A 72,089-nucleotide genomic window follows, 5' to 3' on the forward strand; every position below is an offset into this window, starting at 1 on the left:
GAAAGTTATTTGTTTAAAATAAAGTAACTTGAATTTGCTACAGACTGTTATTAGTGTGTTATTACTGCTTTGTCTCCTGCTCCACTCTGTGGCTGCGTTATAAAACAGCTTATAATAGTAACCTGCTGATAATGTGACTGCTGTCTTTTATCACCGACAGACTGTCTTTTAAGACATGAATGTGTGTAAATCTCATATTTCCCCTCTCCACACAGTTAATAATAAATGTGTATCATTTCCATTTTGAAAATGACTACTTCTTTGAGCCTATCTAACGTATTGTAATAATTATTTTATGGACTCAGGATTGGATATCCGATGTACGTTACTCTCGCGTTACATCGTTACCCGCGTTATTGTGCGGGAGGTTACATTGTGTGCACAGAGACATTAGCAAAACATTGATAGCTAGCAAGACAAAATGTCACTGTCAAAAGCAATGAAAAGAAAAGTTGACAGCGAAGGTAGGACATACAAAGAAGAATGGAAAGACAAGTATGCATTCATCTTACCTGATTTTATTAACGCCAAACCAGTCTGTCTAATCTGCAACTAAGTTGTTGCAGTTTGCAAGGAATACAATATACGACGGCACCACGACACAAAGCATGGCAAGATCAGAGATTTTCAGTGTCATCTGGCGGGCCAGATACTATTACAGGCGGGCCAGTTTTGGCCCGCAGGCCGCTAGTTGCCGACCACTGCTTTAAAGGATGTGACTATAAACTGTTTCTGTAAAATGTGAACAGATAACATGGAGAAGCGTTCAGGTGCAATGAACAGAGCAATGAAAACATGCCGTTAAAAGCCACCACAAATACAATTAGGCCTTGCAATCAATTTTCAATTTAATAATGCAACACTTTAGAATGTGGAATGCAGTTAAAGAGGTCAACCAATAAGATTTTTGATGATATTTAAAACCGATAAGATTGAATTTGTTGTGTTCTTAACCTCTGAAACAACAGAGGGTAATACCAAGCCTCACAACTTTCATGTGATGGCAATAATGACCAAAACAGAGACCATCCAGGAACAGTTTCACACAAACATAGACACTGTTCACTGGTCATGCTTGCAGGTTATAGAAGGTAACATGCACACACAACTTCACACATCAATCTCACTTCTGCATAAGACACCAAGTTTCCAAGGGTGTAGGTTTACTTTGGAAAGTGGTAGGGACAAATCAGTAGGGTGCTTTAAAGTTGTCCCTCAAAAATGTTATTATTCTTTAAACATGGTTACTGAAATTCTACACAACTTCCTATGCCGATTTACTCTTGGACACAATAAAAGTTGGATAATTGTCAGTCCAATTTTATTTGTGATTTAGTGGATGAGTTGCTAAGTGATTTCCTTTTCTCAATTACTCAAGAGAGGAAATTCTTATATAGAGCTATCGTATGTATTAGACAGGCTTTGAGTTGGTGTTTGTTGTTTTTACTGTGAGTATGAATGTTATGGATGTGTATTGATGTATTTTCTGTTATTGAAGTATTGTTAAAAATACTAATGGGGGCCCCAGGAAGAGTAGCTACTGTTACAATACAGTAGCTTATGGGGATCTAAATAAACAAACAAACTACAACACTATACAACCACTGTGACACTAACAAGCCTCCAATCTCTAACACTGGCGCCAACTCTCCCTCCAATGAGGATGGCCCTACCTGCACCAGTGTCTATTTGTATGGCCCAAATAGACACAGACACAAACTTATATGGCCCTGAGATCCAGTTTGTCCACCTGCTGCCTGCCCCTGTGCTGCTGCTCCACCCTTCATCCTGGAGCTGAAATTTACACTGATCTATCTGAGTGACTACAAGCAATCATGCTCACATGAAGAGAAAATATAGATATGCTACCTTTCTTTGCTGGATATACATCATTAGCCTACAATGAATTTCTAATGTAGCCTACTTCAACTATTATTATCACTAATTCATTTTACACATCAACCGCAACTCCTTGCTTCACTCATCTGATAACATATAAATCCAATATGAATATAAAACACAGATCTATCGCTTAAACAGTACCATTAGGCCTACTTACATGTTTACTGTTATGTGCCCTTTCCTTTTTTGCCTGCCATCCAAGAGTGAAGCGCTGTTGTTAGTTTTAATATCAAAACACACAGCCACACACCAACAGGACACCTGAGCACAAGCTGCTGAGCCAGTGCTGTTTTGCTGTTGGCAAAATACAGTGGGAACCGGAAACAAACAAGTCACCAAAACAGCGACTGGCTTATATGAGGAAATTAAGTATTTAATATTTTAGTATGTGAATTCATTCATAATATTGTATAAGGTTTATTCAGTGAATATGTAATGTTAGCAGAGGACCTGAGTCTCTTTGTGGACTCTTTGTGGAGGCAATAAAATGTTTTCACAGAAAACGTATGATCATTGATCAGAACTGGTAGGGACAATTCAACAGGCTGTCAAAAGTGGCAGGGACATGTCCCTACCGTCCCTACCTAAAATTACGCCCATGCCAAGTTTGTGTTAGGTTGGTGTTAGACTGAAAAATAAGGTCTGACATTGTAATCAACAGCTGCACCGCAGGCCACAGTTTTATCCCCCTTTTTATTTACCCAGTATACAACTGACTGCAGGCACAGTCAGGCATCCTGTCAGTTCTAAAGAGTTTCATATGATTCTGTAGGTTCCAGACTCCTGAATCATGTCCCACCCACTCTTCAGATTTGGTCGAGCGATTCAGAGAGTCTGGTGCTGCTCTAGTCAACGGCTTGTTCCCGCTCAGAGAAACAAGCGAGCCAATCAGCGCCTTTGTGGGCGGGACTAAAGTTGGAACCGTTCGTGCAACGGTCTTTCATTGGTGTTTCGGCAGATAATATTTGTTGAAATCACACCTTAACCAACATATTGTCGTTGCAAAGACAATATTTTAAATACACCCAGCATCAGTGTCACTGAAAATAATGTCAGAGCGGCCAGATACGTCAGTCACTAGTGATTGGTTCAGGGAAAATCAACCAAATGACAGAGGGCAGAGCAGACTAACAGGGAGGAGGTAGAGAGATTTGTCTAATGACACAGACTATCTTAACCTACATATTGTTAAAACCAAATATCTAGTAACTGGTTTTAGGAGCCATGTTTTTTTTTTTGTGTGTATGCATATGTGTGCACGTGCGAATGTGTATGCATGTATAGTATGTATGTGTACATATTTATGTATACATGTGTGTATGTGTATGTATGTATGTATGTATGTATGTATGTATGTATGTTTATATGTGTGTACATGTTTATGTATGAAACATATATATGCGGGTGTGTGTGCATGTATATGTATATATAGGTACAGTATATACGTATTTACTATTATTATTATTAATATCTTCATTATTATCATTATTATTTTTCCCTTTTTGGCCCCCACTCCCCCCCTTTTTTCTTTTTGCTCTTTACCCAACACTTCCATCTATTACTCAATACAATAAAACAAATCCAAAGATGTTCTAATAATGGCTTTATTGCATGTCATATCTCAACTTGCCAATGCTCAAACTCTGTCCCCACCAGTCCCCTTATACATCAGTGTATTTCATCCCCAGTGTTTTCTTGTCTTTGTGTCTAACATAGTTGTTGGTTTTTGTTCTGTTGCAACTTCTTACCACCTTGTCTAACATGTACTATTGTAGCACATTGTGTAACTTAATACTGCTTACAATAACAATTCCATGGTACTTCCAGAGAAAATAAGATCCTAGATCTCCTGCCAAAAGAACAAAGATATTAAATCACCCTAAGCAAACTGAGATCCGACATTTGCTTCATAAGAAACTCACTTTACAGAGGCAGAGTGTCGGAAACTGACAGCCAAATGGATTAGCCTGCCCCACCACTCTGTATACAACACAGGCATTGTTAGGATCTTGAAACATTGCGGTCTTAGCCCAGCCCAGAAATCTTTAGATTTTCACCTGATAATTGCACCATTTCAGAGCAAAATGAATATAAGATGTGAGACACTGTGCTCTACCAAAAGGTTCCGGTCAGATGCGTAGGCTGGCTTCCACAACATGAAATCAGAATAAAAAAAATTAGTGCAATCTGAGTTCTCATTCATCTTCGTTATTATTTTTATTTTCAGCAGCAGGAGTAAAACCCTAAGAAAAAATAAGAGCCAGATGAATAGATCCGGGGCTATTTTTTAAATTATTTTTATTTTTGTAAAACCCCTCCATAATCAATGATTCTTTCTGATCTTTCTATTCAAAACTTTATACCCCCAAAGCAGAACACTTCACCAGAAGACACCGAAGCATTTCCGAGGAATGTTTCCTTATACCAAAACTAACAAAAACCCAATCGGAACACTTGGATAAACCGCTCTCCCTGGAAGAAATCACCAAAACACTTCACCACATGCCTGACAATAGATCGCCTGGACCAGATGGATCCCCGAACACTTATTCCGAAACAATGCTCTGACTATCGCCCCGTATCATTAATTAACACGGACATAAAAATGAATCAAATAGCTGCATCCAATCTTGCCAATATTGAGTTTGTAGCGTTCAGATTTTGACTTCCCATTCATTTGAATGAGGCCACGAAAATAGCCTGAAAACTGACATTTAACACGTTGGTGAACAGATTCAACAACAGATCCGGCTTTTAAGACAACAAAGCCAGGTCGGGGTCTGTTGTCATCTTGTATTTCTATTCTTGCTTTACACTAAAATTAGTATTTAAAAATAAAAGTAACAGGAACTATCTCTCCTAAATGGTATCCCTCTGCTTCTCTTCCATCAATAAAAATGCTATTTGGTGAAATTATGTTCTAAAATGTTCCATTGAAAATCACAGCAGCAGGATCTGTTGTATTTCATCCCCAGTGTTTTCTTGTCTTTGTGTCTAACATACTTGTTTGTTTTTGTTCTGTTGCGACTTCTTACCACCTTCTCTAACATGTACTATTGTAGCACATTGTGTAACTTAATACCGCTTACAATAATAATTCCATGGTACTTCCAGAGAAAATAAGATCCTAGCTCTCCTGCCAAAAGAACAAAGATTTTATATCACTTAAGCAAACTGAGATCCGACATTTGCTTTATAAGAAACTCACTTTACAGAGGCAGAGTGTCGGAAACTGATTTTGTTTTGCATTGTTAGTATCTTGAAACATTGGGAGCTTTGCCCAGCCCAGAAATCTTTCGATTTTCACCCGATAATTGCACCATTTTCAAGTTATTTCAGAGTAAAATGAATATAAGATGTGAGACACTGTGCTCTACCAAAAGGTTCCAGGCAGGTGCGTAGGCCGGCTTTCACCACATGAAATCAGAATAAACAAAATTAGTGCAATCTGAGTTCTCATTCAACTTTGTTATTATTTTTATTTTCAGCAGCAGGAGTAAAACCCTAAGAAAAAATAAGAGCCTTGACGTTGATGAAGCAGTCATATGCTAGATTGTATGTTGCCAATGCTTTGTTCAGTTTTCAACTGTGTTAACTGTGTGTCTTGTCTATCTGATCCTCTCCTCTTCTTCACCTCTCCAATAGCTCTTTTGGTGTCTCATCTGTCCGTCACACACTCCTCTCCTCCGCTCTCTCCTCCTGTTCTCTTCTCCTCTCTCCTGTCCTGCTCATGAAAAGGATGCGATCAGCATATGCCAACCAAAATCTAACCAAATGTCAAATTTTTTGATGTGATGATTAGATCATAAACACATGTTATTTATCAATTTATTTTATACATAGACTTAACCAATTATTTGAACACACCAACCAATATCAGATTATACAAAAGCAAACCATTAATGCACTTTTCCATCTCATAGGGCCTAATAGTCATCAATGCTCATTATTCCATATGGGCTGACAGTCACATTATTTTCGAGGGCTTTAATGCATGATCGGAATGACAGATGAATAGATCCGGGGCTATTTTTTTAAAATTATTTTTATTTTTGTAAAACCCCTCCATAATCAATGATTCTTTCTGATCTTTCTATTCAAAACTTTATACCCCCAAAGCAGAACACTTCACCAGAAGACACCGAAGCATTTCCAAGGAATGTTTCCCTATACCAAAACTAACAAAAACCCAATCGGAACACTTGGATAAACCGCTCTCCCTGGAAGAAATCACCAAAGCACTTCACCACATGCCTGACAATAGATCGCCTGGACCAGATGGATCCCCTGCAGAATACTACAAACAGTTCTGGCCGATTCTCTCACCGCTGCACTTCAAAGTAATATTTGAAATTAATCAAAGTGCCACTATGCCCCACCGCATGAACACTGGCACTTCTTCCACGGAACACTTATTCCGAAACAATGCTCCAACTATCGCCCCATATCATTAATTAACACGGACATAAAAATGAATCAATTAGCTGAAATAAAAGTAGATCCGGTATCCCTCCGCTATGTTCTCTTCTATCAATAAAAATGCTATTTGGTGAAATTATGTTCTAAAACGTTGGACCCACAGTCAGTTGGAAATCACAGCAGCAGGATCTGTTGTTGAATCTGTTCACCAACGTGTTCAATGTCAGTTTTCAGTCTATTTTTGTGGCCTCATTCAAATGAATGGGAAGTAAAAATCTGAACGCTACAAACTCGTCCAGCTGCATCTGATCTTGGTGATTAGTTTATATTCTGGTTTTCATGGCAGTCAAATGCCAAATAACTCCCATGTTAAAACAAGCAAATAGTAAACATGTTGTCCCCCACCAGTGATGTAGTTCCACCCTTCGGTCAGTCAGTGATTGCTGAGTGAACTTGAAATATGAGTGAAATTGTATAAGCATTTTGGTATGGGACAATGAAAGGACAGATTGACCATATATTTCTGTTGCCTACTCTCCTCAGAATTCGGCTTACAAGTTATATCTTGAAATGTAGTGACTGTAATTGTCCTGTTTTTACTCAATACAGTACAAAATATAAGAACTACAATATGCAATAAATACAATCCGTACATTACACAATGTACACTACAATACAATTTATAATACAATATACAATATAACATACAACACCAGGAGCGTGAGTGTTATGAATGTAATATGATATAAGTATTCAACACTGAGGCACAGTGGTAGTGCAGTGATGATGCAATAACAGTACAACAGTCCAACAACTGGACAATAACTACAGTGTCTTGTGGTTAGAGGTTTGCCCAAAAATTCTCCATTGCCTCTCACTTCAACACATCAACCCAGTCTGATGTCTCCAAGTGTGTAGCATGTGTAGACTATTATGTTACCTATGATAAGTTTAACTGTATTGCTTTACCACTGAGTCCCCATTCATTGTCCCCCACATTGTATGATAACTTTAACTGTATGACCTGCATTACCACTGAGTCCCCATTCATTGTCAATGCCGCCCCCTAGCGGCACAAAGTCAACGTTACAGTGTGACTAACTAACGAATGAACGAACGAACGAATGGACGGAGACTGATCCATAGTCCCCCCTTTGGTGGGGGACAACTAAGTGGAATATTGCTTTAAGTGGACTTTCAGTGGGTGGCTGGTAATGCCCATGTTCCTCAGAACGGTTCTCTCATTTCATAGTGCAATGTATGAATAGGATATGTGATGTTGAGCTGTGGCAGATAGTCATGTCTTTGATGGCCTAAGTGTGTAGAGCCTGAGTGTATTTAGGTTTTTTTTTTGGTCTGGATCTCTGTGTTTTGTGTACAGGGTGGCTACTTGGGATCAATACAGTTTATCTATCTGTTGAACATTTGCCAAGCAGCCAACTATCTTCACAGCCCTTTGACCATCGACCATAAATAGTTAACTAGTTATGCTATGATCACATAGGATGCTATTTTGAACATGCCCGTGACTTTTTTCAGTTGTTTTCAATGCTTTAATTGCAGCAGGCACGCGTCTCCTCCAAACTATGCGTCTTGCGTTTTGGGGCGCTGCCCTGGACTCCAAGTTGAACATGTCTCAACTTTAGCTGTGCCACACATTACGTCAATGGTCAGTGTGAAAACAGCTGTTGAAGTGGACTCCATTTCCTCCGTTTCAGAACGGGCCCCTCATCCTCTTCTGCAAGCGCATCCATTTCAGTGGCGTGTCCAGGCCATTTTGACTGGGGTGGCCGAGGTGGGGCACAGACTCAAGCAAGGGTGGCACTGAGTGCGGCATTTAGGAAGGATGTAGGCAGGTTCCAGGTCAGAATTCTGACTTTATTCTCAGAAATCTGAGATTAATCTCAGAATTTAAATATATTTTTCACATGTGGCCCTAATCCTCTTCCATACAAGGCCCAGATTGAAAACAACCAGAATTATCAGACATCACTGTCAACTGTATGCATGTAAAAAAAAAAGTATGCTACTAACATTACTTCTTGGTCTTTATTTTCAGGTGCTGCATTCCGTTTGGTCAGACATAGTGTTTTTTTCACATTGATCCCTAATTTGGTCTTCTCTTTGCTCCCCTTAGCGTGTTTCTTGGAACTCAAGGAGTGTAGTTTTGGAAAAAGAAATTAACTGGCTTGATGGTCCTGCCTCTTACATGGCCATCAGCCAGTCATTACTCAGGATTTTGGGGTGGCACCTGGGGTGGCCAATCAGATTTCAGAGGTGGCCAGTGCCACCCTTGGCCACCCCCTAGACACGCCCCTGATCCATTTTTATTTGTAACCACATTATCCCTTTTGTTACTTCAGGTTAGCTAAAGCACATTTTATATACTTAATAATATATATAATAGTAAAATAGCATCTCTGCGTTAACTGACGCTATTTGTCGTGTTTTTGGGGTTAGGGTTACCCTAACCCTAACCCTAACCCGTACACTCTGATTGGTTGATCATAGGGGCAATTAGGGGTGATCAAGTTCCAACTGCTCCAACACATCCCATTTTTTCAGCTGCATTGCTATAGTCATGTCCATTTTTGTTTTGACCGGTGATTGTTGTCATGTCGGCTTCCTGTCCCTCTCTGCTTCTAGGTTTTGTTTTGGTGTGATATGATTTCTTTTAAACACTGACACCCTGTGGACGAGATTTCAATGACATGCTATGCGCACATCAAAACGGAAGTATAAAAACGTATGCACCGCCAAGTTCTTTACATCACGTTTACATTACGTTCAACTATAAAATGTGCTTAACGCTCACGTTTGCCAAGTCCAACTTTGTGCTGCACTGCAACAAGATAAGGGCATAAGCAAAGTTTAAATGTAAAATGATGTATTGTTATTGAGAGTATTGTTTCATTGGAATAGAGTTGCTGGTTCAGATAATGACCTTTCTGGCAAAAAAAGGTGAGGTGGCAAATTATGTTGAATTGATTGTTTTAATTTGTGCAAAAAAAAATCATAGGTTTACTAAAAAATTTGCCCGTCCTCATTAATTGCTCATGGAGGTGCGTAAAATGTCACCCTACCCTGGATTATTACATATTAGACATAAAATTCAAGCTATTCTGAACACACTGGCATGCAGTTAAAATGTATGGCCACTGTGTCTAAAAATCTATAGATTTTCACTGAGTCAACTAAAGTAAACTAAGATAGAGAGTCTGAAAAACCAGCATGAGACCATGCAGGCAGACCGACCATCTCACAGCAACCAACTGACCTTCTGGCTGAAAGGTTTTTACAAAAGACTAATGGATTATGAGGTAACTATTTTGAATTATACTTTCTCTTGCACTTCAACAAAACCATTTTACGAAGTCATTTAGTCTAGTATTGACTTGTTTTCTGAAATAATGCCAGTGCCATGAGATATTTCCAATTGTTTCCAATGCAAATCAACTTGTTTAAACAATTTTCCTGAATTAAGTGTCATTTTCCTGATACCAGTGGAATGTGATTCTGCCTTGTTTCAGGATATCAGCTGAAACTAGAGAAACTGCATTGGACATGTGGAATTCTCTCACTGACAGAATTTTTCACTTGCTTTAAGAAAAAAACAAAGATTTTAAAACTGAATGTGAAACTTAAAATGGACATTTTTGCAGTATTGGCTGACTGTAGCTACTGTATGTCTCTTTCATGTGCTAATAGCCCCCTGACAGCACAGGTTTATGAGGCTGTAAACTGGCAGAAATCTTGTGCAAACAACTGGTGTGAAGGGGGGGAAAAAAAAGGAGTGGAACCCGATCGCACCAGTTCCATATCGGTCTCTCCTGCGCTCAGCCAGTCACAATGTCACAGACAGATTTTATTATATAGGCTTGTCCTGCATGAAATTGACATTTTACCAGTTTTCGTGCAACAGTAGCGATAAGCTGTTAATTTACTGATAAGGCTTTACTACCATGGTACTGGGTCTACCTGGCATTTTGAAGAGGACCAAAAGAAGTTTTCAAGTGGGTATTATTATACAAAAGGTTATACAAACCTTTTAATGTATAATAACTTGGCTACATTTTCAGCTCTTGAAAGCGTTATTCTGTGTGTGTGTGTGTGTATGTGTGTGTGTGTGCTCAGGGAGCTGTCTGTGTCCTAAACAGCTTGCAGAATAATGCGGCTGTGTTGGAGCGGCAGCGTGGACATCAGGAGGATCCAAGCCTGCAGCTCCAGGCCATGCAGGGATTCCTCCATCGGACAGGCATTACTGTAAGTAGAAACACAACAATATCAATAGGCAATTAATCTCCACGAGTAGCTGAATTGTTTTGAATGATCTTTTTGATTCATGCACTCTACCATATATTGCTGTTGCATGGACTAGAGATTGTAGTGATTCATTGTAGTTTTATTTTTACAAACATTTTCTCTGAGGCAGAGCCGCTCTGGAGGCAGAAATAATCTCATTGGTTGAGTTAAATCTCAGTGGGCGGAGCCAAAGAACCAGAGTTTTTAAGAGCACAAGTTAACTGACAAACTTGAAAGGCAAAGAAGGAACTCTAGTGAAAATATAAATAAATCTTGGTATTATAAGGTTCTATCTGACCTTTTTTGTCAAAACTGAGTTAGTCGCATGAACCTATTCTATGAGTGCCTGTTGACATGTGTGGTGTTATTTTTTGAAAATGATGATTTTTGAGTCTGTAATTTCTAAAACAAAAGGACCCATCTCTATTAAACTCAATGGATGCTGAAAACTTTGAAGCTCAATATCTCAGAACTATCCTGAAGGTAGATAGAGCCTTATAATTCTAAGCTCATTAGCTTACCTAGATAGCTGTAGGTTGGTATGACTAGTTTGAACTTGGAAGGTTAGCTAGGCGCTAGGCTAGCTAGCTAACCTAGGTAACTTAGTGTGGTTAGATTGCATATTTTCAGTTAGTAACAAGCGCTATAGGCTTCATAATATTAGCTACCTGCTCTCTTACCTCTTGGCTTTTTCAATGGGCTTCAGTCCAATGTTACGTGGCCAGAAAATCAATGGTTCTTTGGCTCCGCCCACTGAGGTTTAACTCAAAAGTGAGCAGCATCCAAACTTTTGGTGGCAAATAATCAGAGATGCAGGGACTTTGATTTTGGGATTTGATAGATATTTAATTCACTAGAAGTTACCACAATAAAACAATTTAGATACGATTGACTATTCTGATAATAGGTTTCCCATTTATCCACTGTTATCCCTACCTACAGCAGAGACAGTTATGCAGTTCTAAATTAAATCATATTTAACAACCACAAATCCACTCAGCTGCATGGTTCCTGGGACAAAAAAAAAAAATCAAATTGGTGCTTTAATGTGTATTGATGAAAACATGTAGGAACCTCTGCACTAGTGAATTTTGCTGCTTGCTTCACTTGGACGTCTTCAGGTGGATGAGCTGGACAAACTCAACATAATCCACGTGACAGGAACCAAAGGAAAGGTATGTACGAGTAGAAAACGGTGTACTGCTGGTAAGAAATTCAATATTGAAACACTGCTATGATAAAGAATAAAATGCTATTTTCATTCTTTTTACCCCAGGGATCAACCTGTGCATTCACTGAGAGAATCCTCAGGAGTTATGGCTTTCAAACTGGATTCTACAGGTATTACCAATAAAAAAAAATGTATTTGTATAACCTTATTAAAAAGAACCAAAGTAATCTTATAATAGCCTACATTTTAGAAGGATAGGATATCACAGCAAAATGACCTATCCCTAATGAAATATTATAGTGGTACCATAGCAAAAATACCATTAAATGAGATAAGGTATTAACTCACAATTGTACACCACAAACACATTGTAAGTAACTATAGTAATATAATAGGACTACTATAGAGATACCATACCAGATTAAAAAATACCTTAAAGTACCATAAGATCATTATAAATTCACTATTGAGTACCACAGGCACACTGTAAATCCCTATTTGAATATTATAGGAATATTATAGACTAGATCTTCATTAGTCCTGAGGGAAATTTGTATTGTGCATAATAGGACCCATTGCAACTACATTACAATCCATTATACTGTAGTTCACACAGAATCCATATCATTGGAGTAGCATAGTAATATCTTAAATTCAGCAGTGAAACACTAACAGGTTTCAATATGTCTCTTCAGCTTGTAGTCCAATGCTGGACTTTGCCTTGCTGGTTTGCTCTCTAGGAAATTAATGGTTAACCAATACTGCTGTTACAACCATGCTGACCCTTCTAAAAGATAATCACATTGCAAAAGTTTATCTGTGGTTAGTTTTGGGTAGGAATAGTAATGTCCCTAGTCGTTAAATTCCTAAGTGTGTGCGCTTTTTAAAAGATGTGCCATTTGCAAAACATCTAATGTCTGTAGTTTGGGACCAGTAGTTTTGGGATATTTGTAATCCTTATTAAGAGAGGGAAAAGCAGGATTTTGTGACAAAGTGGTACCACAATATGAAATGATGCTCTGATGCAACCATTCAGGAGATTGATTGGGTAGAAAGCAGATTGCAGTAGGGGTGGGTGACCTATTCTTTTGGTCCACTGTTTCTCCTTTGTTTGTCTTCTCGTTTGTTTAGTTAGGAAGTTAGGGTAGTTACATGTATTTAGGTTTATTTTCTTTTGCAAGGTATGTTAGGCTGTCCTCCCCATTTAGTTTCTTTTTGTTTGATATTATAGCAAAGGCTCACCCTGAAGCCTATAGCTTCCTCTTGTGAAATGGTTTAGTAAATCAATAAGTAATGTATAGTAATTGTTATAATTAAGAATAATTTGCAAACTGTGTCATTGAGGCTGTTTTTTGGAGCCAGTGATTGAAGATCACTCTCTTTTCATGTTGCACCTTTAGTCTCCCAGACTGGGTGTAACAGCTGTTATTCAAGTTTTCTCTTGCATCTGTATGTTTTAGGGAAGGAGTCTGTAGAGAACTGGTACAATAAGATCAAATACAACACAAGATTGAGAGACAGTGCATGCTACTTCTTCTGTAATATTTTTGCATACCCTTCAGACATGGGTTAAATAGTACTTGGCAATACTTCTTAGCATTTGTTTTAACCTTCTTGGGGTACCCGATAGGTGAGGCTCACTGCATCACCACCCTTGCTGCTTGCTTATGAAACCCTTTCGAAACCCATTGGATAAACTCAAAAATGCATAGTGCTCATGTTAAACACAAGGCTGTCTTTTTTGAGCTTCTAAAAGTTGACATTTTGGTGATGTTTTACCTGACAGCAGTAAAATGCTCTTTGACCACGGCCTCTCTACCCTCAGCTCTCCACACTTGGTTCATGTCAGAGAGAGAATATGCATCAATGGACAGCCGATCAGCAAGGAGCTTTTCACCAAGTACTTCTGGGAGGCGTATGAGCGGTTAGAGGTCACAAAGGTAAGCATTGCAATGGTTTCAGCCACATCTAAAAATCTGTTATTCAAAGAACTAATTTGACCAAAATGTCAGATTGAACCTTATTCATCCAAAGTCATGATGTGTCAACCTCATTTTCATTTCAAATAGCCATAGTGTAAACGAGTACTTTGATGAGGGCCTAGGCATCAGGAACGATGACAACCAGAAGGATCAGTCTTTGCTGGTTTATTTTGGTCGAAAATCAAAATATGGAAAATGTCAAGATAGTGTACAAAAAATGAATAATTCAATACAAAAGAAAAAGTAAGTCTAATCAGACTTTGTCAAACTCGATATAACAATCAGACAGCTTTAGGTTTGCTCAAACAACAAACTGTCAGTTGGGACAGAGCCTTCCGCATTGTGCCCACAACCTCTCTCCCCCATGTCTGAGCACAGACTGGTTAAATACAGGCCTCAATCAAGCCTCCACTCCCAGGACCATACCACTTTCCTAGTCCAGGGTGGTATGAAGTTTCACCTCAAACACAGGTAAACTTTTACACAAAAATCAAAATATCACACGTTACCCATACAACTGACACCACTATATGTAGGTTTCTAGTCATCATTATATTTCTTTAACAATAACAACAAAGAATAAGCACACTCATAGTGGTACTGCCTAATGACATCAGTCACACATAAATACTGTGCCGACACCCGGCAGCACTCTTTGAGGTGTGGGACAACCAAGGTATGTATGGTCTGTGTAATTATTCTGTGGTGTATTTAATACATGTTCAATGCTGGACCAGTATTCTATGTGTCTGTGTTGTTTGTGACATTACAGTGGTTAATTCAATTTCGCAGTATCATGGTGGTGAAATGTTACCAAACAATTAGTGTAAACCTAGCTAGCATAGGGTACCCCGAATGTTTGATGGTGTCAAGACTGCTCAGATGGAAATGATTAACCGAAAACATAATCTGGCTAAGGAAACGTGCACATGACTTGGGAAATATGTATACACAGCAAATGTTCAGACATGAATATGCTTACAGAAGCATACACATAACTATGTGTCTAAGGATCTGAACAAGAGAAAAAGAAAAAAACCCTGTGTGATGACTGCGAACAGTCACATCATCACACATAGCCACACAAACGACGGAGGTCTGTTGAAAATTTCCTCATAAAATGTAGGATTACGAGACCTTGCTGAGCCAAAGGCAGCACTGATTGGCTCTGAGATTGAAATAGATTTCTGGTTTGTTTTTCTGCCCAGGTAGAACAAGTTTACATCGTTAGCTTAGCTAATAGCTACAATGCAGCGACTTCTCGAGTAGGGGAGCATATCTCTATGTTCCCAGGGTCCTATGTTTAACCCTAACCCTAACTAACCATATTAAGTGAATACAGAGCTGGGGAACATCTTTTTCAGGTTCCCATTATGTGCTGTATAGAGCTGGGGAACATAGGACCCTGGGAACATAGGACCTTGGGAACATAGGACCCTTTGTCATGTTCCCATTATGTGCCATATAAATCTGGGGAACATAGGACCCTGGGAACATAGGAATGACTCCCTTGAGTAGCCTACATTAGATTTATTGTGTTGTTTTTGTAGTAAATGTCCACACCTGGGATTAATCAAATCTTTTAGAAACCAGAATAGGCTATCGCACGGCCATAGCACATGCTAGGTATCACATCAGTTTGGTTCCGCTTGCTAGCAAAGTGCAACTTCCTTGTTGTTCCTATGACAGTAAACAAGTGAGCACCAGTGCCATGCTCTGCCCTAGCCAAATGTGACCGGTTTAAATGATGATGACAGTCCACAGCGTCGCCGCCCTTTTCTAACCAACTGCTGTTGGTTAATGGTTCTCCAGACCTCCGTCGTTTGAGCCGGAGGTGTGGCTACGTGAGATTATAACCTCACATGAACTCAGTGACCTCTTCCTGCTAATAATCATTGTATTTCCATGAATCCACAGGACGTCCATGGAGGCAGTATGCCCTTCTATTTCCAATTCCTGACCGTGCTTGCCTTCCATGTCTTCCTGCAGGAGAGGGTGAGGCTCTTACATACATACCAATGTCCCCCAGCTCAGCATGCCATGCATACCTCACAAAGCCATATCCCAACATACCCCACCACTACACACACACACACACACACACACACACACACGCATACACGCACTCCGACCCTAAGGCTGAAACCATCCTCACGGGCATTTCTGCGTAAGACAGGTGGATTTAGCAGTGTTTGAAGTTGGGATTGGAGGGCAATATGACTGCACAAACATAATCAGGTAAAGTTCCGTAAAGATTTGAAAAGCAATGCATTGGATTGTTCTATGTTTATGTAATTGCTACAGTTGTAGTCCAACACTGTTTTTGGTCCATAGGAAGCCATGGGTGTGTGGGATTTCGTCTCTTGGTATCGATCACTCCAGTTTGCTAGGAGACACCATGGAGAAGATAGCTTGGCAGAAGGCCGGCATATTCAAGGTAAAAAAACAAAAAACAAAAAAAACTTTGTTGATTTCAACATCTTGGTGTGGTACATAGATAATTTGTTTACCAGGCAAAATAGTACAGTAAAAACCAATTCCTCCCAACTAAAACATCACATGAATACATTTTGACTGAAATTATGAGCAATTTTTAAAGCTTCTACATTTAGCATTTTAACATCAATAAGTGCCACATTCATTTTGAGACTTTAGTATAGTAACTGAGACCAGAGAAGATCAGCAGCCTCCATACCGGCCTCTACACTGCATTTTACATGGCGTGTCACTGGGTCAGATTTGGCGGGAAATCTGCTGGATTGCTTTACAGCACAAAACAGGAAGAGGGCGCTGTTCTGCCAGAGTAAACGGAGCTAAAGCTTTCAGAGTTTCTGGCAGCAGATGGTGGAAGGAGAGAAAGGCCGATGGAAAAAATCACTTCCAACATGGAGGGGGGACAGGAAGCAACGGGGTTTATGGGAAATGTGGTCTTCATTTTGAGAAAGACTAGTAACAATGCCAAGGGCAGAGCAGAGCAACAACTTACAACAGCAAACATGAAGACAAATGACAGTTGTGTTATTTGTATTGTAATATATTGATGCCTGCCTCTGTCTTTAGCCAGGTGTCCCAGCATTCACCGTCAGACAGCCACCCAGCCCTCTGAGAGTCCTGCAGGACAGAGCTGAAGAGATTGGGGTGAGGATGATGAGGGTGTCTAGCCTTCGATTGGCTCTAGCTGAAAAGAGCAGAAAGTTGATTGGTAGTGTCACTACGAAACCAAACTCCATAATTTTATCCCTGAAATGTCCTTAATTTCTTATTACATAAACATTAATTATCCATTAGAAATAACAGCTTTAAAAAAGTAAGTTTAGTATCATGGGTTTATAAGGGATTTATTCATGGGTTGATTCGTGGAGACACTCAAAATTAAGGGATTTTTATGCCTTTTGTGCAGGTTTACAGGTTATTAATGAGTTAGTAATGGAAAGTTCCTGTCTCCCTGAATTTTACATTAAATTAGAAAGTAAGCAGTCAAACATTAAGGGGTATTTAAAGTGGTTTTGATGGGGTCTCCTCCATTAATAACTCCCTTAACTAATTTTAAGGGGATTTTGCATGAATTAAAGGGTGAATTTGTGTAAATGTAAGGTTATTTTAATTACTGGTTTGTAGAGTGTTGTGACTCTTTTCATTTTAACGTGCATAAGATATGGATACAAAATCCTCAACAACCTAGATTTACACGAAAGTTAAAATACAAAGTATGTTTGTGTAAGGAAGTGGAAATTCAGTGAGTGAAACCATGGTGCTGTACATAATCTTAAAAAACAAACCCCCTTAATTTCCTCTGTGGTCCTCTAACACAGTGGTTCTCAACGTGGGGTCCGGGGACCACCAGGGGTCCTTGAGGGGGTTCCAGGGGGTCCCCAGCAAACTGATGAATTGTTAAACTTCAGCATTATTTCATTCACAAGAAGTTAACACAGTTAGAGAATGTAGAAGCATGACTGTTTTGATCATAGTTTCACAGTTATCTCTCTACCTACAGTACAGATAGTCATGGAATTCTGGACAAAATCATATCTAACAATAAAAATATTCTCAGATTTGGGTCTGAGAGACAAAATCTCATCAAATGGGGGTCCGTGGCTCTAATGTGTGCAAAATTAGGGTCCTTGATATAAAAAAGGTTGAGAATCACTGCTCTAACATACAAGACAAGCCAAAAATACAAGAGAGTATGGATAAGACAAGCAAAAAAAAAAACCCTGGACATACTGTACATTCAAATACATAATTAAAGTTGGTTTTGGGTTGCTGCTTTCAATGAAAAAGAAGGAGTTCCCAGGCACTTTCCAAGTAAAAAAAAAAAAAAGATTGCATGACCGGCTCAACAGAGTTATTACCACTAGAAAGGCTAATGGTTTTTGGGGTCTAGGAGAAGTCGGGCAAGGAGGTAAATGTCCTTGCGTGATTTTGAACATTTGTATAGAAAGTGGGCCCAAGACAAGTCATGGAGGGACATTTTAAATCGGAGATAATTCAATCCTGCAATTCAAAACAGCCGTCAACTGAAGGCAGCTTGGATCTTAGGGTTAAAAACCAACATGCATTGCGACTCGGCCATGCTGTGGCCTCCATCAAAGAAAGAGTCGCACACCAAACTGCAGCAAGAACTCCAGTTGGAGTATGGTTTTAATGTTCTTTTGAATTAGCTAGGAATTTCTTCTTTCTCACGTACTTCCAGCTGATCGGGCTCAATTTGAGGTGGTGCTATTAGTAATAACAAGGTCTGTCCTATGTATTTTTTTACCCAGTGTCCTCTGTGGGTTTGTCCGGAGCTGGATGAGTACGAGGCTGTAGCTGGTCCTGTGCGTCTGGGCCTGGCAGGAGAACACCAACGCTTGAACGCTTCGCTGGCCCTGCAGCTCAGCTCTAGCTGGCTACAACACCGGCAGGCGGAGGAGAGAGGTGGTGGGTACATTTGAATCGTTGAATTTCAAAAGTGCTGTATATCCAAAGTCTAGACTTAAAACTAAAGGTGGCTGCACTTTTTCCATCAGGGCCCCTCGGCTTTGGAATGACTTGCCTGAGGAGATAAGGCTAGCAGAATCAGTGACTTCTTTTAAATCACTTCTTAAAACTCATTTTTATAGACTTGCTTTTATGTGATGTCGTCTTTTTATTGTCTTTTTATCTTTTATAGGCTTTTTATTGGCTTTTTTTTAATCATCTTTCTATTGTCTTTTTACGTCTTTTATCTTAACTCTATCTTAATTCTATCTTACTTTTATTCTATTTTACTGTTTATCTTGGTTTTCATCCTACGATCCCTGTTTATTTTTTGTTTTATTGCCTTTTAAATTCATAATTTTAGTATTCTGCTTTTATTTTGTCTGTCAAAGCAAACAAATTCTGTTTTTAAATGTGCTATATTATTATATTATTTTTTATATAATGTATTCTCATTCTTTGGTGTGGAACATTGTCTGTGTATTGTGAAAACCTTACAGATGTGACTCCTTGCAGATGGCCTCCTCTCTGCAGCGGGGCACAGACTGGGCTCCCAGGCAGCAGCTTTCCAGCCCAGCACAGCAATGCTTAAAGGCGAGTTTACATGCAGTCAGAGTTTACTATTTGCATCGGAAAATGCTTGACTCTGCTCTTTCCCAGCAAACATTTTTACCAACATTGAAAATCCGTGTAAATACGGCTCCAAAATGAAAGTTACATAGTCGTCCATACCTGCTACATGCATTGTTTTGTGAATTTAGGACCTAAATATCTTTCTGATATCAGCTCACAACAGTTTCCAAAGCTGTTTTAATATGAATTTTAACCATACCATAATATCATATGGTGAAAATTTTGTGCTTTTTGGGGTTTTCATTAACCTTCACCATCCATCAAATGCTTGCTGGGGTGGTTTATTCTTTGTTTTTCTTTCCATGTGCAAATTTTCTGCTTTAAAACAATAATGTGGATGCTGGAGTTCCACTGAATTCCTGTCTTAGCGATACGATGGACCTGACACCTGACTTGAGACTTGAAGCAACTGTACATAAAAGCACTGAAGCCTCTCTTTCTCCCTCTCCCCTCCTCCAGGTCTGCAGGAGACAGAGTGGCTGGGGCGAAGCCAGACGGTGAGGCGGGGTCCTGTGACATATTACCTAGACGGAGCCCACACCACGGCCAGCATGCAGGCCTGCGTCCGCTGGTTCATGCAGGAGACCCTGCAGGGAAACCAGACTCGGTACGAGAGCACCAGCTTCAGTGCAGTTCGCCCAAACCGCCTCAAGATGGCACTGCAATTCTTTTGCATTTACCAAACGTGACCCATTCAAAACCTTGGAGGAAAACTCGACCACATACCGTCTGGTCAAAAGACAGGATCTGATGTGATGGCTTTCTCCTTGAGTAGATACAAAACAAATAGATGTGGAAAATACACACTGAAAAGTTTAGTTTTGTTGTTAAAATTTACTGATTCTGAATGTTCAGAATCACCATTTGTCCAAACATGCAAATCCTAATATGCAAGGCTACAATGCTGTACCTTACAAAGCTATTTATTGGGTTAAGTGTATTTCTTCTGCTTTATATATACTGTATATCTAAACTGAGATCCCATCAGGTTCAGGCATCAATGCCAAACTCAAGGTTGAACAGTTATTATAAGGACAGGCTGCCTGTGTTGTGCCAAATTTGTATCCCCTAGAAAAATGTGTTTCATCTCCATTACATGCTAGGGAAGAAAATAACAAAATCACTTCAAGTTTGTGGATTGTTTTTCTAGTGCTGGCTTTTCAAACGGTAAAACAACATTTTAAAAAATTACAGAGATTATACACTGCAAAAACGGACTTATTAAGTTATTTTATCTTGTATCCAGACTTGCTTATTTTAGGATGTTTTTTAGTGAAATCATCTTACTGCACTAGCAGATAATTTCACCGGTTTCAACAAATTTGACTTTTTGTCAGGAGAATGTAACTTGTTTCAGGACATTTACTTGGTAAAAGTTTATTTTGTTTATTTGTTTATTAGGATCCCCATTGGCTCACGCCATGATGTCAGCTAGTCTTCCTGGGGTCCAACACAGAAAACACACATTTTAACAAACAATTATATACATTATATACATTCAGACAGCACATTACTTACAAAGATCCATCATCAAATCATTAGACACTACAAAAAAAAGAAAAGAAAAAGAAAATCAGCAGTTTGTTCATACAGTTAATTGTATTAAGTACTCTTTTATTGTTTTCTTGAAAGTGGCTCTGGCATTTGTTTTAATAACATGATTTGGTAAGGTGTTCCATCCTGTAATGGCTCTGTAAATTACAGTAGATTTGAGGAGATTTTTCCTAGGTCTAGGTGGTGAGAGATATCCTAAACTGGCCTGTCTGGTCAGATAGTTGTGTTCGCTTCTGATGTACACTACTTGGTCAGAAAAATACTGTGGTTTCTTGTCATTTAAGACATTCCTGAAGAAGATCAGAAGACTGGATTGTAATCTGTTCTCTACAGGAAGCCATGAGAGAGAAAGTGAAATTGTCTTGGAGAAAGTTTCTTGTTTCCAGAATTTCTTCATTGTTTTATGATGATTTCTTGAAAGAAGTCATATTGGCATGAATCAAGTGAAATTGACTGAAACCAGAAAGATTATCTGCCAGTGCAGTGAGATGATTTGACTAAAAATATCACAAAATAAGCTTGGTAGGTCTGGAAACAAGATAAAATCACCTGACAACTTGCCATTTTTTGCAGTGTAAGGAATGAAAGCAGTCTACCGAAAGTAACCTACCTAATCCTAACAAGGATACACCGCCAGGGCAACACATTTTTAGGGGAAACATTTTGGCACAACACTTGCATAACAGAATAACAGAGTGCATTTTCTCCTCTGTCTCTCTAACAGTGGCCCTGGAGTCAAAATCCTGCTGTTCAACACAACAGGAGAGAGGGACTCTGCTGCCTTGCTCAAACTTCTAGTGGTGAGTACAACAGGCCGTTGTTTTCATGATGTTTGTGTTCAAATACTGCCGTCATTGTAATGCAAATACTGTATGTGACAGCCTCTCTGTGTGTCTTGCAGCCCTGCCAGTTTGACTATGCAGTGTTCTGCCCCAATGTAACTGAAACACCTACAAACAATACAGGTGAGATAAGGTGACTTTGTCGTTGTCGATGTATGTCTATTTGAATTCATCTAATACTGAGAATAAACTTTACATCAACACCCCTTTTCAAAACAGCTTTATGAAATGTTGTACAGACTATAATAAAACGTAACAGTGGCCAGATACACAATCTTAAATTTCATAAATTTCATAGTTGGCTACTCCAGTGATTCTCAACCTTTTTCATATCAAGGACCCCTAATTTAGTCTACATTTGACCCCCATTTTATAAGATTTTGTCTCTCAAACCCAAATCTGAGAATATTTTTATTGTCAGATATGATTTTGTCCAGAATTCCATGACTATCTGTATTGTAGGTAGAGAGATAACAGTGAAACTAGGATCAAAACAGTCATTCTTCTACATTCTTTAGTTCTCTAATTGTGTCAAACTTCTTGTAAATGAAATAATGGTGAAGTTTAACAATTAATCAATTTGCTGGGGCCCCCCTGGAACTCCCTCAAGGACCCCTGGTGGTCCCCGGACCCCCCGTTGAGAACCACTGGGCTACTCAAATATGCCTGATTTCATGTCATGGAATTGTGTGTGTCTGGATTTTTTAAGTCATTTAGCAGGCACACAGTGAGTGAATAGGTAGGGATTCAGTGTCTTACACACTGCATTTGGACTCACTGGTTGATATAAGACGAACAATAGAAATGGCAGACATGAATGCAAATAAAAATAGAGAAGCTTGTGACCGGAAAGTCATCGGTTCGCGTGTGGATGGGGAAAAGTGAAACTCATTTTGTTTCCCTTGATAAATAAAAGATTCCAAAAACATTACACCAGGGATCAAGTGTTCTTTGCAGAGAAATGTCTCTCCCATGTCTTGTCTTCCTTTACTTTGCTGCTGGTCTCTCCCGCAGCTCACCGCGGCATCAGTGTGTCTGTGCAGCACATGTTGACTCGCTGCATAGAAAACCAGAGCAGCTGGCAGAGCCTGAACGCCACAGAGACGCTACAGTACCGCCGACGCCCCCTGGTGACCGACCCTAGGAGCCGCACCCTGGTCTTCCCCTGCATCCTCAGCGCCCTCCAGTGGATCAACCAGGGAAGAGACCCCAGCATCACCGTCCCTGCCGCCTCGAGGAAGTCCAGCACCGTCCCGCTTGGGTCCGTCGAGTCTGCTAAAACCCTGAGAGAGGCGGGCCGCATCTCTGTCCTGGTGGCTGGTAGTCTGTACCTGGTGGGAGGGGTGCTGAAACATCTGGAGCCTTCACTGGACTCATAGTGGATCATAAATGAGGAGGAAAAATCACTAGAATAACCCCACTGCAAACTCCTTAAAGTGACTAAGATTTCTATAGGAACTTAGTATGTAATATGCAATATAAATTCCCATAGGGGCTTATGAATCTGTGGTACTCAACAGTGAGTTTACAGTAACCTAGTGCCTTATTAGTTTTCTCATCTCCTATGATATCACTATAATATTCCTTTAATATATCTATAGCAGTGGTTATCAACATGGGGTCCGGGGACCACCAGGGGTCCTTGAGGTGGTTTTGGTCATAGTTTCACTGTTATCTCTCTACCTACAATACAGATAGTCATGGAATTCTGGACAAAATTTCTAACAATAAAAAAATATACTCAGATTTGGGTCAGAGAGACAAAATCTCGTCAAATGGGGGTCTGTGGCTCTAATGTGGACTAGATTAGGGTCCATGCTCAGATCTAGTAGTGACTGAGCACTTTCAATATGATGTAAAACCACTTCAGGGATGTCTATAAAAACTGTCAATGCTTCAAAGTCCCTGACCGTGTGACTGTTGATGCTTTGACTGCAAATGAAGATGTGTCAACGCCTCAATTTACCCAGCACAAAACATTCTTTCATCATGATAATATGTATTAAAGTTTAGATTAATTTCTGTCAAGTAACTCTTAAATGTTCTCTTTTAGCTTAAATGCTTTCTAATTCATGTGCTATTGCAAACATCTAGGTATACAAAGTGAATATTTTACTTAACTTTCACAGATTATTTCCAGTTTTAAGAATTTTGAGCATTAGCCCTCTACTTAAAACAAATGCTATCCAATGACAGCATCAAATTGCAGTGGAATGGTTGAAAGAAAAGGTTATGGACAGTAATGTTTCTTGTCCCTTAAGCATCTATGTTATATTTTCAGAATGCTTTGTGTTTAACACAAGTACAAAATAACTATCTATTAATTTATTTTCAACAATTAGAACCAGTGCAACTTGAGGATGTCATAGTGTTGCATTTTCTGTGATACTGGGAGCTCATAAATCAAAAAAACAAATGAAAAAAATCTTATTTTTATGATGAAAATATCTACTTTTGTGAAATAACAACTTCAAAGACAATTAGTATAATTTCCCATCAACCAAACTAAAGTTATGGTAATGCCTCATGGCAACATTTAAATGGCCAATCGGGATGGGAAGTGACAAATGGGGCAAAATCAGTGTGGATCACATACTGGACAGTAAGGTATGTTGTCAAAATATAGTTATGGTTCCTTCTCCACAACTGACATGTTTACTGTGTAGGGGTGCAGTGGAGGGTAAAACCACCTCAGTTTACCCACCTTTGTATTTGTAAGATTGTGTCCTTTTATGTACCTTAAGAAAGGTGCATAACAACTGCCATGAACTGTACAGTCACTGACCTATAATACTCTAACATTGCTGGACCAAAACAGAAAAACATGTCTGCCTTGTCTGTCTGCAGACCCCCTCTGTGAATTCCCTGTAATGTCACCGCTAAGCTTACAGACAGACACAATCTTAAGAGCTACATGGAATGCAATATTTTGCCATTAGATTTACCTTCAAAATATTACTGGAGGAAGTTCGCTCCAATCCCCTTAGCTCCGCTCAATCCCTTTCATTACTTGAGCATTTGAGCGGGCCTCCTTCAGGCCAGGTTTGGGCCATAAAGGGTTAACGGGGATGTTTTGGAGGGTTGCGGGGCCCACTGGGGGGCCACTGGGGGGGACCGCTGTCTCTCTGGCTTATTAGCCCCTCATCAAGATTACTCCAGACAAGAGGCCAACAGATTGAGGCCTGACAATCTCTTTATACCATACAGAGAAAATATCATTAGTGCTTGAGGTCAGTTGTTTTTCTAAACGGCGGACATTCTCATGTTGAGCTTAGAGATTTAGCCATACATCCTCCCAGTATATTGGAAACAAAAGTATGTTGTACGCTACAGTGGGTTTCAGACCGGTGTGACGATGACATCTTAAGAACAACCAAAAAAGCAGAATAGCTACAAACAGGTAGAGCCGTGGTTAGAAGAAAAGGCCCCAGTTGGTCCGTAAGTCACATCTGATTGTGCTTAATCAGGTATTAGAGACAGCCAGAGTAATTAGTGAAGCCACAACAGGGATTTGTTTTCGCGAGCCACTGTCAGGCAACCCCGTTTCTCCTTCGGTGAGAAACCTCGGGGATTTGGTCAGGTATCTTACGCCGCTGCTCCTTAAGATGCTTGAACGTTCTAGAATCCTCTTACGGGGACTCCCAGGATCGGGACTAATTCCCCTTGGAGGAGGCGAACTGCAACGCTGTGGTTATCATCGTCGTTTATCGAGTCTCTACCTGTCAGGCTGCTGCAGTACAACTCTGCTTTTATTTAAAATTGATTTATGCAGGGAGGTTTTGCTGAGTAATATGCTCTTTTGCAGCGACGTCCTGCCTCACATTCATACAGTTCCACATTCGCCCTGGGTGGTGGTAATCTCCTAGAATCTTGTTTTGTCTCTATCTATGGTGTTAAATGCTCATTGTTGTGGTGTTTTTTCTTTTGTCTCCATCCTTGGAGCTCAACGCTCATTACTGTGGTGTTTCTGCACTGCTCTTCCCAGAGATCACCTGTCAATCAAACAGTGTGTCCAGTACTGTGACATCTTGTTCCTTGGATTTTCTGTCGATTTTCTGTAGGTGGTGCTCTTTTCTCTGCTTGGGGGTTCGGACTGGCAACTTTCCAGCCACAAGACAGTTTAGAAAGAAAGAAAGAAAGAAAGAAAGAAAAATTAAAAGGTTGTTTACCCCAGAGTTCAACAGTTGTGGGTGCACACGGAGGTGAGGAAAATGAACGGTGGATTGGCTGCTAAATGGAGTTTGAATGCCCCCCCCGTCTTAGTTCTAGCAGCATTCTTTGTTGACAGAGTTAAAAGGAGGGGGAGGGGGGGGGGGGGTGAATTTAGGGGTCACAAGGCAATTGGACCTCTTTGAGATGCCATTGTTGTTTAAGGTCAGACAGGAATGGATGTCAAGTTGTGGGGGAGAGGTTCTCTGTGAGTGCGGTGTGTGTGTGTGTGTGTGTGCGTGTGTGTGTGACCAGTACGAGATGGAGTACCCACAGCAAATCTCCTGTCTGGAACTTTATAAGGAGCCTCATAAATTACGAAACTCCCCCATGCCTCCCCATTCTGAGGATGTTGGGAAATGTTAGCTGGGACTTTTCCTGTTGGCCATCAACACCCACTCTTCGAAACCCAGTGCCACCTGCTATTCTGACTTTTGCATACAGTTGTGGTACAGGCAGTTGTGGGTTAAGTGTTAATAGATGCCCCCTCAGTGGGGAATGATGGACTGTCATAAACCTCAATTACCATTCAATGGCAGAATTAGCCTGGGCTGCCTATTACTAGCCCACTCCTGCTCTTCCCACCGCTTGTAAAATACCACCAACACTGTTTCCTCTTTTCTCACTGTCATGTATCAGCGGAGCCTGGAGATACATTTTGCTTTTGATTCCACATCTGCAACCATTGTGCAGTCAGAGATTACAAGCTCCTCAGTAGAAATAGTGTCTAAACATTATTTAAAGTGTATTTATTGCTGCCCTTCTTTCACACACCTCATCCACCAACAGGAGTGCAACACCGTTCTCACTTGGATACTTAATTATGATAAATGCACTATTTCTAAACACTTAACCCTAACCTGTTTGTGTTTTTTTTGAGGCCGATTGATTAATTCATATCTCCCTCTCCCATACTGTGCCTTCCCACTTTTGCACTGAAAATGGTCTTGACAACAACAAAACTACTGTTTCCTCTTATTCTCATATTCTGGATTCTGCTGCTCATATTCCTTCATATTCCTTCTTACTATTAGGTCCTTGGAATGTTGGTGATCCAGGAATTGTTGCATTCACTGGAAGTCACTCTGGAAGTGCTTAAATGTGAAAGTACATTTCCATACAGTGCTGCTGTAAAGGAGGAGGTGCTGTAGTGTTGGCTTCCTGTTAAAGCTGTAATTCTCCAGGCATGAAGTGTATCACATCACTTGTGAGAGCGTATGTGTGTTTTAAGCATGTTTGTTTGCCCACAGACCACTTAGCAGATCCCTCACCAAAGCCTCTCCCATGCTGTAGATCATTTGGTCCGTATGGTAACGCTGGTAAGCTGCAAACACCAACTTGGAGGGACAGATTGGCTGTCTTGTTAATGCTAATCTGGAGAGTATTTGTTTATATGGCGAGATGACGACCCCCTGTCATGGTTTGTCTGAGTCCTGGATGACGCTGGATTTATCAGTCTAACTGCTCTTAAAGGAATACACTGTGTTTTGGGGAGAATGTCCCACTGGTCAACTCGGCTGTTAGCGACGAGAACATTAACACCAAAATCATTCATATGTCCCCAGTAGATGATTATTTTCAGTGCTCCATTCTAACACTTTAGCATACACTATGTTGAGTGATAGTAGGCTCCGCGCTAACACTTTAGCATACACTATTTTGAGTGATAGTAGGCTCCGTGCTAACACTTTAGCATACACTATGTTGAGTGATAGTATGTTCAGTGAGTAGGCTCCATGCTAATTTTGTAGAAACAAGTGTCAGTGTTTTGAAACAAGGCAGAATAAGCCACTAGTGATGACTGCAATAGTATCAAGAAAATGATGAAAAGAAAAAAAAAAACTTGAAACAAGTTGATTTCAAGTTGACAGATTTCTTTAGCCTACTTGTTTTAAGACAAATAAGTGTTTAAGAATGTGAGATTTTGATTTGTCATGGTGGCTGTTCAAGAAATAAAGAGTGTTAGTTTTGTTTAACCTTTTCCATTTAAATTCCTGTGTTTTTACTCACTCTGGAGGTGAATAGTTATGCGTGGTGGTGTTTTGTCTGTGTGAGGTTCCCCACCATAAATCTCCTCTGCTCACACAGACAGCTTGGCCAGTGTTCACCTCCATAAACTGTACACTAATGGTGGTGTGGGGCCAAGACAAAGCCAGGGAAGATATAAAGGTGGATGTGGCGGAGGGTAAACCATAGGAAACTCTCTTTTACCCTCCTTTTTAAGATGATATACTGTAACCATCCAAGACATAAACATGTACTTTAATATGTACTGTCAGGCTGATGGAAGATACATGAAATTAAGGTCTTCCTGAGAGAATAGAACATAAAAAATACCATTATGAAAAGCTAACTGTTTTTCTATTAGCCTAATTATATTGATGATTGCTTGCCCTTTTTTACCACTATATCACAAGTGCTAAATCTGATCCAGCTTGAGTCCTACAGTACAGAACTACTGTGGCAACTGGCCTGGATATTGAAAACCAATAATTATGGGTAACCTACTGATACTGATACATATTTTAAGACATCAAAAAGTATTACAATTCTTTAAAACACTAGATTCTTAGAATGAGATCTCAGGTTTTCTACTAGCCTAAGGGCATTTCTATTGAGAAAAATCAATCATATATGGTCTATTCATGTTTAGAAAAGCCGATGCTACACAAAATATAATTTACTCTATCTGGTAATGAAATGTGCTTTCATACCTCAAACAAGGGTATCCATAGAGGGATTGTATTAGAATTGCAAAATTTGAGGAATCAGAACTGGTATTGAACATTTTTCAGCAATAGCCAGACAAGTGGAACAGAAAGGTTAGAAACTGCAGGTAACCACTGAACAATATGCAATAAACTTTACAGTAAAAAAGACGATATAATAAAAAATAAGGTTTATTTGTATAGAAAAGAGTTTACAAAGGTCTTTAACAATCACTTAAATGCAAACACCTGCTCATAAAATGTATTCAAATAGGTAAGTAATAGGATGGAAACACACCATACAGAAGCAAGTCAATAAAAAAAATGACAATATAGTAGGCCAGTGGTTCTCAACGTGGGGTCCGGGGACCACCAGGGGTCCTTAAGGAGGTTCCAGGGGGTCCCCAGCAAATTGATGAATTGTTAGACTTCACCATTACATAATTTAAGTTAACACAGTTACAGAATGTAGAAGAATGACTGTTTTGATCATAGTTTCTCTGTTATCTCTTTGCCTACAATACAGATAGTCATGGAATTCTGGACAAATCATATCTAACAATAAAAATATTCTCAGATTTGGGTTTAAGAGACAAATGGGGGTCTGTGGCCCTAATATGTACTAACTTAGGGGTCCTTGATATGAAAAAGGTTGAGAATCACTGTAGTAGACAACACATCTTTTTTAAAACAGCATCCTACAGTCGAGCAAGAAACTTGTTACACTCTGTACTTTCCCTGACAGGCAGGCAGACCCCGGGCATCTTCAGGCCCTGGTCTTTGTGTGTCCGACCTGGCTGAGACTCCATGTCAGACCCCCCCCCCCTCCCCCCCCCTGTCTATTTCTCTATTGTGTGGCGGCTTTAATGAAAGCAGCAGCCAGCCGCTGAGGAATGTGGAAGCTGCGGAGCTGCTGTCTGCTCTGGCACACACTACGCTTATACAGATTTGCATGCTGTTTGAACGGGCTGGAGTGAGGAGTTCTGTCTCCCCCCTCCCCCCCCCTGTCGAGTGTTTAATTAAACTTCTTTTTCTGGTCGTTCCGATTGCAGCAGGTTGGCCTTAAGCCTGACGCGGGGTTGTGGTGTGTGTGCGTGTGTATGTGGAGTGTGTGTGTGTGTGTGTGTGTGGAGAGGGGGGTGCGTTTAAGGCTTCGGCCCAGCTGCCACAGGGGAGCTCCGCCGACCGGCTAGGTGTTGGAGAGCGGTGGTGAGTTGGGGTGGGGGGGGGGGGGGGGGGGGTGGCATTGATCCCGGGCCCCCCATTGCACACATGACAATCCTGGACTGGACCCATACTCTCCATGCCTGAACTGAATTGAAGTAAATTCAATCGTTGCTCATGCACTGTAATGACAATTTGCAGCTAAAAAGTATTAAAAAATCCTGTTGACGTAATCCATTTTCCCCATTAATGTAATAAAGGTTATTTACTGTTAAAAACTTAAATCACTAAAGACCTCCACCATACATCTTCATCCCTTTTTCAGATGTAGAACCATCGTTAATGAGCAAATTTGTGAATGAATGACACACAGCAAAATCATACGTGTTAAATCAACAGTATGCCAGTGTTTCTATCAGTCCACACCCATCAGAGTTCATTTAACTCTTATTATAGATAGTGGAAAAACAACTCTGCAATCAACGTTTGTCAACTTGTGTCCATCAGCAGCTATGTGTGTCTGTTGTGTCTGTGCTCTGGATTACAGTGTCATCTATAAATCAGTGATTCTCAACCTTTTTCATATCAAGGACCTCTAATTTAGTCCACATTAGGGCCACGGACCCCCATTTGATGAGATTTTGTCTCTCAGACCCAAATCTGAGAATATCTTCATTGTTAGATATAATTTGTCCAGAATTCCATGACTATCTGTATTGTAGGTAGAGAGATAACAGAGAAACTATGATCAAAATAGTCATTCTTCTACATTCTCTAATTGTTCTCTAATTGTGTTAACTTCTTGTAAAAAGAAATAATGCTTAAAGTTTAACACTTCATCAGTTTGCTGGGGACCCACGAACCCCCTCAAGGAAACCCCTGGTGGTCCCCGGACCCACGTTGAGAACCACTGATCTAAATGCCATCAAAAATGCCTAAAAATGTAAATGTAGAAATAATAGGTAGAGTGTGTTCAGTTCTATAGTCCAGTATAGTATAGCTGACTCATGTGTATAAATAAAAGCTGTTTATGAATAAAAGGTTTTTTGTAGGCAGTGTAAAAAAGGAGATAAACAGAGACAGACAGAGAGCGAGAGAGAGAGAGAGAGAGACAGAGGACAGAGCGATAGAGCCACTGGTTGCATGAGTCCAATCCACAGGCTCCGCCCCACGTTTTCCTCCCATCACTCTCCGCTGGGTGATTACTCTGCTTTACTCTAGCCCAGCTTGGTCCCCGGAGGACTCATACACTCCAACAGACACACACACACACACACACACACACACTCACACACACTAACACACGCTATACGCACTACTACTGCTGCCCAGGCATGTGAGCTGCTGCCGCTCACTTAACAGCTAACTTTTTACCACACTGGATGGACCGCTACTAAGATGCTGGATGGGGAACCTGTGGAGTGAGGGCATCGCGCGACACTGACTGGGGACAAAAAAAAACCTCAGCATGGAGTTTGGAAGAGTTTGGTCCAAGTACCAGAGGACCGTGCTGATCACCGTGATGATGTTCAAACTGGGTAGGGCTGCTCATCTGCCTTCTACAAGTGCAGGGATGCAGTGGAGGAAATAGTTTACACAGCTTTTTTTTTAGGCTGGCATCAATCGATGGGTGATAAATTCATAGTATACAAAGTGGCTTAAAGATGATGTAAGCTATATGAGGATAGGGTCTTTAAAAGGGGAAAAAAGCATTTTTGCTTCTATCAGTGTTTTTTTGCCTTATAATAATCACCAACTGTAGTCTCATGTAGTTTATCCATCCTTTCCATTTACTACTACATCCCTGTGGAAGTGTGTGAAGTAAGTGTATGTGTGTGTATGAGTGTGTGAATGTGTGTATAGGCTTGTTTTGCTTGTTTATGTGTATGACTAAGTAAGTTGCACCGTGGAAATACATGTCTACATGTCTACATGTGTGTGTGTGTGTGTGTGTGTGTGTGAAGCCACTCTAGGATGCTATATATTATTAATGTAGGAGTAAATGATAGTTGGACTTTCTCACATGTGTTTACAATACGCAACAGCTGAGAAAAGAAGAGAAAAGCCTCAAAGGTCAATGTGTTCATTTCATTGAAACATACAAAATCCAATGTTGAAAAGTAGCTTGAGTATCATTTTATTGTTTTTCATATATTTTATTTGGAATAATTTTGGAAGCAGGTGATTTGATCAATGGAGTATTTGTTAATCTAATGATTTCTAATGATTTTGGGGTTATGAAGTGCCGGCTAATCTATAATCTGACATACCCAATACATTTTTATTGGCTTGAATGCTTATCAATATCATCCATAATTCATACTGTAGTGGATAATGAACTAATTTAGCAGGATCTAAGTGGCTGGTGGGACTTCTGACTCACTATTGGGGTGTGGCTGGGTGAGGTGGGGGGGGGGGGTTTGGGGGTTTGGGGGTGGTTGGGTGGGTGGGGGGGTATTTTCTGACCCCCACCACCTCCTGAAATCCTCTTGACCCATTTTTCCCGCGACCCTTCGTTTTGTGGGAAAAGCGTCTGAACCTCGTTTAAAATGCAGGCGGACCCCGGGCGGCAGGGGATTGGCTGGACCGGCATTGTTAGAGATCGCCATGGCGACGGGGCTGAGCGTCCGGCTGCACTGCTGCACCGCTTTTTTGTCTCTGATTTGAATAGGGGGGGGGGGGGGGGGAGCGACGGGTATTAAGGAGCGTGGCAAGAGACCTGGCACTTTGAGCTGCCATAACAACCTAAATACAACAAGGGAACCGCAGTGTTCAGATGATTTTTTCATAGCTTTCAGTGGATGGAGTGATGATTCAAAAAGTTGAGTTAAGTCTACTGTATTCAAGAAAACACGTTACTTTTTAAGGAAAAGGTTAAAAAATAAGAACTGTGATTAATTTGGTGATTAATTTGTTCAAATCGTAGCTGTAAAAGGAAGCAATCCAAAAAAATTAGCAGGATAGGGTTTGGTGTACTGCAGGGTAACAGGGTCTAATGATGTATGCCTATTAAATCTACTGTAATCAAAGACTAAACAACCTCATTTGAAGGAAAACATAAGAAAAAACTGGGCAGATCCCCCTATCTATCAGCCCAGCCATTCTTGATAGCACTAAGAGACCTGCCAACCCCAGATGACACATACAGAGGAGACAAAGGGAAAGTGCATCCCAGGCTTTCGATGTCCCAACTGTGACTAATGTGGTGAGAATTTGCTCAAATGAGTGTTTCACAGCTATAAGTGCAAGGCTGGTGACCCAAAAAGCTGAGGAATAGGGAGTTCGGTACAATGCGTGGTAAAAGGTTCTAAAGATGCATGCCTGTTAAGACTCAACTCAATCTACTTTTTGGCAAGGATCATCCCCCGTATATCCTCTATAACCCAGCCTCCCCAGAGAGCTGTAATACACTGCCAACCCCAGATGACTCATCACTCTTAATACAAGGAAAGCCAATGGATTTGGGGAAGACAGAGGCCAACAAGCTGCTAATTTAAAGGGGATAGATATAATTATAACTGATATTTATTTGGGCGATCTAAATCGAACAACACTAGTTTGTACAGTAAGCAGGTTGGAAAAGTCATGGACAGGGGCGGTCTTACCATTAGGCAAATGTAGGCGACTGCTTTGGGCCAGAGGGGCCCCACAGAAGACATGAATAGAACAAATGTAAACTTATTTTTAATCAATTTAAAATAAATGTACCTATTGAAAAACACCCGTCATGGTCCCCCCCCTACTCATTCAGGCTACAGTGGGCTATTCCACTTCTTGTGATTGTGCCATTTGACTTTAAGCTAATTTTACTTGCGACTGCATCAGTAGAGAGAAGTAAAATAATAATAATAATTATAATAATAATCAGCAAAGCTACCCATGTAGAGCGGGAAAACAAAAAAAAAATGTCCTGGCATGCATACTTTGCTCAGCCCAACTTGAAGGTAATGTATAGAAAGGATGGATTAAAAAAAGGGAAAGGGTTGGGATTCAGGGGGGCCCCATGCTTGCCTTTGCCTAGGGCCCCCAAATCACTAAGTCCGCCCCTGGTCATGGAGGGACATTTTGAAATCTGAGACATTACAACGCTAAAATTCAAAACAGCAGTCGGTCCTTTCCAGTGTTAAAAAAAAGACGCATCATTTTTCACCCATCTGTGTGTCTTAAAGTCTAAAAGTAGTGCACAATAAAAGATGTAAATATTACACAGCTTCAGTAATCGCATCAGCAAAGATAGGACAAAATGACAGGATGAACTGGCATTGACCAACAACGAGCGGCTGTCTCTACAGTTTCTCTCACACACACACACACACACACACACACACAAACAGACAACACTCCTGCATTGGCTGCCTACCGATAATGACACACACACACACACAGTCTTACTTATGTCACTTTTGGGGTATTTACATAGACTTACATTCATTGACTGGAGACTTACCCTAACCCTAACCACTACTTGCCTAAACCTAACCCTAACCCTAACCCTAACCCTACCTTAACCTAACCCTAACCTTATAACCACTGACCCAAAACTCAGCTTTTTACCAATTGGGGACCAATTGCACAAGCCGTCCCCAATCAACTGGTCTTAAGTCTAGTGTGTGTCCCTGAAAGTGACTTAAGTCATACCCATACAAACACATACACACACACACAGAACACCGTGATTTGGATAATTTACAACCAATTTTAAGTTTATGCCTGAAAAGCTTTTTCAAACCAGAAGAACTGTGATTTCCCTACAGAAAAAACATGTCTGTACACCAATGTATAGACAGTGTGGGACAACGCACACATGTTGCATATCTTACACAACATATATCATGTCATACTAGTCCTCAAACTAGACTCAAAAGATGTGTTTGAAAGGGCTCACAAAGCAGACAAAGGGATGTGCATCACAGACTACCCGTGTACAACTGTGACTGATTCAGGGAGGATTTGGTGCATTTTTCTGGGGGGGGTACAAAGCGAAGGCGGCCCACCTGCTGTGCCGCCTTCGGAGCACAAAGCCCGACAACCCAGGCGGGGCTGCCAAGTCTCTCGGCGTGATTCAATAAAATTCCTCGGAGCTCCACTCGCGCGTTAGCCAGGGGCTTCCCTTCCCTGTGATTCATGGCGTTCGCTGCTTCCTCTGCCCTGCAGCGTGACTTTCTGTTGCCGTCTGACTGGGGGCGAACTCTTTTTTTTTTTTCTCTCTCTCTCTCTCTCTGTAACTCCAGGCCCTTTGCACCCGCAAGGAGTCAAAAAACATATCCAATTTATTTTTTAGAGCGGTTTGATCATTTAGTGTAGATCTGTGATTCTCAACCTTTTTCATATCAAGGACCCCTAATTTAGTCTGCATTTAGGTCTCGGACCCCCATTTGATGAGATTTTGTGTCTTGGACCCAAATATGCAAATATTTTTATTGTTAGATATGATTTTGTCCAGAATTCCATGACTGTCTGTATTGTAGGTAGAGAGATGACAGTGAAACTATGATCAAAACAGTCATTCTTCTACATTCTGCAATTGTGTTAACTTCTTGTAAATGAAATAATGCTGAAGTTTAACAATTTATCAATTTGCCTGGGGACCCCCTGGAACTCCCTCAAGGACCCCTGGTGGTCCCCAGACCCCACGTTGAGAAACACTGGTGTAGATGATGTCAGGGTGTCTGAAAGTGTGAAAAAGTCCAAATTAAAGGCCTTAAAAAGTTTTAAAATGTCTTATATCCACTTATTAGTATTAGTATTTTTTCACCATGTAATGAGTACAATATGCATCCTTTCTGCTTTATCCTATCTGCTTTTTCTTATTTTTTTTCCCATTCATCAGCTATGTTCAATCAGAAATAGGCTAGTTTTGACAGCTTTGATGGTTTTTTAAATTGGTGTTAAATTGAATTCCAGGTAACATTAAAAAGATCTTAAAAAAGCCTTAAATTTGGCTTTCTCAAACCTGCAGATTCCCCAGAATATGAGATACTCACTTCTTAGACAAATCAATGATGAAACAACACTGCATGTTTATCTAGTCCCTCCCTCCCATCAGAGGGAGTAGTGATACATCTTCCCTAACCCTAAACCCCCTCTGAGGAGCCGTGATGCGGTCTCTGGACAACGTCGGCGGTTTGATCCTGACATCCCCCCCCTCTACCTGCTAATAGACGAGTGTGACGAGTCGCTGGCCTCTGCTCAGTGTTATTGTTGGGGTTTTTTTGCGAGGCTGGTACCACCAGGTGCCGGAGATCATCCACCCCCCCCCCCACCCCACCCCCGTCTGGCCATAACCATGATCTATGAACTGTTCCGCGACACGACGGGTGATATCAGCCCGCTGGAATGTGTCAGAGGGGGTTGATTGGGTTTTGGGATGGAGCTGGAAGTGAAGACCAGAGGGGGTTACAGGTAGTGCGGGGCTTCTGATTTATTTAACCTGGATTTATCTAGGTTAGTCCTGGGAAAGATCTGGGGATCAGCAGAGAACAAGACCGGTAAAAAAAGAAATCATAAGTAATAGATGATCTCAGAGAACGTAAGCGAGGGAGAGGGAGGTAAGAGGGAGATGGAAGGATATGATGCAAGACGCAAGGAATGGCACAGTTAAAAGACAATTTGGCACAGTTTAGGGCAGTGGTTCTCAACGTGGGGTCCGGGGACCACCAGGGGTCCTTGAGGGCATCCCAGGGGGTCCCCAGCAAATTGATGAATCGTTAAACTTCATTATTTCATTTACAAGAACAATTATAGAATGTAGGAGACTGACTATTTTGATCATAGTTTCTCTGTTATCTCTCTCCCTATAATACAGATAGTCATGGAGTTCGGGACAAAATCATATCTAACAATACAAATATTCTCAGATTTGGGTCCGAGGGACAAAATCGCATCAAATGGGGGTCCGTGGCTCTAATGTGGACTAAATTAGGGGTCCTTGATATGAAAAAGGTTGAGAACCACTGCTTTAGGGGATTTCTAACACTTTTTCAGGGAGACAATAACATCACAGTTTGAGGCAAAGAAATACCATCAGACCTGGTTCAGTTAACTCTTGTGGTGGGATTCGCTGCATCGAGAATATCATCCATCACTGAAAAGTCTTGCAACCGCTTTCTTGTCATCGTCTAAACTTTCTGGCGCTCATAGTATTGTCCTATGCTGCAGAACTCAGCTATCTGGCAGCTAAGTAGGCTAGTATTTGCAGATAGTGTTTGAGCAAGTGAGAGATGTTTTGCACTCTAAGGAAAAGTCCTATGATGCAGGTTTGTTGAACTGATAAAAAGGCAAGAAATCCCAAAAAAAGGCCAACTAAAGCAACAAGAGGACCCACATTGATTTGCATGAAAAAGAGTGCAGACACCCCAAAAGTTGCACATGAGCAAACATTTCAGTCACAGACCATCAGTTCAAGACCCAGACCTGATTCTAACAGGGTATATCATCCAGCTTATGTGCCACCATGCATTCCGATTAAAACAGAGGAAGCACAAACAACAACGCCAACACGCCGCTTCCCAGGATTCATCAGGCATCAAGGTGTCAGGAGGAGAAGTGAGAGACTGAAAGCTTGTGTGAGGAGGAAGGCTTGGTGTTAGAGCAGATAAGGAAGTGACAGCACAGTGTGCATGCGACAGGAACTCAACTGGGGGGGGGTGTTAAAGTGGGTGCAGAGGTAGGTAGGTGTTATCTGGCGCATACAAACAGATTATCGCTTGAATGTTGGCGATGGATTTGCTTATAGAGGAAAACGACCAATGTAATTTTGTTGGATGCTTTTATCCAAAGCGCCCTCGCAGTACCTTGATTTCTAGCATGGGTTTTTGGCATTTGGCAGGACTTGATCCCTGACCGACAGGGGTTCATGTGGTTCCACTATCTCAGGGTGCACAGAAAGGAATTTTAACCCTCTGTGACCCTTCCTGAGGAGAAAAGAAAACTTACTGAGCTTCTCTAGTTAAGTAGGTAGGGGAGACCGGGGTATGTTGTCACACTTTTTACTCATTGGTGTATTTCTCAGCAGTGCCTCACTACTGAGATACAATATATATTTTTCTAGGTAGATTAAGGACTTCTCTAAAAAAATGTTTGAATAATTTACTGGGAGCAAAAGTTATTACTGATGAAATGCCACTTGTGACAACTTACCCCTCATCAGGTCATGTTGTCACATAGACAAGTCCAGCAGAGAGGCCACTTTGCTACAATCATAAGGCAAAGGTTTGTGGGTTCAAGTACCAAAATAATATTTATTCAGAAAAGAATGAATGTATGCTACTGTAATGTAATGCTATTTCTAAGCAAAAAAACAATTTGGATAGTTATGACAACATGCCCTGAAATCAATGTGACAACATGCCCCAACTAGGCATTCCTGACAAAGCTCCCTTCCCTGAGAACATAGCTTGACTAAACCATTCAGATTTATTATCGGGTTATAGTGGACCCTTGCTTTTGTGTGTTACAATGTACCATTATTTTGAAAGAAGAAGAAAAAAAAGAAAAACATAAAAATTATTCTGTTTTGACTTAGACTGTTGTAATCAACATGTTAAGAACGTAAACATTTGTGTAATTGGACTTTTTAGTTTCAGAAATAAAGCCATTGAGACAACTGACCCATGTGACAACTAGCCCCACTCTCCCCTATATTGTAAATCTATAGCAAATTACTGAATTAGTTTGCTGGGAGTCCAGCATGGTTTCTGACTTTTGATAAGTTTACCATAAAGAAGTATGGGCATTAATGGAGTCAACAGTGCAAGTCCTATTTGGCAGTAGTTTACTAGTAGCAGTAGTAGGATTAGTAGTAGTAGTAATAGTATTATCCTGGAACTGTAGGTCTGTATTGATTATGTGCTTCAGTATTCCAACCAACACAAATTCCTTAAATACACTCATACTTTCAATATGAAAATGAGTGTTATTCTCAGAAAATCAGTGCATCTTTTCAAGGGTTTAGTGCTATGTCACCACTGTACCTCTCTATACCCAACCCTATACCAGTCTGATGTAACGCGCGTCAAACTGTGTGTACATACAGTAGTGAGTGAAACTTTCATTGAGAATGCTGACAGCTGCTGACTTGGTGGTCTAATAAGTTTACTCCAAACGCCATCTGCTCTGACCTTAAGTCCAGAGGAAAGAGGGGCTTTTTACTCTTCATTACCAGATTGGTTTCTAAGCACCTCTAAAGGTCAAAGTTACAGGTAACCCACTGTATAAGCCAGAGGGTAATACACTTCAAGCTCATACAGAGAACAAATTAAAGGTTCAGTAGTAGGTTACTCTGTCCGTAGTTAAGGTCATTCCATCTGTACACCCGGTAAAATGAGTATGAAGTACTCACAATGCCATGAATTCATCACTTTATACTTTTTATTCTGAGTATTTCTTTAGGCTATTGAGATTAATCGACTGATTTTAAAGTGGTAATCATTTAAAAAAAAAATGTTGCTCAGCGCTCATTGCTTTGTTTTTTCTGCACTGCTCTTCCCAGAGATCACCTGTCAATCAAACAGTATGTCCAGTACTTTGACGTCTCTACCTAGTTCTTCTGTTTATTCCAAACAAACAAGAAACGTAAACACATCACTTCCTGTGCGGCAGAGGATTTTTCCCAGGAAAGAGCTACCAGACACCGGGTGTTAAGAACAGCAAATGTTAAAGTTTTCATGAACCGGATATAGGTTGGATCACTCTTGTGTCATATCAGTCGGTGAGAGAGAGTAGCAAATCACACATTTATTTAAATTGAAATGTAAAAATATTATAGATCGTTACTTTAAACATAACACAACCAACCATTTCAGCATTCAAACGTGTTGAGTGTAGAAATGAAAGCACATATTTAAAATCTTTGGTATATTGTCAGATCGTAAAGTTTTTCATAAATTTTTCCTTTGCCTCGTTGAGTGTAGAAAGGTCACAAAGGCTAAAATAATAGCAGTACACTACTGCTATTATTTTGTACACCCTCATTATGCTGTAATTCAAAATAATAGCAGTAGAACTACTGCTATTATTTTGTACACCCTCATTATGCTGTAATTCAAATTTTTTCCTGCTTTCATTTCTACACTCAACGAGGCAAAGGAAAAATTTATGAAAAACTTTACAATCTGACAATATACCAAAGATGTGAAATATGTGCAGTATGAGATAAGTGAAGAATTTGAAAAATATAACTCAAAGTACCACTTTAATACTACCAATGTTCTTCCTTTCCAGGGCTACTGTGCACAGTCTCAGCCGACAAATGCCTTTCATCCCCCTGTAACAACGGCTCCACTTGCCTCGACCACATGGGCGACTATGTGTGCCTGTGCCCCAAAGGCCCGGTGCGGTACATGGGCAAGAACTGCGACGAGCTGTACGACGCCTGCATCCTGGCACCCTGCTCCAACTGCACTAGCGCCCCCGGGACCGAAGAGTTCACCTGCCACTGCCCGGACGGCTTCACGGGAGCCAACTGCACCCGGGTCATGGACGGATGCGCGAGCGAGCCCTGTGAAGGCGTCCGGTCCCACTGCGTCAATGGAGTCAATGGCTTCTCCTGCCACTGTCCCTTCGGATTGGGAGGCGAGGACTGCCAGGATAACGTCACCCTTTGCTCTGAGGGGACGTGCCAGAACGGCGCCACCTGTACCGATGTCCCTGACGTCGGGTACCGGTGCCAGTGTGCTGCTGGGTTCCACGGAAAGCACTGTGAGGAGAACACAGACGAATGCCGGTCCGAGCCCTGTCAGAACGGGGCCATCTGCAAAGACGGGGTCAACGCCTACCAGTGTTTCTGCGTGCCTGGCTTCCAAGGCTCCCACTGCGAGCTGGACATCAACGAGTGCGCCTCGCGACCCTGTCGGAACAACGCTACATGTGTGGATGAGGTGGATCACTACAGCTGTGACTGTGTGCCAGGCTTCAAAGGTGAGGAACTCTCTAGATCAGGGTTATTAACTAGAGTTTGCAATGGCTCAGTATCTTGAAATTTTCACAATTTTCATACCCGAAACTCCAAAGAATCACAAGTATTCAGTGTTTCCCCCAGAATCTTCTTCTTGTCAGGGTAGAAAAGCCTCTGAAACAGCATTCAGACCATCACAGGACACTAAAACTCTCCATTGAAACCCAGACTAATGAAATTGTTTTAGGTGGGCTAGCAGCTCCTTATGGCAGGATGAGGCAGATTTCACTGCAGGTTTTACAGCCGTTGAGTTAAATCTTCAAACACCACACTGGAATGATTTCTCTGGTCGAACATGTGATATGAAACAATGAATACCAATGTGGAATCTAATCAAAATGCTGCATTAGATCATGACTGGTCAATATCTGATATTGAATAAAAGGCCAATATCTGAATATCGGGCCCCATACTGTATATCAGTCTAACCCACATCAGTTTGTCATGGAAAGACCCCTCTCTTTCCATACCTTCTACTCCTTGTCCTGGAATATCTTTCTTATCTGTTAGAATAGTGTTGCATAGACATTTAACTCTTTACCCTTTAGGCAGTTCACTGACACTCTCATTAGATTAGATGAAATTTTATTGAGTTGGGCCATTTCAGCAGCAAATAGTAATAGGAAAGAAGAAACAAGAATATAGCAAATTGTGGGTATTAAACATAACACAACTGACAGTTTTAACACTTCTACCATGCACTTACCTAGTTGGACTCCCCATGTGTCAACGTTGCCCTCTGCAGCTGAGGCCCTGGCTGCTGCCGTGTCATTGTGTGTGTCTGTTTGTGCGCTAAGATCATTACGCGTGTTGCCGATCTCATGGCCTGGCCCGTTGCCATTTCCCATACTGTTTTCCTGAAGGGATTAACTGCGAGGTGGAGATCGACGAGTGCGAGGCGCACCCCTGCCAGAACGGCGCCACCTGCCGGGACCACGTCGCCGCCTACACCTGTGAGTGTATGGCCGGCTTCCAGGGCCGAGACTGCGAGGTCAACATCGACGAATGTTCCAGCACGCCCTGTCTGAACGAGGGCAAGTGCGTAGACCTGGTCAACAGGTACGGTGACACATACACCCACGTATCCATACTGTCCAAACCTCTATAAGGGTTAGACTGATATAGGTTTTTCCAAGAAATTCCAAGAGGATTCAGAGTTTCTCCTGGAGTTTTATCCTTGTCAAGGTGGAAAAGCCTCTGAAACAGCATTTAGACCATCATGGGACACTAAGGGCGTTTTCACACCTGCACTTTTAGTCCGGTTAAATCGGATTCTGGTTCGTTTTCCCCCTTGGTGTGATTTGTTCGGGTAGGTGTGAACACAGTAATCGCACTCGGGTGCAGACCAAACCAACCGCACCGAGACCCTTTCGAGGAGGTGGTCTCGGTCCAGTCCCAAACGAACCCTGGATCGGTTTGTTTGTGGTGGGAACGTGATCCGACCTTGATCTGACCCAACTACCAGGTGTACTCAATTTACTCTGCAAGTTTGAGCTAAACGGCTCCTGTAGCCAGGTATAGCAGGTATAGCAGGTACAGCAGGTATAGCAGGTATAGCAGGTACAGCAGGTATAGCAGGTATAGTCAGGTATAGCAGGTATAGCAGGTAAAGCCAGGTATAGCCAGTATAGCATTTTCAAGACATTTCCCTCGAAGTGCATTTGGCATTCTGCTGGTACAGTTTTGCCTGGTATATTGCCCAGATAATTACAACAGTTATGAGCAAATGCCAACTCTGCCGTTGCTCCGTGTTGCATAGCAATGTGCACTAGTCCAGAACACAGGACCTTCTTCCTGTATTTACTTTCTTGCTCCCGCCCCAGACACATCTGACCAATAAGAGGAGTGAACGTTCTCACGTGATTTGTATTGATGCATTTTGGTTCGCTTGGATTTTTCTCCGTGTGAAAAGAAACCGAACCAAGGGGAAAACGCTCCAAGTTTACAAACTCATCAAGATTCAGACCAGAGCAAACAAACTATAGGTGTGAAAACGCCCTAAAACTCTCTATTGAAAACTATAATGATGAAATTCTTTTAGGGTTAGCAACTCCTTGAGGCAGGGTGAGGCAGATTTCACTGCAGGTTTTACAGACTGTTGAGTAAAATCCTCCACACCACCCTGGAATGATTCCTCTGGTCAGACATCTGCTATAAAATAATGCCTACTTGTGTGGAATCCGATCAAAATGCCACATTATAATCAGGGTTAGACCTATATATTGAGTTTGACTAGGGGTTTGACTAAGAGGGGAACCTCTGACAGGCCAATATGCGATTTTTAATAAATAGCAAAGTTCAAAAGCAAACTGGAACATTGGTCTATGCCTAATTTCCATATCTCTTTGTCTCTGCCTGTCTGCCTGTTCTATTTCCCACTCGTGTTGATCCAGGTAAGCTTAACCCCAATGTGTCATCCAGCAGTGTGTTGTGCCAGCCTGGGGCGTCATGGCAGACATTAAAGTTGACCAGGGATAAGAGTTAATCGACTTACTGTTGGTGATGATGATGAGTCATTAGATGGCTGGATGTTGTGAATACCTGGTAGAAAAGCTGATGAGAGCAGGGGGGGATGATACAGGATTTTGGATTGAGGCTGAGGATAAGACAGCTGGGGACCAAAACAAAGTATGAAACAGTGTTATACAGTATGTTAACTATGAAAAACAGCCTGGTTTTTACCTTGACCAGCACGCATTTTTGAGTTTTTCAATGGGTTTTAAAATAGTTTCATGAGCTGCAAGATTGTATAATAATATCAACCCATAGAGGAATCATAATCTTTCAGTTGAAGTTAAAAAATTAAAATCACCAAAATTGGAATTGCGCAGTTTGTCACATGACAAAAGTGATATTTTGACCATACAGTATGCAGTATTTTTATTGTGAAAATCTACAACACTATTGTAAAATGCTCTTTAAATAATTTAGATTCAAAATATTATTATTATGCTTGGATTATAAAATCTTTGTTCATTATATGTGTCATCTTGTTTAGTTGTTTTTCCTCCAGCTCCTCTTGGCACCAGAAAGGCCAAGCCACTGTTGATTGACGGCTGTTTTGAATTTTAGATCAAAATATTCCAGCTTTCAAAATGTTCCTACACCCAATTTCTGTACAAACCAGTGTTGTAAGATTTTCAAAATCATATTTAGCTCCCTCATTTGACAGCTTCTTGGCCCTCTCTTCGACCCCCCCCCCCCTCCCAAATCCATTGGTCTTTGTAGTGTAAAACAGCATCTGTCTCTGCTGTTCCCTAGCTATGAATGTGACTGTGATGGGACCGGCTTCGTAGGCGACCACTGTGAAGAGGATATTCCAGAATGTTCCTCTGACCCCTGTCAGCATGGAGCCACTTGCCTGGAGGGGACCAACCAGTACAGCTGCCTCTGCTGGCCAGGTACACACTCACACCATGGTTCGACTGATATGGGCTGTTGAAGGCCGATACTGATACTGAAACTGATATTGATACTAATATTTTTGGATTGAAGCTGCTGATAGACAATAATTGTGTGCCAAGATTTATCTTATATCTTTAAGACAGAATTTTATTTTCTTAAACTGCATTAGGCCATCATCTTTTGTGCATCACAAATCACATTGGGATTAATTCTCCAATGGACCTCCATGATGGAGCCATGTTGGAAATGGCTGTGTGGAAATAATGCCTAAATATAACAACCAGGCAAGAAATAAGAGAGATAGCTGAAAAAGATTGATGTGGTATGGATATAGGCCAATTTAGTCATCTCTATTCCGAAACACTGAGTTGTAGCTTGATAAGTCAGTTAAGTGAACCGGAATAAATTGTTGTTTTCTGGCTGTTAGCTAGCTAACTAGCCGGCAGGCTAATTTAGCAAAGCACCCAATGCCCAATGTTAACACATAAGTAGCTACGTAACCCTAGCTGCTACTAGATACGTTACAAGCTGACATTATCTAAACACTACATAAATCAGATATATCAGTGATGAAATGTTCAGTTCCCAGTTAAAAACAGCACAGAAATTAACCATGTCTATTCAGAAGTTGAGATGACCAAGTTGAAATGTAATCACCTGTTCTCAGCCGTTGTTGCCAAGACATGGGGGGCTCCACTATGGCTGCCATAGAGTGCATCATTATCATCCGCAAGAGAGACCTCTATTGGAAAACTATGACTGTCTAACCCTGGTATAAACCAAATAGCTCAACCACTGACAACAAAACATGTAGTTGTCAGTCAAACATAGTTACTGTTTGGTAGCCTATAGCTTATCATAACTTGTTCTAAATATGTTACACTATGCATTATACAGTGGTGGAAGAAGTACTGAGATCTTTTACTTAAGTAAAAGTAGCAACACAACAATGTAAAGATACTCCATTACAAGTAAAAGTCCTGCATTCAAAATCTTACTTAAGTAAAAGTACATAAGTATTGGCAGCAAAATGTACTTAGAGTATCAAAGTAAACATACTCATTATGCAAACTGTCCCCATTTAGAGTTTTTATTTTTCATAAATTATTGGAATATAAATACTGATTTATTGACATACATGTACATGTAAGCAGCATTTTAAAGTTGTCAACGTGAAGCTAATCTTAACAATTTAGCTATACTTTTGGGTGGTCTAATCTATAACAATGCTATTTTATAGTTATTTTATAAAGATGATCAAATGTTTTAAATATAAAATATTGATCTGAAAATTAACTAGAGCTATAGCTGTGAAATAAATGTAATGGAGTAAAAAGTACAAAGTAGCATAAAATGGAAATACTCAAGTAAAGTACAAGTACCTCAAAATTGTACTTAAGTACAGTACTTGAGTAAATGTACTTAGTTACTTTCCACCACTGGCATTATATACAAATAACTTACAGTCTTTACATTATGTAAATTTTCAATGAAAATGCAGAAGCCCCAGTGAATGAAGTACATATCTTCTACATTTTACTATCAAGCATATAATCAAAGCAAACAAAACGCTAGAGGCTCCAGGTATCATAAAAAGCCTAGTAAGAAGCTGTGCACATAAAGAGTCTCCTTTTGGGGTTTCCCACGCATAAATCAAACAGATTAGAGTTGAATATTACGAGCCCGGAGGTTAGAGGACAAGAAGGGGGGTGAAGAGCAGGGGTGTGCTTTTGCACCACAATGCCATTTAGGGCAGAACTGTATGGAAACAGCAGTGCGTCACTATTTAAATCTTTCAGGGCTGTGTTGAATTATGAAAAGTGTTGCATGAGCACATTGCGACAGGGAAAGATGCAGACGTGTGCAGTCTTGCTGTGATTTTTGCTGTCATAATGTGTGTGTGTGTGTGTGTGTGTGTGTGTGTTAGACTGCAGGCCTAACAAAAAGGGCCAAACAGCTAGTAACTAGACCACTGGTTCTCAACCTTTTTCATATCAAGGACCCCTAATTTAGTCCACATTAGGGCCACAGACCCCCATTTGATGAGATTTTGTCTCTCAGACCCAAATCTGAGAATATTTGTTATTGTCAGATATGATTTTGTATAGAATTCCATGACTATCTGTACTGTAGGTAGAGAGATAACAGTGAAACTATGATCAAAATAGTCATTCTAAAATGACAAAATAATGAAGTTTAACAATTCATCAATTTGCTGGGGACCCCCTGGAATGCCTTCAAGGACCCCTGGTGGTCCCCGGACCCCACGTTGAGAACCACTGAACTAGACGATGCTTTTTGTATCCTTAAATGTCCTTAAATCGCTCTCATGTCAGAGCTTCTGAAATGTGTGTGTGTATGTGCATGCATTTATATTTGTGTGTGTGCAGGTTATGAGGGGGAGAACTGCCAGGTGGATATAGACGAGTGTGAGCTGACTCCCTGTGAGAACGAAGGGGAGTGTTTCCAGCGCTCCGACGTCCTGAACTACGGGACGCTGCCTGAACTCAGCACAGCCAATTTCAGCTATGAGGATGCGGCTGGCTTCATCTGCCACTGTCCGCCAGGGTTCACCGGTAAGACCTTTCACTTGATCCCATTGGTCAACTTAACCCGTTAGAGCGTAGACACCGAAGTCATCCAAGTTTCTCTAGAAGATCATTGTCTTCCGAGCAGAGAAGTGACACAACTTTCCCTCTTGCAGGAGACAATTGCTCGGTGAATGTGGACGAGTGCGAGTCCAATCCGTGCCGGCATGGGGGAAGCTGCGAGGATCTGGTCAACTCTTATCAATGTGTGTGTCCAGGCGGCTTCACAGGTAGGAGCACCTCCTTATCTCCTAACCAAACACCCTCGGCCTGACCCGCTTCTTGCTCACTATCAGCCAGTTTAGACATGATAACCCTCCCGTGCCAGGTCCCCGAATCTCCTCGGCCAAACAATAAAAGCGCTAATCCTCCTCCTGCCGATCATTCCTCACGGCCTGCCAAGGTATTAGTTCCTCATTAGAGGAGATTTGTCGCTGCATCGCTCAAAACAGGGGGGAAATCGCACCAAAAAACCTGACCTTGAAACACACAATCTGGACTTAGAAGGGAGGAATTCCGCCAAAAAATCTCTCGTCGACAAAATGAGAACCTAATTGGCTAACAGTATTACGGCCACGCACTGTGTGGCGGGCCATAACAGAGCGGGGGGATAGGACGGGATGAGAGGGCATATGGTATGGGGGAACATAGCAGAAAAACAACAAAGCCAATAGAAGCTGCCATATGTCAGCTGTCCAGCTTGGGCATTAAACGGGGGTCTCCCAAGAAATTTATCAGGGGGAGGGGAGATTATGGCAAAGCCGCTTATGAGCCTAATTAAGGCCGACTGAATAAAAGAAGATACGAGAAGTTCTTCGGAGAAAAACAAGGCCCTTTTTTTCCCCAAATGAGCTGCATTTCATCCCTCTGGTATGCTGCGGAGTAAACATACCGCTGTTGTGCAACAGCAACCAAATATAGAGGGAAAAACCCCCCATATGGCACAAAAATATGATCCTATTAGCTTTCTATGGCACGTGCGCAAGAGGTTGACTTTCCACGTGCGTTAGGTGGTCTCCAGTCGCCTCTGTAGCTGGCTGCTAAGCCAATTTAGATGAACCCCTCTTATGCCCTACTCACTCTGCTTGGGTCATGCTTAGGGTTAGCAGCTAGGGTGAGACCGATATGGGTTTTTCAAGGCCGATACCTGTATTCTTGGATATGTTTTGCTGATTTGTTTCTTTAAATTTGACAAATTCCATGCCAAAAAAACCCCAAAAGTATTAGTGTTAGTGTAAGTATTTGGAAAGGCCTCTGAAACAGCATGTAGACCAAAGGACACTAAATCTCTCCATTGAAACCCAGGATTTCAGTTTCAGTTTCATTTGTTAAAGTTTGACAAGGCAGGGTACAACATACACAGCATAAAAACACAGTTTTTAAACAGTGAATCCTGAAACGCGTCAGACATTACAGCGATCAACATCATAAGCAAAAGCATGAAATTCAGAACATAAACCCTAAAATAAATAGGTCATTTAAATACGTCCAACGTATTGGACGAATAACATTTTTTTCAGCTTTCCACCCCTAAGTCGTAATATCCACTGAGCTGAAGTATTGACTTAACTTCCGAGGCCAGGGGCGTAGCAAGTTTCCTCAGGCTTCTTAAGAAATGTGTATTGGCGATATATCTGAGTTGTGCCATTATCACCAGAAAAACAGGAACATTGACTTTTCCAGTAGTAGTCACCATCCAGATCCACTATGAAGGAGAAGGCCACGTTTCCTAGAATCCATCCAAAATCCCTGAAGGTGGATTTCATCCACATGTCTTGGCCCTCAGATTACCCATGTTGTCTTTCAAAGATTTGATTTGTCTATGTATTTCTTAGTTAATACTGTGTTAAAATCAATAGAGCAAAAAAAAAAAAAATCTTGGAGCCCAAATTCATGCAGCTGCCCTTAGAAGTGCCACCTAGAGGACAAATGGAGAATAATAATACTACTGCTACTACTACAACTAGTACTGCTATTACTGCTACTACTACTACTACTACTACTACTACTACTACTGCTGCTGCTACTACTAAAAATAATAAAACATATTCAGACATATGTTGAATCTGATCAAAATGTTATCAATTCAGGTTAAGGGCTTCCAATAGACCCGTGATTCTCAAACCTTTTCATATCAAGGACCCCTAATTTAGTCCACATTAGGGCCACGGACCCCCATTTGATGAGATTATGTCTCTCGGACCCAAATCTGAGAATATTTTTATTGTTTGATTTTGTCCAGAATTCCATCACTATCTATATTATAGGTTGAGAGATAACAGAGAAACTATGATCAAAACAGTCATTCTTCCACATTCTCTAATTGTGTTAACTTGCTGTAAATCAAATAATGGTGAAGTTTAACACTTCATCAATTGGCTGGGGACCCCCTGGAACCCTCTCAAGGACCCCTGGTGGTCCGGGAGAACCACTGCAATAGACAACCAGTGTTGTATTGATCAGTTCTACAATAAATATGTAATCAAACAAACTGGTGACGACACGGATTGGCTGATATCCCAATTTTTAATAAAAGATCAATATCGGCCTCATATATCGGTCTAACTTAGGCCTGGTCCCCCCCTACCTCCAGCACCTCCAGCGCCTCCAGCACCTCCCTCCTGTTCATTATAATAGCTCCCGCCGCTAGTGGGCATCCGCAGGCCGGCGCATCGATCCCAGGGAGGGACTGCAGCGCTGCATTCCTCCTTGTCAACACTGACAGGAGCCAGCTGGAGGGCTGGAGGCTTACTGCTCTGCTCGGGCTGGGCTGCAGACAGGAGGGGAGGAGGAGAAGGCGGGGGCGAGGGAGGGGTGGGGTGGGGTGGGGGGGGGGGGGTGGACGGAGGGATGGAGGGAGGGGTAGACAGGGAGGAAGAGAAAAGGTGGGAAGGGCTGCCTGTAATCACTCCTGCCTGTCCGCCTGGTCCAGAGTGGAGGAGTAGCAGACAGTTCTGCTTTGTAAGCTAGGGAGAGAGAGAGAGAGAGAGAGAGAGAGAGAGAGAGAGAGAGAGAGAGAGAGAGATAGAGAGAGAGAGGACCTGGTTGTGTCACTTCTGTCATCTACGAGTGTGAGGAGTGTGCTGGTTGTTGACTCAGTGCATCATGGGGGGAAGGAGGTTGCTGCTGCTGCTGCTGCTGTGCTGCTGTGGGCCTTGGGGGCTGGCAGGTACAGTATGGTGCTTTTTAGTGCTACATTTAAAAAAGAAAAGTTGTGCGTTTGTGTGTGTGTGTGTGTGTGTGTGTGGGCGGAGTCTTGGCACAGACAGGACGAACAGCTTTAGGGTTCCTCGAGTGTAGAGTATTTTAAAGGACTATGGTAATGCAAGTTGACTGGTGCTGCCAGGGCTTAATGTTGAATGCGGTTTGATGAGGAGGCTCTGACTGCTGCTTGGTGTCTGAATCGACAACCTGCAGATAGCTGAACTGTATTTGTTTGTGCCGCATAAGTAACCTGAGTTTATTTGACAATATTTCAAAGGTCCGGCTGATCCAATCAGTGTCACAGACATTGCTTTAATTGTGTTAAGGAAGATTCCAAATCTAATTCATCACTCACTGTGCAATTATTGGCCATTTTCTGCAGTCATTTCCTCATCTGCAAATGATGATGATGGAAATCTTCTTGCTTGTGTAATCAAACCTGTGTCTGTTTATTTGCGTGTGTGCATGCTTAGCTCTGCATCTAATTAAGTTATTTAGTTTGGCTTTCCAGGCACTCAGTACAGTCTCTTGTTGTTTGATTGATTAACTGGATTTATTTGATAGGTTAAAATGCAGCATGCCAACACGTATAGAGCACTATTTTTCAAGATGGCATGGAAACTACCTAACTTTTTTCCATTGTGATCCAAGTGTTTAGGTAACCAAGAGGGAGTGGGAGTTGGATCAGTATGGCTAAAATAAACAGCATAGTTCTTATGTTAACCACCCTCACATGAGAAATGCAGCACAGCACCCTTATCTGTAGCCCTTTGTAAATGTCAGTCTCTGAAACGCTGTATTATCCTCCACGCAGGCGTTCACTGTGAGGTGGACATCAACGAGTGCGAGAGCGATCCCTGCCAGAACGGCGCCACGTGCGAAGACGCTGCCAACTCCTATAGGTGTCACTGCCCTGAGCCGGAGCCTGGCCTGGAGCCCTGGGGTGGGCGCGACTGTGACGTCCGCCTGGTCGGCTGCCAAGGCCACCAGTGTCAACACGAAGCGACCTGCGTCCCCCTGCTGACCGACGACGGACAGCACAACTACACCTGCCTCTGTCCGCCCGGCTGGAGCGGGGAGCGCTGCAACACCTCCACCACCTTCTCGTTTAACTCCGAGGGCTACGTCCACATCCAGCTGCCCGTGTCCGGCGACAGGTCCCGGCGAGAGACTGACCGCCACGACCAGGACCAGGACCAGGGGCTCCACATGCAGCTCCGATTCAAGAGCACTCTGCCCGACATGGTGCTGTACTACCGGGGCACCGTGGAGCGCTTTGTCTCCCTGGAGCTAGTGCAGGGCTTCCTCCAGGCTAGGGTGAAGTCAGGGAAGGTGCTGCAGGTTATCCACCCTCAGCCGGTCAATGACGGAGAATGGCACCAGGCCACTGTGACCATGGACGACAGGCTGGTTCTGGTTGTGAAAGGTCCTGGATGTGAGGATGGAAAAGGGTGCACAGTGAAGAACGAAGGCTACAACCATCTCATCTTCCTCCAGCGCAGCTCCTTCCGACAGTTGTTTGTTGGAGGGGCACCAGAGGAATATTTGGCCCGCACAGCCAGTGGGAGGGGGTTCATTGGCTGTATGGAGGACTTTCAAGTTGACCATAGGCTGCTGCTGCCTCAGGACCTCAGCAGAGAGGAGAACAGGGGTATGGAACTGGGATGCACCAAGAAAGACTGGTGCGAGGTGGACCCCTGCTCACAACGTGGGAAATGTGTGGATATGTGGGTTCGTGCCAGCTGTGAATGCCACCGGCCCTACTATGGGGAAATCTGTGAGGAAGGTAAATGTACTGATATCTCATACGGATGCAGGAATACTCTAAACCTCAAGGTTCAAGGTACATTTCAGGTGCCAGATGTATTTCCAAAGACTGGTGCAGGGATAGGATGGTAGAGGGATAAAATGGGCCTCCAAATGAAGATATAGTACAGCCATTTTGTCATTCCTGTGTCAGACTAGATGTAAGATTATGTAAGATTCATAACCTAAAAAAACTGCATTAGGTTACTCGACAGAATAGCCTGCAGCATCAGTTTTAAGTGGCAAACATTATTTTGAAAATGTAGGTATCAAATATCTACTGTGGAAATGGTTTTCTAGGTTTAGATGTAAATTTATTTTATTATTTAAATGCTAAAAACTGAAAAGAAGGTGAAAAAAAGACAGCTCGACAGAGTCACAGGTGAACTGGGCACAGGAACCAAATGACATTAGAACTGCACAAGGCAAGATTGTTATGTAGAAATCCACCCGTCTCTTCAGGCAACATAAGTGGACAAGTGAGGCTGCAATGGAAAAGAGTGTCCCAGAGTGAAATCCAAAGGTGTCCCCTAATGTCCCCATTCACACTCTAAGAAGAATACATTTAGTTACCTCTTGGGGCAGCCAATGTCCGAATTGCCTAGTGCAGCTTTAAAACGCAACACAGAGTGCAAAAACAACAAAATGCATAAAGACCAGGGAGGGATCATTTGAAAGTGTAAACCAATGGAATATCAGTTAGGAAGAGAAAGGCAGTTTTAGTTGATGGAAGGGGCGGAGGGGTGGCACTGTGTTGGATTTATTGGCTGGAATTTATATTTACGACTACTGGTGCAGCATGAGGTCACCATTAAAGATACTCCAGGAAGTAAAAGTAATGGGAGTTCATTTCATGGATGCTTTAATAAAGACCATGCCAATGTTCCACACCCTTAATTTAACACGTCAGATAGCTGACCCAGAGCCATATCAGCTCTATGAGTGAACAAACAACTCAATTAACACTTGTCAATGCTAAGTTACTAACAACACTGTGCTTGCCTCTCTCAGAATACCCATCCTGGACCTTCAGTCACGAGAACACCACCAGCTTCGCCTACTTCGACATCTTGGAAACCCACGGAGACAACTTCACCATCTCCTTCTTAATGCGCTCCCTCAAGCACAACGGTGTGCTCCTGCAGCTCCGCCGAGAAGGAAAGCCCTACCTGACCGTCTACCTGAAGGAGGGAACCGTCGCCATCTACAGCCCCCACACCACGCTGCTGTCCGAGGCCGCGCTCGTCACCGACGGCCGCAGCGAGCTGGTGACGGTGGAGGTGCGCTACGGCCACGTGGTCTTCGCCAAGGCGGGGAACCATCGCGCTTTGGGGAACGTGAGCGTGGAGGCGGGGGACGCGGCGTACCTAGGAGGGCTGCCTCCGGACGAGAACACCACGTCCTGGGGGGGGAACTTCAAGGGCTGCCTGCAGGACGTTCGCCTGGACCACAAGCATCTGACCATGGGAGATCATCCAGAGGGAGTGGAGGTTTACCGTTCAGTCAAAGAGGAGGATGTGCTACAGGGATGCCACAGTGATGACACTTGCAAGGTAAAGTAGAAGTATACATATATGGTCATCAGTACAACTTCAGAGTTTGAGCACTCGTAATATCTTTTCTCACCCCTCAAAATGATCTGAAACAGTGGTTCTCAACGTGGGGTCCGGGGACCACCAGGGGTCCTTGAGGGGGTTCCAGGGGGTCCCCAGCAAATTGATGAATTGTTAAACTTCACCATTATTTCATTTATAAGAAGTTAACACAATTAGAGAATGTAGAAGAATGACTGTTTTGATCATAGTTTCACTGTTATCTCTCTACCTACAATACAGACAGTCATGGGATTCTGGAAAAAATCATATCTAACAATAAAAATATTCTCAGATTTGGGTCCGAGAGACAAATCTCATCAAATGGGGGTGGCTCTAAAGTCGACAAAATTAGGGTCCTTGATATGAAAAAGGTTGAGAATCAGTGATCTAAAATGTAGAGAGAAGGGCTTGATTGATGTAGGTGTTGAAGGCCGATAAGGATATATGATTGATTGCTGTCATTTTATTATAGTGTCATACACCATACTGGTGCTCAGCCCACACAGGCTTACAAGACACTGTAAGTGAAAGTGATCAAACGTACAATGGTACAATGATGAAAACATAGAATGCATGTTGTCCGTCTACATTTCACTTTTTTTTTACTTTTTTACTTTTTTTATTACATTACAAACAATGAAGTTCAGTATCGTAGTATCCAATATCTCATTCAGAATTCAAAATGAATAAGGATTCCTTCTTTCTTTCCCACGCCTTGGAGATATATTGGGCAGGGTCAAACTCATAGTTTCTAAACTATGACTAGTTTCTTCTCCATCAGAAATAAATCACAATGAATTAGCTTACCACACAACTTAATTCTCAAATCATTATATATAGGGCAATAAAACATAAAGTGAATTTAATTTTCAATCTCATTTAAGCCGCAGAGTGAACATAGTTGCTCTTCCTCCGGAGTGTTATTGTATTGTCCACTTTCAATAGCAAGGGGTAATGTACCTGATCTTAACTATGCACATGATGATCTTTTACCTTTTAGATGGTGATTAACCTATGATTCAGGTATATACATTTTGGACTAAAGTTGCCAATAGCCAATATTTTTGACAATATTCAGTATCTCTAAACTTGATCATTTTCATGCCAAAAATTCCCCCCAAAGTAGTCAAGGATTCAGTGTTTCCTCCAGGATGTAAATAATAATAATGATAACTGACTCTGATAACTGACTTTTAATAAAAGGCCAATGCCGGCTCAGTGTTGTCTGATAGCATTTGCTGTGCCATGTCCTGTATCGCTGCGTCCCGGCTAACGCTGAGCTGGCGCTGAACCCCTGTGATCTGTAAGTGAACGCTCAATCCTCTCTGCAGCTTGCACCTACGCGGTCGCATCAGGTGAGAGATTTTGCAAACGATCGTCTAATCCATCCATCTGTGTGTGTGTGTGTGTGTGTCTGTGTGTGTCTCTCCACAGGATAAGCCGTGTTTGAATGGCGGACAGTGTCAAGTCACCTGGAATGACTTCAAGTGTGCCTGTCCCATGAACTTCTCAGGCAGGAACTGTGAGACCCGTCTATGGTGCGTCGATAGCCCTTGTTCTGATGGAGTCCGCTGTGTCGAGCTGCCGGATGGTTATGAGTGTGAGTGCGCCTTTCAGCTGTGTTGTCATTTTATCATGCCAAGTCAGGTCAAGTTTATTTGTATCGCATAGGGCAGTGGTTCTCAACATGGGGTCCGGGGACCACCAGGGGTCATTGAGAGAGTTCCAGGGGGTCCCCAGCAAATTAATGAATTTCAGAATTATTTCATTTGCAAGAAGTTAGCACAATTAGAGAATGCAGAAGAATGACTGTTTTGATCATAGTTTGACTGTTATCTCTCTAACTACAATACAGATAGTCATGGGATTCTGAACAAAATCATATCTGACAATAAATATATTCTCATTCTCATTCATTGTGATTCTTTGGGTAACTACTGTAGACAAATGAGACCATGGTTGATATGATTGGTTGCTTCTGTCTCAGCTTTAGCTCTGTTTATGCTGGAAGAATAGCACCCTATTCCTGTTTTGTGCCATAAAGCAATTCAGCAGTACCATATCCGACCCGGTGGCACACAAAGTAAAATGCAATGTAGAGGCTGGTACAGGCTGCCAGTCTTCTCAGTGATGGTCTCATTTGCAATTATACTAATGTCTTAAAATAAATGTGCTAATGATTTATTAAATTGATGCACGTAGCACCTTTACATTACTTTCTAAGATGGTATTTTTTGCAGTTCATATAAACACACAATGCTTGATTTCAATAACTCTGTTCCATATGGCTCACCTGATCATCTCCTCCCCCAGGCTTAACTGAAGCCACCTTTCAGGACAACGCTCTCCAGTATTTTGCCAACAGTTCCCTGGTGAGCCCTGTAACTAACATCACTATGGATGTACGAACACGGGACGAGAACGGCATCTTATTTCGGGCCGGCAACAGAGCCGAGGTCTTCTGCCTGGGCCTGCTCAACTCCACCCTGCTGGTCAAACTCCGGAGCGGGGAGAGTCCGGAGCTGCTGGCCTTCATCAGCGACGTGACCGTCGCTGATGGGGCGTGGCACCGCATCCAGCTGGCCATGGCCGACCCCACGCAGCCGGCGTCCCGCTGGCGCCTCACCGTGGATGGGCAGAGGGCGGGCGGCAGCCTGGATGTCGGCGGCAATCTCAACTTCCTCAACGACACCCGAGTGTGGCTGGCTGAGAACTTCACCGGATGTTTAGGGGAGGTGAGGGTGGGCGGAGTCTACCTGCCGCTCATAAACCTACCGGACCCCCCGCAGATGACCCGCTTCTCCAGGCGGGGCGGGCACGAGCCGATCGTAGGATGCCACGGCGCCCCGATTTGCGATTCCCAGCCCTGCCTCAACCAGGGCGTGTGTCAGGACCAGTTTAACGACTTCAACTGTAGCTGCAGCCCAGGATGGGAGGGGGATTTGTGCCAGTCAGAGATAAATGAGTGTTTGCCAGACCCCTGTGTCTATGGTACATGTAGTGACCTGCTGGCAGACTACCAGTGCGACTGCCAGCCTGGATACATGGGCAAGGATTGTCAGGACGAGGTGGACGACTGTCAGCAGTTCAGCTGTGTGAATGGGGGAACCTGCCTGGAAGCCATGGGAACCCACACTTGTTCATGCCCGCAAGGCTACAGAGGCAAGCGTTGCCAGTGAGTACAACAACACATCTGAGGATTCATCAAGCTGCTGCTTTCTGTGTACATTTAAATTTTTACGTTTTAGGCATTTAGTTGAGACTTGTATCTAGCATGTACCTCGTATCACCTTCTCTTGCACAGTTTTGTTGATCTAGGACTTTAAATTTAATCTACTGTTGGACTCATTATAAGTCGCTCTAGATAAGAGAGTCAGGTAGATCCTAAAATGTAAATGTAAATGACACTATAACAGAACACATGGGCGTTAATGGACTTATTTAGTTTTGCTGGGATCAAACCTGTGGCATTTCTGTTATGGGACAATCTCTAACCACCAGGCCACCCTGTCACCTAATACACTGCTGAGGCCACTGACCAATATGGCCAATAGCTGTGTAAATATTTCTGGTTTTAAAAGAATAGTTCACCCAAAAATGAAAATACTGTCATCATCTACTCTGAAGAACTGGATGATGATGATGACAGAATTTTCATTTTTGGGGGAACTATTCCTTTAAGTTGCTGATTATACGTATGTTGTGCCTCCCAGAATTGTATTCATGTTAGCCTCTGAAACAGCATTTAGACCATCATGGGGCAGTAAAACTCTTCAAATCCAGACAAAAAAAAGTGAGAGTCATACATATTCATGCATGTGGAATCTGATCAAAATGTCTCATTAGAATCTGCTCAGGTTAAGGTCTTCCCATAGACAACCAGTGTAGTATTGATCAATTCTACAATAAATATGTAATCATGGGAGACACTGACTGGTGGTATTCGATTTAGCAAACTTATATATCGGTCTAGTCCTAATTGTAAAACCATAGAATCATATATTCGATCGTAATAGAAAGTGTCTGTGTGTATCCCATAGGTGGCGTTTCCCTCCGGTGGCGTGCTATGCGAACACAGAGTGTCTCAATGGAGGGGTTTGCATGGGGGGCATCTTGGGGGGCAACTGCACCTGCAAGCCGGGATACACTGGTGCCAGGTGAGAGCAGCGATATGCACAGTACACTCCACGTTCCTCACACTCCTGGTCGAGGGAAAGTGTGTCTTAAAGCGTGTCCCAAGTGCAAAGGTTAGGAATGTGTATGTGTGTGAGCTGCTGGTCTGTCAGACAGCGTTGTGTTAAAGCCCCGGTGATGTGTTTCAGATGTGAGACAGAAATAGACGAGTGCGAGTCCAGCCCTTGCCTCAACGGTGCCACCTGCCTGGACAGACTCAACCACTTCCAGTGTATGTGTGTGCCCGGCTACAGCGGTGCACTGTGTGAAAGCAATGTAAGTGACATGCAGATATTTACTGATACACTGTGGGTTAAATTCACCTTTACCTGTACGTATGCTGGTTATGACAATTTAGCTTATTTTAACTACATGACCTACATTTTTCAACCATTAGAGAAGCATTTAATCCTTCAATTGAATAATCAAGATGAAGCTTAAAGATGACCAACAGAATTTTCAGAGAGCAAAGAAACAAAAAACCTGGTCGTAATGTTGAGTGGAGAAAACTCACGGATAAAAGTAGACACTGTATTAATACTAGAGAAGCTTGGAGAAAAGTGAAGTTAGCATCCTTCTTACTCGACTGGTAAGTTAGCTTGCTAGCTACCTATGTTGAGCTGGAAAGTCTAGTACATGATGTGCTGGTGGGTTAAGAAAGTTAGATGGTATGGTTACCTGAACCGCCTGCAACTTAGGCTGTCAATCAAATGAAGGGGCGGAGCTTCCTCTGCAAGCTGCACTGAGATCCAGATGTAAACACTGTAGCCTTGTAAACATTCAAAATGAAGACTTTCTGAACATCTTTGATGGTAATAAATGTATTCAACATAGTCACTAGGGTCTTAACAACATACAACATACTGAAATTAATGAACAGAAACAAATGCACATTGTTTACATGAAGAACTGTTGTTCATCTTTAAATAATACCTGTGGGGTAACTGGGTTGTTACAGCAGCAAATGGTAATACAGCTTGACTAATAGGTATCAGACTGATCAGTACGCCTCCCTACTACTACTCTATTCTCCCCTTGTAGAAACAACAGCATAAGGAGCGAGTCCCCTGGCTGGCGGTGGCCATCCCCCTGACCACGCTGTGCATGTTGCTGGCCATCCTGGCGGTGTTTTTCCTTATCCTGACGGCCCGCAAGAAGCGCCAGTCGGAGGGGACCTACAGCCCCAGCTCCCAGGAGGTGGCGGGGGCGAGGCTGGAGATGGGCAGCGTGCTCAAAGTGCCCCCCGAGGAGAGGCTGATCTGAGGCCCGCGGGCCCCGGGGTCTCAGACGCTGACGTCGACAGGAGGTATCTAAAGGAGCGGAGAGGACATATGCTGTTACTGCAGTGCCATGCTGCCGGGGGCCTCCTGCCCTAAGAGGACAGATGCTGGAGGATAAATCAATGGCTGATCCCTTCGCTTGGGGAAACTACTGACGTTTAAGCCTCAGAGATGGACGGGTAAAAGTGCAGAGGCTGGGAGAGGCTGTCTTCTCTTGATTACTCAGGCATTCCTGCTGGGGAGAGTGTTCGAGGATTCTCTGACCCCGGTGGTCCCCTTGAGGACAATCTCAAGCCCTATTCACACAGGACTAGTATTACAGTATGCAGGGACCTCATGTAATTAAAGAATTGCCCACAACTTCTGGGTGTCATGAAACGGATTCACCAGCGATAATGAAATTTGCTGAAATCACTGGTGCCCCAGACGTGGTAGTACAAGGTTAAGATTTTTTTTTTTACAATTCATCACTTTCTGATTTAGCAAAGCAAAACAAAAAATGCATTCAAAAAATTTCCTCTGTAGATGCTACTACTGACTTCATTTTCCATGACAGGAGGAAGATAAAAATCACATGTATGGCTGACATTACAGAGACTTCGATTCGTATTAAAAAATCTTGACCTTATACGATTTATTAATTACATGAGGGGCCCACATAAAACTAGTCCCATATGAATAGGGCATTGGTCTAAAGCAGTGTTCTTCGACTATGTGCCATGGACATGTATATTGTTTTTTTTTTTCATTCCAGCCAAACACTTCAGCAGCTGATTTCACCGATTAGTTCCTCCTCTCTGGTTGAAGGTGTGCTAATCCATAAATTCACCTGCTGTAGTGTTTGGTTGGCATGAAAACCTGCATACTCCATGGTTCATGGTTAGAGCACCACTAGTCTAAACGATACCGACGCCCAAACTCTATGAAAGTACGGACATCACTGCACCCTTTGCATCTGACTACGATGTTTAGAATCGTTGTATTATCCTATCGATGTGCACTGCGTAGCTCAATAGGCAAACCACTGTACCCATTCTTTGTCACTATGTAAATATGCTGTGAGTGTTTTGTCCATGTCTTTGTGTTGCGTAAAAAATGTGATGTGCTCCAAAAGTTAAAGTCACTGTAATTTTCTATTTTTTTTTGTGTAATATCTTAAAGAGTAACTAAACCCCAAACCCAAATTTGTGCTGAAGCCTGACACCTAATAGTGAAAAGTAGGGTAGTGCACTGACCATCTGCTATTGGCTGGTCTTTGTGCCAGGTGAGGGTACAGGGTACCACCTGTTGTACTCTATAGAAGGTGACATCACCTGCCACAAAGACCAGTCAATAGCAGATGGCCAGTGCAGTACCCTACTTTTCACCATTAGGTGTCAGGCTTAACCAGAGATTTGGGTGGGGCTTAGTTACTCTTTAAATGGGAATAGTAATTAATATAAGAAATTCTGTGTCATTCCTATGGTTCAGGACAACTCCAGAAACCAGAGAACTAGTTTTTCCAAGTCTTTACACAATTTTTCATAATTAAAGTGTTCTCAGCTCTAAATCAGAGAACATAGCCATATCCCCAGAAAACACCCAGTCACCATTACCATATTTCCCAGGCCATTTTGTTCCAGTTCCCAAGTTTGAGTCTTCTCTGGTTTCTAGCTTCGGGAGAAAGTTTGTCATGATAACAAACATCGATTGAACTGTCCTCGACCAAAGGATTAACATATAGGAATTCTTAAATTGAGTGTTGTTCCACTTTAAACTCTGATGCCACTGTACTCACTTTGTACTCTAGGACGTCCCGCCACTCACTTGCCTTTCACTCTGTACTCACCGGTGCTGCTATAACTAAAACCACTTAACCGTGACACTTGTACTGTCCGCTAAAGGTGCTGACACAATACTAACCTACTTCTGCAGATCGATGCGTTGTACCAGTTTAACGTTAACAGCAATGGCACACTATATTATATGCAAGTCACAGCGGAATACGAGACACCAGTCTACTATCACTGTCGAATGTAATTATAAAACGATGGCAGGAAATGTGCGTGCATGATGAGTTGCTAGCGTGTGCCTTTATGTTCGGCTGCATCCATGAAACACAAGCAGAGCCACTCTGGTTATTTTGTATTCGTCCCTGTTGAGACAGATTAAGCCTTTGTGTAAAGTATCTCAAAGGACAGATCAATGAAGGAAAACTCGCTGTGAGGATTGTACTCTATTACGCATACAGGGAAGCAGCTCTGTTCAAGTATTGTAGAAGCCATTACAGTATTATACAAATATAGCAGTATTATACCTTGCAGAGTACAACAGATCATACATAGAGGAATGATAAATATTTCAGCTATGTACAGAATGGTAGTGATTTTACACTGGAGCTGTTTTTACTAAAACTGTACTGTGTACAGTACACCATAGGTCGGTACAATATATGAAGAGTTCTACTCCAAAACATTATATATCCATTTTAGTTAGGGCTGGGCAATATATCGATATTATATCGATATCGTGACATGAGACTAGATATCGTCTTAGATTTTGGATATCGTAATATCGTGATATGGCATAAGTGTTGTCTTTTCCTGGTTTTAAAGGCTGCATTACAGTAAAGTGATGTCATTTTCTGAACTTCCCAGACTGTTCTAGCTGTTCTATTATTTGCCTTTACCCACTTAGTTATTATATCCACATTACTGATGATTATTTATCAAAAATCTCATTGTGTAAATATTTTGTGAAAGCACCAATAGTCATCCCTACAATATTCATCCCTCAAAAATAAAGTGATATTTGATTTTGTCCATATCGCCCAGCCCTAATTTTAGTAAAAAAAAAATCATCATTCAACGTCTCAAAAACATTGAGGATCCAGTCTGTAAATATGTTTCAAGTCACTTACTGTCCTTCAAAAATCTCACAGTTTGTTTTGATTTTGCTCTATCAATCATTTTCAAATGTAAATCGAGTAGTTGTCACTGTTTCCAAAAGGTGGATATCCCATTTTGGAATGAAACTCTTCATTTGTACTGAGAACACTGGTCTATATATATACGAGGAGTACTCTATGATTGCTCTATAAAAGGAGATGTATACTTTCAATCCAACTGGATAGCGACACTGTAATTTTGTGTATATAGTGGGAAAAACGGCGCCATGCCAAATGCTTCTGTTAGTCATTGGGTATGAAACGTGTCTTACACTGTGTTGAAGGAAAAATAAAGTAAATAAAAAGGAGATCCATATTTTGCGTGGAAAGTGTTGAATTTCTATTGCTGTATCACACCTTTTAAACATGAATCATGCAGAGAAGGGTTTTGCTGAGCATACAGTACATAGTCGGCAGTTCTTCTCATTCATGCAGATACATACATTCATACCATCAGCTTCCCCCCATGGATTTGCAACTTAACAACGAGCCAGCAGAGACTGACGGAAATATATTAAGTCATGGAATTGCTGGAATATTCCATACAGGCAGAGTCAGGGAATTTGATCAGTTCTGTGAGGGGAAGTCAGGGAATATCAGGGAATTGCTTGTTTCACACATTCATTGCATTAGATAGTAGATGGAAGGAATGAAAATTTTTGATCATAAAAAAAAATTGTCACATAAAAAAATGTCAATATCTGCCTTCAAAACCCCCCCATCCACATTTTCTTCTTCATCTCCATTTCCCACTTTGCACCCCCCCCACTCCCTCCCGGGTCTCTTTGAAGATCTAATGGTGAATTCCTTTGTGTCTTTGAGTGACTCCCACCCAGGGTGGGTGCTGGCTCGGTCAGTGCTTCTCCTCCTAATGAAGGGAGGTGAAGCAGGACACCCGGCCTCCCCACATCCCACAGTGTGGGGGCGGAGGAGCCAGGAATGCTAGGGATGGAATCCTGGCTGAGATGTTCCCGGTACTCCAAGCAGGTTAAAAAGAATGCTAATAATTATTTGCAAGTAGCATTGCACCCAGGTCTGACACACACACACACACACACACACACACACACACACACACACACACACACACACACACACACACACACACATAAACATAAACATACACTCAGTCTCCTCACCTCTTCAGAGTCAACATGAAAGATTAATCAGCTTTCATTGAATTTCATCTGAGATTTGGAAACCTGAGAGATGTAGACAACAAATTAGACTGATGCATGTGCACACACACACACACACACACACACACACAGACACACACACACACACACACACAACCTCAAGCTGGTGATCATCATAATGCAAACAACCACTAATAGAAGCAAGAATCAATTATATTTTATTTTCCCCACAAAAAGATCCTCTCTTTACTTGTATCTTTATGTTTCCAGTAAATTTGTCTTCATCAGGAGCTAAATCCAGGTTAGTCAGCCTCATATTGAGTGATGGATGCTCGCCCACTGCAGTGGCTAATCTATGCATGACAAAAAAAAAAATGTTTGCTGGCAAATATTTTAGTCCCAACTACACGAGTTAGCGAAGCAGTTTTTTGCATACTTAACATACTTGTTTTTTTCCATACAAACAAGCAGAGCAATTCAAAGTGATTCCTCTAATTTCGTGCCAAATCGTAGCCGGGGACTAGCCAGAGTCCGTCTGGCCAGAGCCACTGGATTGGCTTTCAGCACCGCTCAGACTATGAGCACTAGTTGATAACAAGCAAATAGTAAACATGTTGTCCCCCACCAGTGATGTAGTTCCACCCTTGGGTCAGTCAGTGATTGCTGAGTGTACTTGAAATATAAGTGAAATTGTATAAGCATTTTGGTATGGGACAATGAAAGGACAGATTGACCATATATTTCTGTTGCCTACTCTCCTCAGAATTAGGCTTATAAGTTATATCTTGAAATGTAGTAACTGTAATTGTCCTGTTTTTACTCCGTACAGTACAAAATATAAGAACTACAATACGCAATAAATACAATCCATACATTACACAATGTACACTACAATACAATTTATAATACAATATACAATATAACATACAGCACCAGGAGCGTGAGTGTTGTGAATAATATAAATGCTAAATGATAAGTGATATATGGTATTGCACAGTAGGTAAGTGGTAATATGATATAAGTAGTCAACACTGAGGCACAGTGGCAGTGCAGTGATGATGCAATAACAGTACAACAGTCCAACAACTGTACAATAACTACAGTGTCTTGTGGTTAGAGGTTTGCCCAAAAATTCTCCATTGACTCTCACTTCAACACATCAACCCAGTCTGATGTCTCTGTAGACTATTATGTTACCTATGATAACTTTAACTGTATTGCTTTACCACTGAGTCCCCATTCATTGTCCCCCACATTGTATGATAACTTTAACTGTATGACCTGCTTTACCGCTGAGTCCCCATTCATTGTCCCCCACATTGTATGATACCTTTAACTGTATGACCTGCTTTACCACTGAGTCCCCATTCATTGTCCCCCACATTGTATGATAACTTTAACTGTATGACCTGCTTTACCGCTGAGTCCCCATTCATTGTGAATGTCGCCCCCTAGCGGCACAAAGTCAACGTTACAGTGTGACTAACTAACGAACGAACGAACGGACAGAGACCGATCCATAGTCCCCCCTTTGGTGGGGGACAACAAAGAAAGGCGCCGCTGAATTTCAGAAACAACAATGGCAGCTCTCAAGGAACGATGCAGCTTTGGAATCAGTTTTGTCTGAAATGGGCAACATAAAATCCTTAAAAAAACAAACCGAAGTCAGCTCTGAAGGCTTTTCTTCGAGGAGATGATGTTTTAGTCTTTCTTCCGACTGAATTCAGCAAGAGCTTCATTTATCAGTTAGCTCCGTTAGTGGCCAAGAAAATTTTCCCTGTCAAGAATCTTATTTTCATTGTTGTTTCACTGTGGATCGCTCTCATGGAGGACTACTTGCTTTAAATGGATGTTTTAAACCGAGCCTGAAATAAATAAATTGGAATTGACACATTGAGATTGCATTTTATTGTTGTCCTAAATAATGCGACCACATTAATGAAATTAAATTGCAAATGTGAATGTTCCATTTCATTTTAAATTGGGCATGGTTATGCTTTGGAGTGCCTGGGAAACTACATGTCAATGGAGTTTTCATTTTAATTTTGGCAGTAATAGTGCATTTTCCAACATGTAAATGAAAATTGGATTATTTCATTTTAATTTTGTCGTACATTACGCTCTCATATATGGGAATTGAAATTGCAATTGTATTTAATGATTTCAATTGAATTATGTTAGTTCTCAACTTCCACAGTTTTAACCTATTTTTTTTTTTACTATTATGCAGTTTTTACCCTGTATTCTTTTTTACCCTTTATTCTTTCCTTTATCTTGTGGTGCCTTGTTATTTTTACTCGTTTTATGATGTTTGCTTTTGTTTGACTGCTAAAGCACATTGCAACTCTGGTGTAAATTCATTATTGGAGCAACCTATAACCTGCTGCCATCAGCCCAAAACCATCAGCCAGTGGCTACATGTCCTCTGTGCTCAGAATCGGCAACACTATGACACGTATTGGTAAATGTCTGTTTTAAAACCGTGCTATATAAATACATTTCATTATTAGCATCATCTCCTCCTCCTCCCCGGCCCTCGTAGGGGTGCACCCCCCCCAACCCCGCCCTCCCCCCTCCCCACCCATCTCCCTCCATCTCTCCCCGGCTGGATGGCTTGGCTGGCGAGTGACAGGGGCTGACAGACGAGGCCTGTTCCCGGGTTAGTATCGTGTCGGCGGGGAGCGAAGCCTCCCGGCGGTGTCAGCCATCATGGTGCCAAGCTCCGGGTCTAATGAGGGAGACGGCCGCCTCGGCGCTCTCCTCCCTCGGTGTCAGGAATCGGCCCGACAAATCAGCGGCGCGTCACGGGGCCCACCACAAATGATATGTTGACAAATGCAGATATTTCACTTTTAATTGACACTAAGAGACGGAGATGATCCGGCTGCCAGGGCTTCTGAGGAGACAAGGCCGCAGACGAGATGGGGAGAGAGATACGGAGAGGGGGGGAGAGAGAGAGGAAGGGGGAGGGGGGGGGGGGGTCGGGGTAAAAGAGTGTTCGAGAAAAGAAGATGTTGGAATAGGCCTTGGAAGATGTTTAATATTTGCGCAGGGTGTCATTTTTTTTTTTCTGTGTGTTATGGCTGAGGGGGGAGAAGAAAGGGGGGTTGAGATTAGAGGTGTGTGTTTCTGAGACTTGTCACCGCTGACAGCCACAGATATACCGCTGTATTGTGCGGCAGGCTCACAGCCGACTGACTCTTCTAAACCCTGACAACATTGCCTATTCATTTAGCCAGGTGGGCTTTCTCTGTAAAGTCCCCTATCTCCACTCTGCCTGACAAAGGCTGGATTAGGGAACACTTGATATTCCACGATGTTTTTTTGCTCTTATTGTCTGGTAGCAAATTCAGTTTTTTGGGGCTACAAAGGCGCTACTTCAATAAGTAAGTCCCACCACTTCCCATAAGAAATTCTACCATGGTGCCTATACCCAGGTAAATTATGACTACAACAGTATATCATGGTAGTACCAGGTAGTAGGGTGAGTAATCATATCACCATACCACAGTATTAATAACATCACATAGTTGCTATGCTAATATGCCAGGAACAAATTTATGGTACTGTACTATTGTAAAAGTTTCAACCAGGTATTTTCATGACTCTCTAATGGTGACAAAATAGTTTTCCCCCTTTATAGTATAATACATACATATAATACAATACGTAAAAACAGTACATGTCTAACATACCTGACATGTTGAAACGCACCACAAAACACATTTAGATAGAGATTTACAACGACAGTACAAAATCATTTGATATTTTATCCAGATATTCATAAGTTATTTTGCAAAATAGTGTCCCGGGAATTTGGCAATAAAAAGACACCTGACAGTACATAAGTAGTAAGTAAATGAGCGATCTAATTTGCAGTGATAAGCTGTTCGTTCAAATGTGCAGAGACATAAGATAATTTGCAGATATGCAAATTAAAGTAACATCTAAATAACTGATTGAACTCCTAAACAAAAACAAATCACTAGAATATCCTTATGATATTCCCTTAAGGACTTGCAATGTGTCTGTGCACACAATAGTGAGTTTGCAGCGATTGTATTGGATTTTATGGTATTTTGTTTTATAAAGTATTGCATACCTATAATATTAGATTATCATAATATAACATCTACACACGCATCAGTTATTGACTGCAATTTTTGGCCATAATGTAAAAAGGCCAAACCATACTTTAAGGTGTTATGGTGGATATGGTGGAAAATTAACATGACTGCATATCATGTCAACATAGATATCAGAAGACACAGGTTCCCTCAACATTAGAAGACACAGGTTCCCTCAACATTAGGCTGTTATTTTTGAGAAATAAACACACGACTATTAAAATCCACTTGTGCTAAACCGCTAAATTGCTAACTGGCTAACAAAAGTCGATCACATGGTGTGACCCATTGTGAGGGTGAGCGTATATATTTTCCCACACTGTTTTGGAGAATTTGTGTATTGGTAGAGCAGAAATGTGCAGAGCAACTTCAATTCAATTGGCTGAAGAAGGATCAAAAACATACCAAATGTTACGGGTGTTAACATTAGCTTGTTAACTATCAATTTGTCTAGACCAGTGATTCTCAACATTTTTCATATCAAGGACCCCTAACTTAGTCCACATTAGAGCCACAGACCCCCATTTGATGAGATTTTGTCTCTCTGACCCAAATCTGAGAATATTTTTATTGTTAGATAAGAGAAGCTATGATCAAAACAGTCATTCTTCTACATTCTCTAATTGAGTTCACTTCTTATAAATTAAAAAATGGTGAAGTTTAACAATTCATCAATTTGCTGGGGACCCCCTGGAACCCTCTCAAGGACCCCTGGTGGTCCCCGGACCCCATGTTGAGAACCACTGGTCTAGACATCACTAAACGCAACTACGCAACATAATTCCTGGCCTGTTTACAGTCTGTGACCCTGAATCAAGTCACTTTTTATGGTTGTGCAGTTGCTTGACAAGAGAAACAAAAAGATATGTTAATAATGACAACACATGTGTTGTGTTATACGGTGTTTCAACCCCATTCACACCTTGCATTAACACGCATCCTGTATCCAGTGTGTCTAGATTTATTTATTTATTTGTATTATTAACAAAAGGATAATATACAAATATTCAGGTAAACAATAGCAGCACATATATCAAATTTAAGGACACAAATGTATATAAGGAACATAGACGGAAGAATTTAAAAGACAATTACATAAAAATAAGAAACAGGAGTACACATATACACAAATATAAACATATTTAGTCAGAGGTTTCAGGGGAAAAAAGTTCCATAATGTTTCAATAGCTTATTACTTTTTTTGTTGTTTACTAAACTGAGTGATTCAGTAGGAGAAAAGGTGAGATCTTAGGAAGTGATTTAGAAAACTTTTGTTTGTGAATAAAAAACTTTGCATATAGGATAATGAAATTAATCAGATATTCAAGAGCGCCATCATCTGGATCATCACAGTAACAGATAATATCCCTAAGATTAAAAGAGTAGACAGAGTTAGCATCTTCAAAAAAGTGAGACTCGAGATCTGTTCCAGTGTGTCTAGATATGATTTGGTAAACACATCGCCCTGCTTGTCCCTCATCCACCAGTATCCTGACAATCCATCTTTGACTAAGTTTCTATCCAAGGTGCCTGATGCCTGATTTGATTTCATAAGCTTCCTGGTTCTGCTACAGCCCGGTCACCCAGGATGCATGTTAATTCTAGGTGGAAAGGAGGGGTCACTGGAACTGAAAATAACTGATGACACACTGAGCAGCAGTGGGGCTTCTTAGCATAACTGGCCATGTGTGAGAAACCCCCCTCCTGTACTGTCACTTCCCGGCTGGAGCTCCACTCTCCGCTTTTTGAACTGCTCCTTCTCTTCTCTCCTCCCCTCCCTCACTACCAGGAAGAATCCTGGAGGGACAAGGGGAAGAATGGAAGTGGAGGAGAAGAGGGAGGAAAGGGGAACGTCGAGTCCATCCGGGACAGTTTGGCCCCCCGAGATCGATTCGTCGAGGGCCGAGGGAACGATGTAGACTTCGAGATCTTGCCCACATTCATTCGTCATTTAATGGGCATGTCACCATGTCAGATCAAGTGGTATATAAATTTAAGTGAACGAACAATATTTTGAGGATTTCATCAATATTTTATTACTCATTTCTCTGTGTAGTTATTAGTATTATTAATTATTAGGCCTGCTTAAGGGCAGGTACGTTCTGCTTCAAATATTCTGCTCCCCCTTTGACCCCGCCCTCTGCTCTGGCTCCACCCCCCTGCTTTGACCCCCCCCCCCCCTGCTCTGACTCCGCCCCCTGCTCTGCAAGTGGCCACTCGGGTGACGTATGGTGCTGCGTATCATCAAGTACCGAGGGGAAATCAAGGAGGGCATGTCACATGACTAATGAAATGGGGCTTTTATTTGCTATTCCATCATCAGAAATGACTGTCTGCTACTGAAGTGGCCCTATCATAACTGATGCAGCACAAGCCCACAATATGCCTCATTGCCAATAAAAGTTGCACACCCAGCACAAAATGCTATATTAACCTGAAGCTGCTGATATTAACTGGTAAATAGTGCTGACTGTAACGTTAACTGTAATTGTTGTATTCACATTTATGAGCTGGTAATTCCCCTGCCATGTTTGCTCAGGTTTTGTCAATGATGTCATATTCTGGCTGTGATCACAGTGAGGTGGAGGAGAGGAGGAGGCAGCAGAGGAGAGGAGGGGGCAGTGGAGGAAAGAAGGAGGTAGTGGAGGAGAGGAGGAGATAGTGGAGGAAAGAAGGAGGTAGTGGTGGAGAGGAGGGGGAAGTGGAGGAAAGGAGGTAGCAGTGGAGGAAAGTAGGAGGCAGTGGGGGAAGTGGAAGAAAGGAGGAGGCAGTGGAAGAAAGGGGGAGGCTTGTGAAGGAAAGGGGGGGGAGGTAGTGGAGGAGGTAGTGGAGGAAAGGAGGTAGTAGAGGAGGCAGAGGAGGAAAGGAGGAGGTAGAGAAGGAAAGGAGGAGGTAGATGATGAAAGGAGGACGTAATGGAGGAAAGGAGGAGATAATGGAGGAAAGGAGGGGGTAGTGGAGGAGAGGAGGAAAGGAGGAGGTAGAGAAGGAAAGGAGGAGATAGTAGAGTAAAGGAAGAGGTAGTGGAGGAAAGGGGGGCAGTGAAGGAAAGGAGGCGATAATGGAGGAAAGGAGGAGGCAGTGGAGGAAAGGAGGAGAGGAAAGGAGGAGGTACTGGGAGAAAGGAGGACGTAGTGGAGGGCAAGAGGAGGTAGAGGACAGGAGGGGGCAGTGGAGGAAAGGAGGAGACAGTGGAAGAAAGGAGGAAGTAGTGGAGGAAAGGAGGAGGTAGTGGAGGAAAGGAGGAGACAGTGGAGGAAAGGAGGAAACAGTGAAGGAAATGGGGAGGCAGTGAAGGAAAGGAGGGGGCAGTGAAGGAAAGGAGGAGATAATGGAGGAAAGGAGGCAGCAGTCGAGGAAAAGGAGGAGGTAGTGGAGGAAAGAAAGAGGTAATAGAGGAAAGAAAGAAGGAGATAGTAGAGAAAAGGAGGAGGTAGTGGAGGAAAGGAGGAGGCAGTTAAGGAAAGAAGGAGATGGTAGAGGAAAGGAGGAGGTAGTGGAGGAAAGGAGGAGGTAGTGGAAGAAAGGAGGAGGCAGTAAAGGAAAGAAGGAGATGGTAGAGGAAAGGAGGAGGTAGTGGAGGAAAGGAGGAGGCGTGGAGGAAAGGGGAAGGCAGTGAAGGAAAAGAGGGGGAAGAGGAGGAAATGAGGAGGTAGTGGAGGAAAAAAGGTGGAGGCAGTGGGGGAAAGGCAGAGGTAGAGGATGAAAGGAGAAGGTAATAAAAGAAAGGAAGAGGTAGAGGAGGAAAGGAGGAGGCAGTGGAGGACAGGAGGAGGCAGTGGAGGACAGGAGGAGGCAGTGGAGGAAAGCAGGAAGGCACGAGGAAAGGAGGAGGCAGTGGAGCAAAGCAGACAGAAGCTGCTCACCCTTGGAGCTGCAGTTCTCCTCTCTGACCAGCAGAGTGCAGACACGAGCCGCGGCTCCGGCTCTCCCAGGCAGAGGGAGAGAAGCTTCCTCGAGTTGAAACGTGTTTATTTCCCATCCTTGGGTTTCTGCTCATCAGATCAATTTAAATAACTAACCCTCCCAGCTTCCATAGCTCTCTCATGAATAAAGCTATGGCCCTTAGTGGCGCCCGCACTGTCTCTTGGCAACGCTAGACTGCTCTGTGAAGCTTAATACACAGTCGCTCCCAAAGACACACACATAAAAACACACATAAACACACGCGCGGCGGGGCTAATAGTTGCGGGTCACAACGGAAACATCATTAGATATCCAGCTGTCAGCCGGCTTCTTGGATTCTAAATTGGACGAGTGGGTGAGAGTGATACAGCACAGCCGAATAATGACTCAATTGCATATTGTCTGATCTGTAAAAGAAAGAAAAAAAAAATTCCCGGTGTCTTCTCACCTTTAAGTGTCTATTGGAAGTGAAAGAAAGACAGACTTAAAGTAGCAAACTGAGTTGGGAGCTGAATCGCTTGACTTTTCCGAAAGAAGGGGGGGGGATGGAAAGCTCGGTTTCTCACGGAAGTAGGAGTTTAAAAAAAAAAAAAGGGAGTAAGTTTCACACGGAGGCGAGAGAGTGTATTTACTCTGCTGATGAATATGTGGTTAATTGTGAGTGTTGGTGTGTATGACTATGTGGGGGGAATGTTAATGCGTACCCTTGGGTAGGGCTGATAGAGAGGGAGACATCCCTCATTAAAGTAATTAGACCTGCAGGAGAGGATCCCCCGGCCCAGGAATAGATATCCACATCCACATCCACATCCACACACACACATAGCTGTGAACACCTCTCGCACGCTTCTTGCACGCACACACACATGCACACAATACCTAATCCAGTACCCCTTTGCCTCACACCCTTACACATAACCTCCCATATACCTGAAGGCAATATAGCCTTTTTCTGCAAAAACCTATACAATAGATTCAATGTATAATAGAGATATTAATGACAAGGCCCAGTCAAAGCTAAGAAGAAGCCCCCTCTACACAAGTCTAGTCCACTAGGATTCTGTGTAATCTACTATTAGACTTGACCGTACTATGAAAATTTGTTTTAAATCATTCCATTTTTACCTGAAACGGCTACACC

General features: G+C 42.0%; 2 protein-coding genes across 2 annotated transcripts; both read left to right on the plus strand.

Moving 5' to 3' along the window:
• Positions 1 to 9,629: 9,629 nt before the first annotated feature.
• On the plus strand, positions 9,630 to 23,143 carry LOC139641320 (folylpolyglutamate synthase, mitochondrial-like). The gene is made up of 15 exons (XM_071515640.1): positions 9,630 to 9,641; positions 10,456 to 10,584; positions 11,745 to 11,798; positions 11,900 to 11,964; positions 13,620 to 13,734; positions 15,694 to 15,771; positions 15,953 to 16,014; positions 16,111 to 16,213; positions 16,837 to 16,914; positions 18,540 to 18,693; positions 19,252 to 19,329; positions 19,828 to 19,975; positions 21,647 to 21,722; positions 21,824 to 21,887; positions 22,779 to 23,143. The coding sequence occupies exons 1-15, from the start codon at positions 9,630 to 9,632 to the stop codon at positions 23,141 to 23,143; spliced, it is 1,581 nt and encodes a 526-aa protein (XP_071371741.1).
• Positions 23,144 to 31,313: 8,170 nt separating this feature from the next.
• LOC139641319 (protein crumbs homolog 2-like) lies at positions 31,314 to 58,833 on the plus strand. Its single transcript, XM_071515639.1, has 13 exons — positions 31,314 to 31,383; positions 40,067 to 40,762; positions 41,663 to 41,858; positions 44,061 to 44,200; positions 46,595 to 46,780; positions 46,909 to 47,022; positions 50,811 to 51,782; positions 52,814 to 53,355; positions 54,832 to 54,997; positions 55,711 to 56,572; positions 57,438 to 57,554; positions 57,720 to 57,846; positions 58,612 to 58,833. The coding sequence occupies exons 1-13, from the start codon at positions 31,314 to 31,316 to the stop codon at positions 58,831 to 58,833; spliced, it is 4,410 nt and encodes a 1,469-aa protein (XP_071371740.1).
• Positions 58,834 to 72,089: the final 13,256 nt, after the last annotated feature.

This window comes from Centroberyx affinis, unplaced genomic scaffold, assembly GCF_046629955.1.
Source record: "Centroberyx affinis isolate AG114_WGS23_722 - 3 ecotype Tasmania unplaced genomic scaffold, CSIRO-AGI_Caff_v1 ptg000362l_1, whole genome shotgun sequence".
NCBI classification, from domain to species: Eukaryota; Metazoa; Chordata; class Actinopteri; order Beryciformes; family Berycidae; genus Centroberyx; species Centroberyx affinis.

Excerpts from the sequence above, each read along its gene's own strand:
- LOC139641320 (XM_071515640.1), top strand. Across the intron at positions 16,214-16,836 it reads AGAAGGCCGGCATATTCAAG|CCAGGTGTCCCAGCATTCAC; the intron begins GTAAAAAAACAA and ends CTCTGTCTTTAG. Across the intron at positions 16,915-18,539 it reads ACAGAGCTGAAGAGATTGGG|TGTCCTCTGTGGGTTTGTCC; the intron begins GTGAGGATGATG and ends TTTTTTACCCAG.
- LOC139641319 (XM_071515639.1), top strand. The coding sequence starts at position 31,314 with ATGGAGTTTGGAAGAGTTTGGTCCAAGTACCAGAGGACCGTGCTGATC. Across the intron at positions 46,781-46,908 it reads CTGTCCGCCAGGGTTCACCG|GAGACAATTGCTCGGTGAAT; the intron begins GTAAGACCTTTC and ends TCCCTCTTGCAG. Across the intron at positions 57,847-58,611 it reads GTGCACTGTGTGAAAGCAAT|AAACAACAGCATAAGGAGCG; the intron begins GTAAGTGACATG and ends CTCCCCTTGTAG.